Source organism: Bos taurus, chromosome 7 (assembly GCF_002263795.3).
Source record: "Bos taurus isolate L1 Dominette 01449 registration number 42190680 breed Hereford chromosome 7, ARS-UCD2.0, whole genome shotgun sequence".
NCBI classification, from domain to species: Eukaryota; Metazoa; Chordata; class Mammalia; order Artiodactyla; family Bovidae; genus Bos; species Bos taurus.
The window spans coordinates 91,712,331-91,784,419 of NC_037334.1; positions in this window are offsets into that span (position 1 = coordinate 91,712,331).

Here is a 72,089-nt window from a genome sequence, read left to right on the forward strand (position 1 = left end):
AGTTTCTTTGTATAAAATGGCCAGACCATCTCATAGCTAGCATGCATTGAGACTCTCTAAGAGAGGGAGGGATATGGTATTGGCAAGGCAGAGAGATGGAGAGAAGCAGAGACAGAAAAACTGAGAATCCAAACTAATTTGAACATACTGTTTGACAGTAGTATTGCAGTAGTATATTCTGCTATTTCTTCTGAAATCACAATCACTTTAAACTTTGGTAACTTTTTTTCTTTCAGATTTGTAAATCATAAAGCTCACTTCATGTCTATTTCTCTTTGGATTTAAGAACTTACACATTAATGAGTCGCCATGTTTCTCAGAGACCCAAATATCTTTAAAATATTATTTATTGATATTTCCTGCCTTAGAGTTCTATAGCTCTTCTTACAATTTTCCAAAAGTGCAGGTGGCCAAATCATTTCTTTTAGGAGTGTTCAGATTGCTGTTCCTCAAAGCCTGTTCACTCAATGAGGCTAAATACACATCCATGCAAGATGAGGATGGTATTGAGTCAGAAAAATCCTGAAGGACCTAAAGACCAAAATAAACATGTTTTCAACTTCTCTGACATCTGGTACTCAATGTGAAATAGCAATATTGAAAAATTGCTAAAAGATGCTTATTTCAAAAGTTTGACTCAAATAATTATATATTAGTCTCTGTCAGTATCATTGAGATAGTGATACAGAGAAGAATGTTCACTAGCATGTTCAATTTGACAAAGCTATTCCTAAAATAATACTTTATTATAGTACAATTTAGATGTGATGATTCATTTAAAAATATTTTTTGTTTGTAACAAGAGGACATTTTCCCCCCGCCCCAGTCTTGAAGTGGAGAATATAGGGAACACTTTCTGTGGCTCTAAGTTAAAGCATTTTACATTGCTCAGCTTAATAAGGCTCTTACGATAATTGTTGAGAATTTTAGTGCAGTAAATTTGCACTATAATAGAACACGTTTCCCCTTCAAGCAAAGCTTAGTCCTAGGAGAAATTTAAAAATTCCAAGTCAGAACACCTTTCATCAGCCTGAATGCTGAAAAATGCCTTGAATTAGAGCAAACCTGTTGGGAAATTTTCTTTGACATATTGGAGCTAATTGATGTTTAGTTACTTGGTTTGTTAATTATTCCTAGACATTGTACAAACATTTATTGTCCACTATATATCGGACAGGCTTCCCTGGTGGCTTAGATGGTAAAGAATCTGTCTGAAATGCCTGAGACCTGGGCTCCATCCCTGGGTTGGGAAAATCCCCTGGAGGAGGACATGGCAACCCACTCCAGTATTCTTGCCCAGAGAATCCCATGGACAGAGGAGCCTGGTGGGCTACAGTCCATGGGGTTGAGAAGAGTCAGACACAACTGAGCGACTAAGCACATATATCAAAACTAGTGTAAATGACAAAGAATAAGATAGCATATACAGGTTTTATATTTTAGTGGAAGAGACAGAATTTTTTTAAAAAGCACAAATAATATCAAATAATAGTAAATTCCATGCAGATATATCATGTGGCCATTGTACATTGGGTGATCAATGGAAGATAACACTTAAATTTGAGTGGCACAATAAGCCAGTTAAGCAGAAGTCAGTGAAAAGAACATATCATGCAGAATGAGAAGCTAGCACAAAGATTCATTCAAGCAAAAATTAGTTTGAAAGAATAGAAATTCCAATGCAGTTGCAAAGTGGATGATGGGAAAGAGATGGAAGTTGAGAAGAAAACAAAGTGGCAGCAAAAAGAACATTGTAAGTCAGATTAAGGAGGTTTTTAAGTCTTAAAGTATTTTTAGTAGTGAGTGATCATCTGGAAAAACTGCTAGAACAGCAGAGGTATAAGCAAAGAAGGAGACTATTGCAATAGGCAGAGATGGTGGTGGAATTCACTAGCCTTGTAGTATTGGAATTGAGAGAATTGGATGTTAAGGGAAAGTTCTGGGTGTCCACAGAGACTAACTAATGGGTTGAACATTGCATGGGGAAATAAAAAAAAGGTTAATATAGAGTATAGTATTCAGTTCAGTTCAGTCACTCAGTCCTGTCTGACTCTTTGCGACCCCGTGAATCGCAGCACGCCAGGCCTCCCTGTCCATCACCAACTCCTGGAGTTCACCCAAACACATGTCCATCGAGTCAGTGATGCCATCCAGCCATCTCATCCTCTGTTGTCCCCTTCTCCTCCTGGCCCCAATCCCTCCCAGCATCAGAGTCCTTTCCAATGAGTCAACTCTTCGCATGAGGTGGCCAAAGTATTGGAGTTTTAGCTTCAACATCAGTCCTTCCAATGAACACCCAGGACTGATCTCCTTTAGGATGGACTGGTTGGATCTCCTTGCAGTCCAAGGGACTCTCAAGAGTCTTCTCCAACACCACAGTTCAAAAGCATCAATTCTTTGGCACTCAGCATTCTTCACAGTCCAACTCTCACATCCATACATGACCACTGGAAAACCATAGCCTTGACTATCACTTAGTTATGATATGACAGTTATGACTATCACATAACCATCACTTCATGGCAGATAGACGGGGAAACAGTGGAAACAGTGTCAGACTTTATTTTTGGGGGCTCCAAAATCACTGCAGATGGTGATTTCAACCATGAAATTAAAAGACACTTACTCCTTGGAAGGAAAGTTATGACCAACCTACACAGCATATTCAAAAGCAGAGATATTACTTTGCCAACAAAGAGTATAGTATAGTCTGAACATATTCTACTCAGTTATTGCTGTCAGTTGTTTTTAACTTATTATGGTATGTCTTGAAAAATATGACCAAAATTTCTGTTTAGTTTTTCTTATACTTGATAAATGAAACAAAGATTTTTGAGAGGACTTCTAGCTTTAATAAGTGAAGATGATAATGAAACCAAAAATAAATCAATAGAAAAACACAGTAAGGCAATATGACTCTCTGGATTAAAATGCCTCCCTATGCTTGTTTCATGTTAATATTGGAAAACTCTAGTTATCAAATGGTATAAGGAAATCATACCATAATCTATCTTTACTGTCTAGATCAAAGTTCAAAATGACAATATATAATGCATTATCATCCAAAATATATTTTTTGAAAGAGGAGTTTCACGATTCGGTGGCAGTATGTTTGTAAAACATTGCGTATTTGCAAAACATTTTATATACACATACATGCATATGTATGCTAAGTCATCTCAGTTGTGTTGACTCTTTGTGACCCTGTGGACCATAGCCTGCCAGGCTCCTCTGTCCCTGGAATGCTCCTCTGTCCCTGGAATACTCCAGGTGAAAATACTGGAGTGGGTTGCCATGAACTCCTCCAGGGGATATTCCCAACCCAGGAATCAAACCCCATCTGTTATATCTTCTGAATTGGCAGGGGAGTTCTTTACCACTAGAAACACCTGGGAATCCTATACACCTACATATGTACATGTAAATATGAGTATATATATATATATACACATATATATATGAAATAAGTAATATTAACATTTAAATTTTATAAGTTCTTTGGGAAAAGCTAATATGAATGCCCAGATACACAATTTATCGATATGTTACAGAGCAGCAAAATCATATTATGCTTTTATGTCCCAGGAATAAGAGATCTTCAGGCAAATCATGTTACTGGTAAATAAATTAAATTTGCTAAAATATAGAAAAGCTATATTTTATAAAAGTTATCTTATATAGTTAGGTATTTAAACCACCAAGAAGTAGAAATTAAGGTCACTCTGAATTATTGCCCAAGAATTTTAGACTTCTGTGCGATGCTAAAACTGAGTAATAGTTTGTCATGAATATCAAAATTAAAAAAACAACTTAGGCAATAGAAGTATGTGGCAGTTACAATTTGCTATGCCTAATTTATCCCTCCCCTACATCTTTCCCCTTTGGTAACCATAAGTTTGTTCTCAAAATCTGTGAATCTGTTCTGTTCTCTAAATGTTTCATTTGTATAATTTTTTTTTTTAGATTCCACATATAAGTGATATCATATGATATTTGTCTTTTTCTCTTTGACTTCACTTAGTATGATAGACTCACTACTATATATAAAATGGGCTTCCCTGGTGGCTCAGATGGTAGAAAATCTGCCTACAATGTGGGAGACCTGGGCTTGATCCCTGGATCAGGAAGACCTCTGGAGAAGGGAATGGCTACCCACTCCAGCATTTTTGCCTGTAAAATTCCATGGACAGAGGAGCCTGGCAGGCTACAGTTCATGGAGTTACAGTGTTGGACATGACTGAGCGAATAACTTATGTAAAATAGATAACCAACAAAGACCTACTATAAACCACAGAGAACTCTATTCAATATTCTGTAATAACCTATATGGGAAACGAATGTGAAAAAAGAATGGATATATGTATAATTGAATCGGTTTGCTGTACACTTGAAACTAACACAGCTTTGCAAATCAACTATCTTCCAATATAAAATAAAAATTGAAAAAGAAAATGTTTAATTAATTCTAGAGAGTAAAATAAACTAAAAAACTTTTTGCTATGCCTAGAACTAAGATTGGAGAAGGCAATGGCATCCCACTCCAGTACTTTGCCTGGAAAATCCCATGGATGGTGGAAGCATGCTATGCTATACTAAGTCACTTCAGTCGTGTCCGACTCTGTGGGACCCCATAGACGGCAGCCACCAGGCTCCTCTGTTCCTGGGATTCTCCAGGCAAGAACACTGGAGTGGCTTGCCATCTCTTTCTCCAATGCATGAAAGTGAAAAGTGAAAGTGAAGTCACTCAGTCGTGTCTGACTCTCAGCGACCCTATGGATTGCAGCCTATCAGGCTCCTCCATCCATGGGATTTTCCAGGCAAAAGTACTGGGGGGTGCCATTGCCTTCTCTGTTACATCTAATCCTCATCTGTGTTGTTGCTGTTGTTCAGTCGCTCAGTCAGGTCCAACTCTTTGCGACCCCATGAATTGCAGCATGCCAGTCTTCCCTGTCCATCACCATCTCCTAGAGTTTGCTCAAACTCAAGCCCATTGAATCAGTGATGCCATCTGACCATCTCATCCTCTATCATCCCCTTCACCTCCTGCCTTCAATCCTTCCTAGCATCAGGGTCTTTTCCAGTGAGTCAGCTCTTCACATCAGGTGGCTAAAGTATTGGAGCTTCAGCATCAGTCCTTTCACTGAACTCTCACATGCATACATGACTATTGGAAAAATCATAGCATTGACTAGACAGACCTTTGTTGGCAAAGTGATGTCTCTACTTTTTAATACACTTTCTAGGTTTGTCTTAGCTTTTCTTCCAAGGAGCAAGTGTCTTAATTTCATGGCTACAGTCACCATCTGCAGTGTTTTTGGAGGCCAAAAAGATAAAAGTCTGTTACTGTTTCCATTTTTCCCCCCATCTATTTGCCATGAAGGAATGGGGCCAGATTCCATGATCTTAGTTTTTTGAATGTTAAGTTTTAAGCTACCTTTTTCACTCTCCTCTTTCATCTTCATCAAGAGGCTCTTTAGTTCCTCTTGGTTTCCTGCCATAAAGGTGGTGTCATCTGCATATCTGAGGTTATTGATATTTCTTCCTTGTGGCTCAGATGATAAATAATCCACCTGTTTCCTTCTCCAGGGCATCTTCCCGACCCAGGGATTGAACCCGCATCTCTTATGTCTCCTGCTTTGGTAGGCAGGTTCTTTACCGTTAGCGCTACCTGTGGAACCCAATGCAGGAGACCTGGGTTCAATCCCTGAGTCAGGAAGATCCCCTGAAGAAGGGAATGACAACCCACTCTAGAATTTTTGCCTGGAGGATTCCACTGACAGAAGAGCCTGGCAGACTATAGACCATAGAATCGCACAGTCAGACATGACTGAGTGACTAACACTTTTATAAAGTACCCTTTGTGAATATATATATTTCTATTTCTGTAATGAGGCAGATTTTACTCTCATATCCTTCTTGACATAGAGCAGGTCATATGGTATGGAAGCACATAAACTGCACAGACACACACATACACATACACTTTTAAAGGTATAAAAGCAAATTCTTTCTAACTGCACTACAACAGAATCTGAAAGGCCACTCTGTCTCATACTAATAACTACCTATTCAGGTCATTTTGCCCTCTGTTCCAACCAGTGTTAAGAATAATCAGAGTCTTCTAGATGAGGTAACTGTCTTGGAGGAAATAGTGTGGGTAGATTTTTCTTTTTCCCTTTTAGCAGGGGCATAGGTAGTCTGCCAAGTAAATTTAATCTATTTATAAGTCATGTCTACCACTTTCATAGGAAATTCTAGATTTTAACAGTTCTTTCCTCTCTTCTTCTCTTCCTCCTCCTTTTCTCATTGTTTTTTTTTTTTTTTTTTCCTAAAAATATCACTATACCTATTATCTTTGTACCAGGATTAAAACTATGAGTGGTAATAATTTACACAGTATATTTATTTGTACTTTTCTAATTTCTTGATAAATAATGTAGGAGCCTTAATGTGTTGAACAGAAAATGTATATAAAAATGAAATATTTAGAAAAATCAGTATATGAACAAGTCACAGGGTGAGCATTTATGGAACTGAATGGTTTTCCTGGAATTGTTTTTATCTCACTCCCTGATGAAATGAGCATTTTCAAGATGTTTTCTAAAAATCATAAGAAACTTTTTATTTCTCGAGGTTTTCTACACTTTGGAATATATACAGCTAAAATATGCATATATATTTAACTTAAAAATGGAAAGAGATAAGGGAAGCTTGTTTTTCTCATGTAATATATTACAGAATGCATGAATATTCTACAGCAAATGCTTATTTTCTGCCATCAAGAAAGTCTGTAATGTAATAAAGATGGAATAAAAAACATTAAATTGAGAACGCCATTCACTTTAAACCTTGATTCCAATGTTCTAAATAGGACTATCAAGTCTGGTGTAATATCTTAATATTTTTTTTAATATGTTGATAGCAATATACACAAAAAATACCCTAGGCTAGTTCTAGATAAAATCTTAGAACATTTGGCTTCAACTATAGAAATCCTAAAGACCAAAAAGTGATCATAAACTAGCTTAATACAAATATATCAACTTTCTCTTGTCTCCTAGCTTACTGTCATATTTCTTCATTTTCATTCTTTTTTATTTTTTTATTTTTTTTTACTTTTCAAGATTGTTCTGTACATTAACAATTTTTTAAAAAGTTAAAGTTCTGTGATTAGCTAGAAGCATTACTTTATGACTTGGAAACATGTAGGGTCCTGAACCTTAGATGTGCTGTATTGATTTAGTCATAAGGCACCTAAGCACTCAGTGCCCTTTGTACAATAAGAAGTTGAAAAGCTTTTCCCATGCAGCTAATATTGCAACTTTTAGCCCAATCAATATCTAGTCAGCAACTCAGAAATGGTGGTAGACCTCATTCTACACCAGTATTTTAGATAATAAAATGTTAAATCATTTCTTGAAATATAACAAGTTTTCTGTTGCAGATTTAATGTGACAAGATAGTATTTTATACTGTTTTTATTAGCAGTGTAACAAATGGTGAGTAATAAATTCAGATACAGTGCAGACAGACTCAGGCTGTCAGAAGTACTGAGTGGCTTTGTTTGATTATTAGAGCACAAAGCCAATAGGTAGAATACATGAAGAAAATCTTTTTGTTCTTGCCAACAAATAACAAATATTTTAGGGTACTAGTTTACAGTTCTTTTTTCTGAAATGCTATTATCATTCACATAAAACACACGTTCCAGGATGTCCAATTATGACATAATGTACATATAAATTATGCCTAATTTCTGCAGAAACTGGACATTTTCTAACATCCTTAGATACAATAACTACAGGTGACTAAAAGGGAGAAACATCATATTATACATCTTGCTATTCATAATAAGTGGAAAAATATCCAGTATTCTTATTTATTAACTAGCACATATTTGGTACTCAACGCTTGGTGAAAGAATGTGAGGCAGAGAACTTTTAAGAATGGTTGACCATGTCATTGTGCAGCAGAAACTAACAGAACATTGTAAGGCAATTATCCTCCAATTAAAAAAAAAAAAAAAGAGCGATGGGATCAGACCTGGACTAGGATTCTGGAATTGCCACTTACTGGTTATATATGTTTAAATTAATTAAAACGTCTAGATCCCAATTTTCTGGTGCATAAAATGGGGGCAAGTTTTGTTGAATGTATGCTTAAATATCTGGCAGTATATTCCTCTTAGATGTTGTTCAGTTGCTTAGTCATGTCTGAGTCTTTGCAACACCATAGATGGCATGCCAGGCTTCCTGGCCCCTCATCATTTCCCAGAGTTTTCCCAAGTTCATTTCAATTGAATCGGTGGTGCCATCCAACGGTCTCATCCTCTGTCACCCTCTTCTCCTTCTGCCTTCAATCTTTTCCAGCATCATGGTCTTTTCCAAAGAGTCCTCTTAGATGAGAATAGCCTGATTTGAATCTATTCTGTCCCAAGTTACCTAAAAATGTGAATAAATAAATAACCATAAAAAAGGAAAAAAAGAAATGTTACAAATCTTGAATTTAAGGTCATTATATAACTATACCCTTAGTTATTTAGAGGAAGGTGTACCTTCCTTTAATATGAGAAACTTATTCAGAAATATATCAAAAATAGAAAACCAAAACCACTGAGAAAATCATACATATTTTACACTCCTCTTGGCTGAATCTCAGAGATAGTCATTTACCTTCAGGACAAATATTTGAGCCTTCTGGTCTAGAAAATATTGACTAAAAATCTTAAAGGAGCTAAGATAGTGGTTGCAGATCATGGAAAAAACCTTCTCTCTTTCTTGCCATTGAATGCCACAGAATGACTCAATCTGTAACACTCTCCAGCCAAAGCCCACATCACTAATAGCCTTCTGTGACTCATTGTTAAATATTGCGTTTCTGCAATGGGCTGAATATTTATACCCACCCCCACCACCCAATTCAGATGTTGAAATCCTATCCCCCTAGTGTCATAGTATTGGGAGGTAGGGCCTTTGGGTGGTGACTAGGTCATGAATGGAATTAGTACCCTAAAAAAGGAACCCCAGCCAGCCCTCATTCTCTTTCAAAAATGTGAGGATAGAGTGGGAAGTTTGCAACCCAAAAAGTGGCCTTCACCAGATACAAAGCACACTGGCACCCTGATCTTGGACTTCCAAGCTCCAGAATTGTAAGAGGTAGAGTTGCGTTGTTTATAAGTCTATGGTACTTTGTTATAGCAGCTCAAACTGGCTAATAGTTTCATAGAAATGCTGCAAAAATTACCACAAACTGGGTGACTTAAAGCAGAGGAAATTTATATTCTCATATTTCTGGAGGCCAGAAATCAGAAATCAAAATATCAGTAGAAGTGTAGTCCCTCCAAGAGCTCTCGTAGAGAGTCTTTGACTCTTCCAACTTCTAGTTGGCTACATGTGTTCCTTGACTTAGGACTGTATAACTTAATTATGTACCTCCATCTTCACATGACCTACTCTTCCTCTTTGTATCTCAAATACCCCCTGAGTTTTGTCTTATAAGAGCACCAGTCATTGTATATAGGGCTCACTTGGATAATCCAGGACCTTGAAATCCTGAACTGAATTGCATCTGCAAAGACCCTTTTTCAAAATAAGGCTATCAGTTTAGTTCAATCACTCAGTTGTGTCCTACTTTTCACAACCCCAAGAACTACAGCATGCCAGGCTTTCCTCTCCATTACCAACTCCCAGAGCCTACTCAAACTCATGTCCATTGAGTCAGTGATGCTATCCAATCATCTCATCCTCTATTGTCCCCTTCTCCTCCCGCCTTCAATCTTTCCCAGAATCAGGGTCTTTTCCAATGAGTCACTTCTTCCATTAGGTGGCCAAAGTATTGGAGTTTCAGCTTCAGCATCAAGTCTTTCCAATGAATATTCAGGACCAGTTTCCTTTAGGATTGATTGGTTGAATCTCCTTGCAGTCCAAGGGACTTTCAACAGTATTCTCCAACATCACAGTTCAAAAACATCAATTCTTCCACACTCAGCTTTCTTTATTGTGCAACTCTCACATCCATACATGACTACTTGAAAAACCATAGCTTTGACTAGACAGACATTTCATGGCAAAGTAATGTCTCCACTTTTTAATATGCTGTCTAGGTTGGTCATAGATTTTCTTAAGGAGCAAGCATCTTTTAATTTCATGGCAGCAGTCACCATCTGCAGTGATTTTGGAGCCCCAAAAAACAAAGTCAGATACTGTTTCCACTGTTTCCCCATCTATTTCCCATGAAGTGATGGGACCAGATGCCATGATTTTCATTTTCTGAATGTTGAGCTTTAAGCCAACTTTTTCACTCTCCTCTTTCACTTTTATCAAAAGGCTCTTTAGTTCTTCTTAGCTTTCTGCCATAAGGGTGGGGTCATCTGCATATCTGAGGTTATTGATATTTCTCCCAGCAATCTCAATTCCAGTGTGTGCTTCATCCAGTGTGGTCTAGTATTCCCATCTCTTTAAGAATTTTCCACAGTTTTTTGTGACCCACACAGTCAAAGGCCTTGGTGTAGTCAGTAAAGCAGAAGTCGATATTTTTCTTGAACTCTCTTGTTTTTTTGATGATCCAATGGATGTTTGCAATTTGATCTCTGGTTTTTCTCCCTTTCTAAACCCAGCTTGTACATCTGGAAGTTCACTTATCACGTACTGTTGAAGCCTGGCTTGAAGAATTTTGAGGATTATTTTGCTTGTTGTGAGATGAGTGCAATTGTGCAGTAGATGGCAATTGTGCTTTGCTTGTAGTGATGTTTTCTAAGGCCCACTTTGCATTGACTTTGCATTCCAGAATGTTGGGCTCTGGGTGAGTGACTACACCATCTTGGTTATGTGGGTCATGAAGATCTTTTATGTATAGTTCTTCTGTGTATTCTTGCTACCTCTTCTTAATATCTTCTGCTTCTGTTAGGTCCATACCATTTCTGTCCTTTATTGTGCTCATCTTTGCATGAAATGTTCCCTTGGTATCTAATTATCTTGAAGAGATCTCTAGTCTTTCCCATTCTATTGTTTTTCTCTATTTCTTTGCATTGATCACAGAGGAAGGTTTTCTTATATCTCCTTGCTATTCTTTGGAACTTTGCATTCAAATGGGTATATCTTTCCTTTTCTCCTTTGCCTTTGCATCTTTTCTTTTCTCAGCTGTTTGTAAGGCCTCCTCAGACAGCCATTTTGCCTATTTTCATTTCTTTTCCTAGGGATGTTCTTGATCACTGCCTCCTGTACAACCTCTTGCATAGTTCTTCAGGTACTCTGTCTATCAGATCTAATCCCTTGAATCTACTTGTCACTTCTACTCTAAAGGATTTGATTTAGGTCATACCTGAATGGTCTAGTGGTTTTCCATGGTTTCTTCGATTTTTGTCTGAATTTGGCAATAAGGAGTTCATGATCTGAGACACAGTTGGCTCCTGGTCTTGTTTTTGCTGACTGTATACAGCTTCTCCATCTTTGGCTGCAAAAAATGTAATCAATCTGATTTTGGTATTGACCATCTGGTGATGTCCATGTGTAGAGTCTTCTATTGTGTTTATACTCATGGGTTATACCTGGATGTACATTTTTGGGAGGACACCTCCCAGTCCACTACAAATATGAAGGAATAACCAAAGAATATTAAGCATTTGAGGAAAATATTATTAATTAAGGGAAAAGACTAACATAAAATTATAGAAAAAGGGATTATGATTTCAGCAATATCATATTAGTTGGTTCAGATGATCAAAAACTAGAAACAAAATACACACACACACACATGCAATTATTTGGTGACATTGACTGAAAATAGGCAGAAGTAAGATAAGAATACAGTTCTTTAAAGAAAGGAAATATGTTGGATAAGATTTTGTCTTATGTAAGGTTGATTAAATTCAAGCAGAAAGCTTATTAAAAGTTATTGACTGGAAGAACTGGCAGATGGATTTGGTTTCACCAGAATAGCTGGAAAACGAGGGAGAAAATCAAGGAGACCAATGGCTAGGAGCAGATGGGGGGAATTCAAAATGTCTATTTAAGGTCTTCCCTAATCCTGGATAACACTGGAACTGCACATGTGTAGAGAAAGTCCAATAGTACTGATGGGAAAGAAACAAGCAAAAAGTCTCGAGGGCTGAAATGATTGGCAAAGACTTCAGCTGCTTCCTATAGCAGGCTTAATGAGATTTGACTTGACTCCAACCTACTAGTGAACTAGTAAAATAAACAAAAGCATTTTTCAAGCATACTAATATATGCCAGAGTCTCTACAGTATATTATTCAAAATGTTCAGTGAAGGACTCCAAGACCTATGAAGGAATAGAAATATGAGAAGTCTATTCAAGAGAAAAAAAAAAGAAAAGGTTACCAGTAAGTGACCCTCAAGACTACCCAGATGTTGAAATTAGTAAACAGATTGTAAAAGGAATAATTTTTTTTATTTTCAGATGATGTAATTGTCTACATAGAAATTTCTCAAGACTCTACAAATCGACTGTTATGACCTACAATAAACTAAACAAGGTATAAGGATCAATATACATACATAGATTACATGTTAGTAGAAAACAAATAGAAAATGAAATAGAAAAATATTTTTAAAGTCTTGGGAACAATTTTAAGAAAATAAAAAAGATTTCAGTAAATGTAAATATATATCATGCTCAAGAAATCAAAGACAAAATATTGTTAAGATCTTTATAGATCAGTTTCTTCCCAAACTGACCTATAAATTCAACATATTCTCAATCATAAACCCAACTAGCTTTTAAAGATGAAAACTGACAATTGTTCTAAAATTCATATTTAATACCTGAAGTGAATTTTTACAAGAGACATTGTGTAGCTGAAATAAAACTGAAGAATAAAACATGAGAAGGTAGGAGCACTTAGATTATGTGACTCTAAGACCACCTAAGTTACTATTATTAAGACATTGTGGCTCTAGTGCAAGAAAGTAAAATGGATCACTGAAGCACAACAGAAATTGCAGAAATAGGCAAACACATATATGGTTAATCCATTTCAAACATGAAGTCAAACATATTTCAATGGAAAAAGAAACAAAATATTTTCAACAAATAGTGCCAAAACATCTAGATATTTATTTTTATAAAGGACTCAGTCTCTGATTTATATACATGCAATATTTAGTCGGAAATGAATTGTAGGTGTAAATGTAAGTGCTAACACTATAAATACTCCAGAAGAAAATAAAAGTAAAAAAGATTTCCAAGACAGGTCACAGAAAACACTATGAAAGAACAATTATAACTTGGACTTGATTAAAATTAAAATCTTCTGATCATCAAAAAAACTCACATCCAGAATACATAAAGATATCCTAAACCCTACAGTAAAATACAAACAAACAACACGAAAAGTGTACATATAATTTGAAAACACTTTTCACAAAAGATATATATATGTGTGTGTACACATATATGTATGCATCTTCTATTTAAATTTTTTCTCTGAAGAAACGTCTAATGCACTATTGTTCCAATATCATGGATGCATCATGCAGGTGAAAGTGAACACAAAATAAGCAATCCCATTTATATGACATCTGTGTAGCTACTGAGAGTGAAAGTTATCTTTCCCAATTTGAAAGTGGAATGATGTCCCCGCCTCAACTCTATTTTTGAGAGGTGCTTCCAACTAAGAGGTTATTATTCTAATGAACAAATGTCTTTTTCAGCAGAAATCTAGTGTGATTCTATACATAGCAATTATTTTCTATATGCTTTGTATTCAGGGTTTGGAGCTTTATTAGGCCATTGGTACTTGGACAGTTTATACGTCGCTTGATATTTGAAAGATGCCGTTTTCTGGCTGGAGCCTGGTCTTGATCATATGACCAAGGTTCAGTTAACTGGATTGTTACTCTTGAAGCTCCATGCAGTAACTAAAACATAAAAGAACAGAATGAAACTCTTGTAGGTTGGTGGTGATCGTGGAGGGATGAGAAGAGGGCAGCCTATCAGAATTAATGGCAGCAGCTCTAGCAGTAACATCCTCCATTGATTTCTATGTTGGCCCTTGGCTTTCCACTTCATATCTTTATGTATTTCCTAATCCTGGTTCTCCAGTCTTTCCATAATTCAATGTGCTCTCCACTAGCTTTGTAACAAATACCCTTTCTACTTAACTAGAGACAGTTTCTGATATTTGCAACCAGGAATCCTGATTGCACATTATACAAATCTTGATTCAGTTGAACATGTAAATTTTAAGAAATACTCCTATTTGGACATGGATAATTCTCAATTTTCCCTCTGTCCACATCACTTTTTGAAGGTTTTGTTGGTTTGCTTAGAACTACAGTTGACTAGCTGCTGTAACAGGGCTTCTCCATGCATTGATATGTGCTGTCTTGCACAAGAATTTAGAGATTGAGGGAAGGAGGCTAGTGTTTGCTACACAGACTTTCTCCTGGCTTCCACAGAACTTTGCATGCATGCTTAGTCACTCAGTCATGTCTGACTCTTTGTTACCTCATGGACTGTAGCTCGCCTGGCTCCTCTGTCCATGTAATTCTCCAGGCAAGAATGCTGGAGTGTGGAGCCATTTCCTTCTCCAATGGATTTCCCCAGCCCAGGGATGGAACCTGGGTCGCCTATGTTGCAGGCGGATTCTTTACCATCTGAGCCACTGGGGAGCCCTCCACAGTGTTTACTGAGTCAGAATTTTTAACAAGTATTCAGGTGCATGCCAAAGATGGGATCCACTGCAATACAGGCGGATTTACTAATTGGATTTCAAAGTGAGTTGTTTTCTGATAATTTTATCAGATTCTTAGTGCAGGATGAATAGAAATCTTGTTTTTTAATCTGTTGAGAAAAATTGCTATTTGAGAGAGGCCCAAGTTATTTCAGTTGCTTTAGACTACTCTTTGTGGGGGGGAAAGGAATGTAAGTAATTAAAGGTTTTAAAACCAGGCTGTGTAAACGAATTAAGGATTAGGAGATGGTGAGAGAGGAGTCTGCAGGATTGCTGGAATCACTGTCCTAATGAGTGGGTTTCTGGGGCAATTTGACCCACTGGTTTCCATTTCCATTTATTCCAGACAGAATAAATACAAGTACTCTGTTTCAGAGTGAATGTTAAGAGCTGGTGATAAGGTAGATTGAGGGAAGAGGAAATGTCGTCCCCAAATGGCTGTAAATGTGGGAAAGAATACCAGGATGAATGACTGAGGAAAGTTTCTGACTAAAGAACAATGAAGTGGCTTAAATCATCTGCTCAGTTTCCTTTAAACCCTTGGCACCCAGAATTCAGGAGCTGAGAGGAACATCCAACTTCTTAGCAGCCAAAAAACTATATTAAGGAACACATTTACCACTAAATTGTTACTGAATTTAAAGGAAGCTGATGAATGGCTGGCAAAAGGAGGCTGTCTCATGATGTTCTGAAAGCAAAAACCCGTTAAGAGGGTCAGCAGATCTCTAATTATAATGAAGCAGTTAACACCACTATAATTAAAGCTGTATCAGCATTTCCCTTGCAAAATGCTTTTCGTGAGTTGAAACTCAGCTGTAAAGATTGAATCTGGGCTGAAAGTTGGCATGTAAGGCTCAGGAACTCAACAAGGGAGGGGCATAGAAGGGAGATTTTTAAAAATTTATTTACTGAACTTTCAAGCACAAAATATAGCCATTAAGCTGTTTTGAGGAAATAATAAATAATAGATTCTTTCAAAATTTGAGTGCATAGGAAACCCCAGGTGCCATAGCCATAGTGAAAGAGAACATTTAAGTTGTAGAGACTGGAAAACAAACAACAAAACAAGTTGAGCTGAAGGATAAGTTTCTGATTCTGTGAGTAGTGTCTATTTTGCAGAGAATATGTAGATGTTGCTAAAAGCATATTTAGTGTTCTTAAATATTTATTTGCCCAAGAAATTTAGATGACTCCAATGAAGCTGCAAAACATACACCAGCACAGTGGGTTAGATTAGAAAGGACGCTATATCACTTTATCCCCTCAGACTTCTTTGATAAATAACTTTAATCTAAATGCCCTCATTTCTATGAATGTTAACACAAAAAAACGGCTTTCTGTATGTTGGCTAATAATGATACACTGACTTCTTGTGATATAGGAATCTTTATTTTATATATATTCCATTTTTGCACCCTAAAATATGCAATTAATAACTCATTAAGAAAAACAGTAAGACATTAAGGACCTACTAGGCACCAGACAGATGTCTAGAGACTCGTTTTAAACTTTATAATGATGTATTATGCATTAATTTTATTTCAGAATGTTAAACTTGCATTAAAATGTAATTGACTTTGTCATGTTTTTGCTTTAATATATATTACTTTGCAATTATTATTACTTTTAGTTTGTAGTGTAGGCACTCAAAGTTCTCTGTTTTTAGAGTAGTTAAGATCCAGTTTGCTCATTCTCATCTAATCTATAATTTTGTTAGGGTCAAGGTGATTAAACTAAGTTAAAAAAAAAGCCTCAGATGAAAAACCAGTTCAGATAACTCTCATATCAAGAAAAAATAGTTGAATATTCAATACATATATATATATATACACACACATATATATTTCTATATAGACAGTTATCTAGAAGAATAATTATCAAGCTGATTAACATGATTAGTGATGGGAGACAAGGAAACGAGAACCCAGATTAAGAAGTATAAGAAAGTGACTTTAAACTTTATTGTTACTTTATGTTTTTATAAGAGAAATACATTTTTGTATTTCTTTGTTTAAAATAAATTTAAACAATAAATGTTGAAAGAAAACCTTGTTCTAGCGAACCTGGTAATTATAGAAAGACACACAGTTAAGTTATACACAGGGAATAAGATAATATCATCTGTCACCTTTTATTTGCACTTGCATCTATGGTTTAAATGACTTCTTAACACATGTTAACTCAAAATGAATCTGAAAACTTATTACACAGAACAGAAAGTCATCAGTATAATACAAAGTTTCCATAAACTAATCCAAAAAGATTTTGTATCTTCAACCATGCCAATAACCTTCCTGCCAAATGTGTGATTGATTACAATTAAGAGAGGAAAAACTGTAGTAGGTAAGAGATTGGACACATTTTGTGTTTCTAGCCTTTTCTAAGGAGAAGGCAATGGCACCCCACTCCAGTACTCTTGCCTGGAAAATCCCATGGGCGGAGGAGCCTGGTAGGCTGCAGTCCATGGGGTCACTAAGAGTCAGACACGACTGAGCGACTTCACTTTCACTTTTCACTTTCATGCATTGGAGAAGGAAATGGCAACCCACTCCAGTGTTCTTGCCTGGAGAATCCCAGGGATGGGGGAGCCTGGTGGGCTGCCGTCTATGGGGTCACACAGAGTCGGACACGACTGAAGTGACCTAGCAGCAGCAGTAGCAGCAGCCTTTTCTAATCCATTTCTCCTTGCATGTATTTCAACTGTGCTTGCGTCCACTGTCTTTGTCAGTTTCTCCATTATCAAACTCTTAGGAACACTAATCTTAGTAGCAGCTCTCACTGCCTGTAGGTCACCAGCAGCAAAGTGGCAGTTATTAAAAATCAACTAACAAAAAGTGGAAAGTAGGTTTTAGAGGCTGTGGACATATGCCGGGTATCTTTAAAATAGGTCCAGCCAATTTGACCTGAATTGAGAAGTTATTACTCTAGAATAGAATTCTAATAGGGATGTTGCCAATCATGTTTCGATTTAGACAGATAAATTGAGTTTAGCCAAAAAATATGCAGATAATCAAGAATAAAAACTGGGGACTTCCTGGCTGTCCTGGGGTTAAGACTCCATGCTTCCATTGCAGAGGCACAGATTCCATCTCTGGTCAGAGAACTAAGATGAGCCATGTCACATGGCCAAGACAAACAAACAAATAAAAACAAAAACAAACTTGAAAATTTCAAACAAGCCATGATAGAAAAAGGATAAAATGAGTACAGAAGCTTCAAAGTACAACCTAATCACTTCAGATTGACTTGAAGCTCCTCACTTCTCATTCATTGAGTCTGTTATCCAGTCGATAACTATATAGTGACCGTCTACTTTGTCATTTTTGACATCAGGTCTGACGATACAAAAAGAAATCAGCCATGATGTGACTTTCATATTTATGAGCCTTAAAATATGTTCTCACTTTCATCAAAACCTCTTGCTGAAAGTTAGTTTGATATAAAACCAAAGATAAAAGTTAGTTTAGGATTATCATTTTCTGCCCTTAGCTCTTTGTTCTGACCTCCAAGAACTGATTTTTCCTCTTTAAATGCTCAGTTTCTAACTCCACAAATGTTTCATATCAATATTTATACATAAACATATGTGTAAATATGCTCAGACTCAATCCATTAGAGGCTAAACAAGGTAATTTGCAGGGAGAGAATTAACATTAAAGACAACAAAAAAAGAATAGAATAAAATGGAATTGAGTATGCTAGATAATGAAATGAAGTAGATTTATGGTAGGGTAGGTTAGATACGTGTGTGTTAGTCTCTTAGTCGTGTCCGACTCTGCGAGACCATGGAGTGTGGCTCACCAGGGTCCTCTGCCCACAGAATTCTCCAGGCAAGAACACTGGAGTGAGTTGTCATTCCCTTCTCCAGGGAATCTTCCTGACCCAGGGATTGAACCCGGGTGTCCCGCATTACAAGTGGATTTTTACCATATGAGCCACCATATATATGTTTCTTGGCAAATAACACTTTCTTCTGTAGAGGTGCTTATATTTTATTTCCAACTGTCCCTGGTGGCTCAGAGGTTAAAGCATCTGCCTGGAATGCGGGAGACCTGGTTCAGGAAGATCCCCTGGAGAAGGAAATGGCAACCCACTCCAATACTTTTGCCTGGAGAATCCCATGGAGGGAGGAGCCTGGTAGGCTACAGTCCATGGGGTTGCACAGAGTCGGACAGGACTGAGTGACTTTACTTTCACTTTCCAGAATATCATTACCTTCTATTAAAAGAATTTATATTGTTAGTCGACTTCCCTGGTGATCCAGTGGTTAAGAATTTATATGGTTAGTAAAATATTGGAGGACAGGATGATTACTTTTGGTTTTTAACAAATACCAAGAAGGAACTGCCTATTTTTGCCTATGTATAAGGTCATGATCTCATGGCCTTTATTTAGGAATAGCTCAGTAATTTCTGTGAGATTTTATCCCAGGTAAATAAAAATATGCATCTATCCAAGTCTTTTTAGTGGGGAAATACCTTTAAAATGTTTAATAAGATTGCTTGGTTTTTCTGTATTCCCATATAGAATAACTCATGTATGGAATACTGCACCGAAAGTCAAAACCAGAATAGTTGTGCGGGTACAGAATGACTGTAAGTGTGTGGGTTGTTCACCCTGGTGAATGCCTGACTAATTAAGCTGTGGCTCCTCGTTGCTGTCCAGCCTCAGAGACAGTGCATACCTTGTATCCCTAGCCTAAGAAAAGATAAAAATTCAAAATTTTTACTATGGTTTTTACTGAGTGAGTGATCACTTTCACACTATTATAAAGAGGAAAAATCTTAAATCTAAAGGGGACCTCGTGTGATTACATAAGATGCAACCATTGGAGGAAACTAGTTTGCAACTTCCTATAAAATTATAATTTGTTCAAACTAAGTAAAAACTTGTTAAAAATGAAAAAAGAAAACAAAGTCTGAGGATATTTCCAGATAAAGATGTAATAATTGATGGGCAGAGAAAACAAGCATTTCTACTATAGGGCAAAGATAAATTATTTGGTGCTTGGTTTCTACCTATGTTCATTTTTGCAGAAAATGTTGCGGCTTGATACAATAAAAATTTAGAAATATATGATTACCTTTGTTTTTATTTTCCTCATTGTAGAAAGCCAACCAGTCATCTTAGCTACTGATATTAATACTATTGTTCTTATTTTAGGTTATAAGCTTCCCTCTGCAAAGGGAATGGCAGGCATCTTAGAAGTCTCTAATTGTATTCTGCTGGTGGTGTTGGTACAGTTTGCCCTTTCCAAAGTACAATTCAACATGCCTGATATTTCTGTTCTACTCTTTTTCCTCCAAGTGAAGTGTAGTGATAGCCATCACTAAATATTAATAGTTGCTTTATTTAGTCTTTGTGAAATATTTCATAATCCAGTTTGCAATATGTTTTGAAAATAAAATGCTATTTATGTGCTGAGAGTAAAAGGAGAGAAGGTTTAATTATTTCACCAAATGAGCAAATTTGGGTGAATTAGAAGTTTCAAATAGCAAATTTTATAATCAGAATTCTTAAGATTTTGGAAAAGTGTAAATATAAAACTACATTCAGAACTTATGAATAAATAAGTTGAATTTTTAAAACTAAAAAAACAATTTATAACATATACTTGTTTGTAAGAGTTTAAGTGTAAAATTTTCCTTGAATAAGCAATCTTACTAAACTGATGCTCTGAGTATTCATAATGTAATGAATTCCTTACCATCTAATTAATTAAATAATAAAAATGTAAGAAACTTAAAGTATTCAAGAGGATTTTGTAAAATTTCAGACAGTTTAGAAAAATATGCTCAGTTATCACACTAATCATGCTTTATCTTTCACAGATGTCACTACAGAATACCAGACCCTAATCTTTTCAGGGTTTGTGATTAAGTGGGCTGATTTTCTACCTGATTGTGGCTCTGGGAGTAAGGTACTAGAAATGGGTATCTATTAAGTTTTATTGACTATTCATAAAGGCGTATAATAACCAGCTGGATCCTGTAAACTTCACGGTGGGTGTTCAACTATATTTACCATCAACTCTGCAAACAATATGTATACTTTCATTTCAGGTTAACTAGCAAAAATCATTACCCCAAATTTGTACAATCTTGTTGTTCCAAGCCAAGTTAAAATGCACAGGAGACCAGGGAAACAGCACATCCTTACTTTCAAATGGGTAGATTTGTTTTGGAAGCCCAAACACTTGAAAAATATTCCCCATTTGCATTTTTTTTTTCTGACATAAATGAGGCCATCCTGTAGAAGCCATCTTAGTATGAGGATGGAAGAACATTTCTTTTTAACTTTAGGCATTTGTAGAAAATCTACTAGAATGTGAGTGCCAAAAGACAAGTATCTTGGTAAAATAAAATGTTCAAAATGGTAAAATCAAGACTCTCATCAAATATTAATTGAACATGGGTCAAAAATTGAACTTGGGAGGTTTTGACTAATCAAAGATATTTGATTAACTGAGGGAACTGTAACATATTATCTGCTGGAATGAAAATTTGACTTAGATTTACTGTTACTGTTGATGTTCATTTGCATTGTCATGAAGAGAAATGAGTTGTGTTATCAGTTTTCTATAATGTAAATTTTATACAGTATTTCAAAGACAATTAAAAATATACATTTCAGTAGAGTCAGATAGTCCCCAGAGAGTCTACTAGTCAGTGAGAGCATTTCATTGAAAGGATAACCAGTAATATCTTTTGTCCTTTTCTAAGCCTAACAATGATTGCTGACCAATTTGTCTACTTTGCTCACTGCTTATATTTCCACTGTGAAGAACTGCGCTTTCCTTCTCGTATGTGATTAAGGTTTATTAAATGAATAGATGAAAGAATTCAAAGAAAACCTTTCCAAAACAAAAATGAAACCCAAAGAAATAAGCAAGGAAGACTTATACTTTTAGAATTCAGTTCAGTTCAGTCGCTCAGTCAAGTCAAACTCTTTGCAACCCAATGGACTGCAGGATGCCAGGCTTCCCTGTCCATCACCAGCTCCCGGAGCTTGTGCAAACTCATGTCTATCGAGTTGGTGATGCCATTCAACCATCTCATCCTCTGTTGTCCCCTTCTTCTGCCTTCAGTCTTTCCCAGCATCAGGGGTTTTTCCAATGAGTCAGTTCTTCGCATCAGGTGGCTAAAGTATTGGAGCTTCAGCATCAGTCCTTCCAATGAATATTAAGGACTGATTTCCTTTAGGATGGACTGCTTGGATCTCCTTGCAGTCCAAGGGACTCTCAAGAGTCTTCTCCAACACCACAGTTCAAAAGCATCAATATTTCAGTGCTCAGCTTTCTTTACTCTCATATCCATACATGACTACTGGAAAAACCATAGCTTTGAGTAGATGGACTTTTGTCAGCAAAATAATGTCTCTGCTTTTTAATATGCTGTCTAGATTGGTCATAGCTTTTCTTCCAAGGAGCAAGCATCTTTTAATTTCATGGGAGCAGTCACCATCTTCAGTGATTTTAGAGCCTAAGAAAATAAAGTCTCTCACTGTTTCCATTGGTTCCCCATCTATTTGCCATGAAGTGATGGGACCTAATGCCATGATCTTAGTTTTTTGAATGTTGGGTTTTAAGCCAGCTTTCTCACTCTTCTCTTTCACTTTCATCAAAAGTCTCTTTAGTTCTTCAATTTCTGCCATAAGGGTGGTATCATCCACATGTCATATCTTCCCTTGTGGCTCAAATGGTAAAGCGTCTGCCTACAATGCGGGAGACCTGGGTTTGATCCCTGGCTTGAGAAGATCCTCTGGAGAAGGAAATGGCAACCCACTCCAGTACTCTTGCCTGGAAAATCCCATGGATGGAGGAGCGTGGTAGGCTACAATCCATGGGGTCATAAAGATCGGACACGACTGAGCAACTTTGCTTTGCTTTCATCTACATATCTGAGGTTATTGATATTTCTCCCGGCAATCTTGATTCTAGCTTGTGCTTCACCAGCCCTGCATTTCACATGACATACTTTGCATATAACGTTGACATTATGCAACCTTGATATACTCCTTTTCCAATTTGGAACTAGTCTGTTGTTCCATGTCTGGTTCTAACTGTTGCTTCTTGACCTGCCTACAGATTTCTCAGGAGGCCAGTAAGGTGATCTGGTATTCCCATCTCTTTAAGAATTGTCCACAGTTTGTTGTGATCCACAAAGTCAAAGCTTTTAGCATAGTCAACGAAGCAGAAGTAGATGTTTTTCTGGAATTCTCTTGCTTTTTCAATGGTCCAGTGGATGTTGGCAATTTAGTTGCTGGTTCCTCTACACTTCTAAATCCAGCTTGAACATCTGGAAGTTCTCAGTTCATGTACTATTTAAGCATAGCTTGGAGAATTTTGACCATTACTTTCCTAGCATGTGAGATGAGTGCAATTGTGCGGTAGTTTGAACATTGTTTGGCATTGCCTTTCTTTGAGATTGGAACGAAAATTGACCTTTTCCAGTCCTTTGGCCACTCCTGAATTTTCCAAATTTGCTGGCATATTGAGTGTAGCACTTTCACAGCATCACCTTTTAGGATTTGAAATAGCTCAGCTGGAATTCCATCACTCCCACAAGCTTTGTTCATTGTGATGCTTCCTAAGGACCACTTGATTTCACACTCTAGGATATCTGGCTCTAGGTGAGTGTTCACACCATTGTGGTTATCTGGGTCATGAAGATCTTTTTTGTATAGTTCTTCTGTGTATTCTTGCCATATTTTCTTCATATCTTCTGCTTCTCTTAGGTCCATACTATTTCTGTCCTTAATTTTGCTCATCTTTGCATGAAATATTCCATTTGTATCTCTAATTTTCTTGAAGAGATCTCTAGTCTTTCCCTTCTATTGAAATGAAGTCAAAGTGAAGTGAAGTTGCTCAGTTGTGTCTGACTCTTTGCGACCCCATGGACTGTTGCCCACCAGGCTCCTCCATTCATGGAATTTTCTAGGTAAGAGTACTGGAGTGGGTTGCCATTTCCTTCTCCAGGGGATCTTCCCGACCCAGGGATCCAACCCGGGTCTCCCACATTGTGGGCAGACGCTTTACCGTCTGAGTCACCAGGGAATCTATTAGTTTCCTCTATTTCTTTGTATCAATCACTCAGGAAAGCTTTCTTATCTTTCTTTGCTCTTTTTTGGAACTCTGAATTCAGATGGATGTATCTTTCCTTTTCTCTTTTTGCCTTTAGCTTCTCTTCTTAGACAAAATCTATTTGTCACTACCACTGCATAATTGTTGAGGATTTTATTTAGGTCATACCTGAATGGTCTAGTGATTTTCCCTACTTTCTTCAAAATCAGTCTGAATTTTGCAGTAAGGAGTTCATGATCTGAGCCACAGTCAGCTCCTGGTCTAATTTTTTCTGACTGTATAGAACTTCTCCATTTTTGACTGCAAAGAATATAATCAATCTGATTTTGGTACTGACCATCCGGTGCTAGCCACATGTAGAATCATCTCTTGTGTGTTGGAAGAGGGTGTTTGCTATAACCAGTGTGTTCTCTTGGCAAAACTCTGTTAGCCTTTGTCCTGCTTCATTTTTTACTCTGAAGCCAAACTTGCCTATTACTCCAGGTATCTTTTGACTTCCTACTTTTGCATTTCAGTATGACAAAAACAACATCTTTTTTTGGTGTCAGTTCTAGAAAGTATTTAAGTCTTCATAGAACCGTTCAATGCAGCTTCTTCAGCATTAGTGGTTGGGGCATATACTTGGATTATTGTAACATTGAATGGTTTGCCTTGGAAATGAACAGAGGTCATTCTGTCATTTTTGAGATTGCACCCAAATACTGTATTTTGGACTCTCTTGTTGACTATGATGGATACTCCATTTCTTCTAAGAAATTCTTCCCAGAGTAGTAGATATAATGATCATCTGAATTAAATTTGCCCATTCTGGTCCATTTTAGTTCACTGATTCCTAAAACGTTGATGTTCACTCTTGCCATCTTCTGTTTGACCACTTCCAATTTGCCTTGATTCATGGACCTAACAAATTCAGATTCCTATGCAATATTGTTCTTTACAGCATCAAACTTGACTTCCATCACCAGTCACATCCACAACTGGGCGTTATTTTTGCTGGGCGTTATTTTTGCTTTGGCTCAGCCTCTTCATTCTTTTTGGAGTTATTTCTCCACTCTTCTCCAGTCAGCATATTGAGTAGCTACTGACCTGGGGAGTTCATCTTTCAGTATCGTATCATTTTGCCTCTTCATACTGTTCATGGGGTTCTCAAGGCAAGAATAGAACAGGGAGAGAACAGAAAGAGAAAAAGAGTAGGGAAGAAATGCAGGTGTATTAATTAAAGTTTAATCAGAAAAGCTCTTTGTACTTTTCCTTGAACTCTCTTTTAGGGATAACTCAATGTTTTGGAGAGTAAATTACATTTTTCTCAATATGGTTTCAGTTGAAGTTCTTTTAGTATTCCTTTGGCAAAGTCAGTTTGGGGTAGATTTTTTAGACTGCAAATTGACCAAATAAATGAATGCTGAAACAACACACATCTGACATCAAGCGGCTACCTAAGGAAATGTCCAGGTGTGTGTGATTCAAGTGTATATATGAATGTTGGGTTTTGGAGTTGTATTTGAAAATCCATATTTTTTAATAAGTTTTTTAATTAAGCAAATATAATTCTTTGTGATCGGAACTTTTCATGTGCTGGATATTCTCATAGGACTTGCTTTTAGTTACTGATCCAAAAATATTGTCTAAATCTATATATGGTAGAGAGTATTATTGTATTTTTAAACAGAATATCCTACCAAGGAGTTTATATGTTTAAACTAGGTTTTCTCAAAGAAATATTATATACTGTCTTCTTTAAAAGTGCTTTATAGTAATTGTTATTCACCGAGTGTCTCATATAGTACATTGGGGAGTGGGAGGCTTAAATGTGCCTAATAACTATTAATTAAGATTCATTAAATGATTGTTTGAATGAAAATGGTATGTATAATTTTTCATAAATAAATCCTAATGCAAGTAAATAAACTCCTGAACACTATATTTACATGCAAAAGATAAATATAGTGACATGACATCATTTATATCTATACAGATATAGATCTGAATCTCTGTCTATATAGATGTCACCCTATATCTCATGACCTCAAGATAATATCATGCTCATATCATTTGTAAAATATTAGGGCCAACTTTTACATTTTGATTATTAGGAGCTCTTAGTATTCACCTTAAAACATCAAACAACCTTGTGGATACACAAAGAAAAGACCATAAAAAGAGTCTTTTACACATTGATTTTTATAAAAGCATTTTCCTGTAGAATCGATAGATGCATAAAGAAATAGAAGACAATTGATTTTAGAGTATGAGAATGGAGTTTATGAAGACGGCAACCTCCAACTGCAGTATATCAATACCCCTGTGGGCATTTTTGCAGGTATTTAGGTGTTAAGATTCCTTTCGAATTTTGAGTTAATTATTGTATTGTGTGAGTGTGTTGCATTCTACTGCTTATTTTAGTCATAACTATAACTTGAAATCTGAGTTGTTAGACACAGAAATTTGGATTTTGGGAAATAAGTTTTATTCAGACTCTTCAGGACATTTGCTATATCACACATTTAAAAATAATTTTTGAAATACTAGTACAGGTTAAGGAATAATAAATCTCTATTCTATCTACAATGGCTAGAATAAATTATTTGAATTTTATAATTTAAAATATTGATAGAAGTACTACCACATTTTTACATTTTTAAATATGAAAATTATGTTAGTCTCCTGTTTTTTTTTTTTTTTTAAGTGTATTATCTCTGATGAATTTGTAATAATTCAGAAACATTTTCCTGGACCTTTGAGCATTTGTGTCTGATATACGGGTATATAGATGGACAGGTGAATTGGTGTATGAACAGATAGATAAATATATAATTGAGAGATAGATGGAAAAAAGGAGTTTTGGTTAAAAGAGAAGGAACAAATGTTTGTCATCTGTATATTGCTTACAACAAATATGCTTAACAAACAAAAAAAGCTTAGACTTTATTGAACAGCAGTTGTATTTTACAGTGCTAAAATTGAGATAAAGATCCTTAAATCCTGAACTCCAAAAGTTGTAAGCCGCATTTATATGGGTCCCAGTTTCTTTCCATATATCTGACTTGTGGGGAAGTACTATATGTATGTAGCAGATTAGGCCACTATACAAACTCTAGACTTGTGATGAGGAAGATAACAGGTCCATAGGTGTTTCGTTATATTAACATTGCTGAATAAGCAAATTAGTCATCTTTCCCCTAACATCTGTTCTATCTACTGAATTCCCCATTTGTGTGTTTCTATGTTCTTCCTGGGCAAGTCAACAGTAGTTTGGGGTGTAATCTACCTTCTGATGTTCTGTCTCTAATCTTATCCTGGCCAGGCCATTTCTCTTATTTCTTATGCTTCACAGTTCCATCTATTTCAATTCTACACTATTCTCTACTAATATTGTCTGGTTATGACTTTTATTGTGTATCACCTGAATTTTAACAGTATTAATAAAATCCATCTCCAATATCAGCACATCCTTAAATCCTGCTAACAGATTTATATGTGAGCATGTTATTTCTCTGTCTCCAAACTTAAAAGGTATGCCTATCTATTATTCACAGGACAAAATACCTCACTTTTAAAATACAGTAAAATAAATAAAATACCTGCACTAAAAAGGCTTTCTAGGGCCTGATCCTTTTCTCCATTTCTAGCCTTTTCCCCACATATCCTCATTCACTTATGTCCTTCTTAGACAACTGAATCCTCTTGGAATGGAATATATTTCCCATACCACAGCCTCAAAGAAAAAGCCCTTTCATTTAATTTTGCGTGCTCGACATCAATCTAGTAATTGCAGAACTTGATAAAATAATAAATGGATGAATAAATGATACTGTTTTAAAAGAAAAATCTAGGAAACTAACATCTATTTATAAAAATAATATATATTGAGGCATGCTAGATAAAACTATAAATATCATTAGTTCTCTTCCAAATATTGTGAACCTAGAGATGATTAACAAATTACAGATAGCCTATCAAAATAATTGAAAGCCTTGAGCTTCAGGGCAAGATGAAACTGAATAAGCATATGAAAAATGTGGCTTTAGTAAGGTTCACTGTGATAGTAGAAGTATTTGCCATACTAGATTAAATTGGCTAGTTGTTTCATGGGCTGCCATGACAAAGTATCACAAGCTAAGTAACTTAAAAACAAATATCTTTTCTCACAGTTCTGGGGCTAGCTCTGAGAGGAAGGTAATGTCAGTAGGGTTTGTTTTTTACAGAGGCCTTGCTCTTTGGCTGTTTCCATTCCAGTTGGCTATTTTTTTTTTTTTTTTCCATGCCTGAATTTGTCTTCACTCTGTTCATGACTGGGGCTTCCCAGGTGACACAGTGGTAATGAATCTGCCTGCCAGTGCAGGATTGGGTTGATCCCCTGGAGTAGGAAATGACTGCCCACTCCAGGATGCATGTCTGGGATGCTGCCTGGACAAAGAAGCCTGGCAGGCTACAGTTCATGGGGTCATAAAGAGTCAGACATGACTGCTTGACTGAGCACACCCACACAGTTCATGTCTGTGTCCTGATCTTCCTGTCTTTTATTTTTATTTTAAATATATATATATATATATATACACACACACACACATACATACATACATACATACATATATATATTAAAATTTATGATGTGTTGGTTTCTGCCGTACACAATGCAAATCAGCCATAATTACACATACCCTGTCTCCCTCCTCTCTCCCCCTCCCATCACTCCAGGTCATCAAATCACCTGACTGAACTCCCTGTGAAACTCCCTGTGCTGTACAGCAGCTCCTTAAGAGTAATGTTCCATTGTGTATATGTACCAAGTCATCTTTTAAACGTGTGATTCTCATAGGATTAGGGCTTACCCTCATCACTTCATTGTAGCATAGTTTCCTCTTTAAAAAATTATCTCCAAATAGGTCATATTCTGGTGTACTGGGGTTAGGACATCAACACATGAATTGGGTAGGAGGGAACATACACAATTCAGCCCATAACACATTGAGTTCCAAGATAATAAAAATAATACTATAAATAGTTGTAACTTTAGTCAGTTGAAAAGCAAAATATTAGTAGATGATATTTTACCAAAATTATTTGAATTTTCCATTTTTGAGTTTTATGTACAATTAAGAATGTTTGTTAGACATCTTGAAAGTGAGGATGTAATTGATTTATATTCAACAAGTTCTATTTGTTGCTGTTGTTCAATTGCTCAGTTGTGTCTGACTCTTTGCAACCCATGGACTTAGCACACAGACTTCCCTGTTTTCACTGTCTCCCAGAGCTTGCTCAAAATCATGTCCATTGAGTCGGTGATGCCATCCAACCATCTCATCCTCTGTCGTCCCCTTCTCCTCCCACGTTCAATCTTTCCCAGCATCAGGATCTTTTCCAATGAGTTAGTTCTTTGCATCAGGTGGCCAACATATTGGAGTTTCAACTTCAGCATCAGTCCTTAAATGAACATTCAGAGTTGATTTCCTTTAAGATTGACTGGTTGGATCTCCTTGCAGTCCAAGGGACTGTCAAGAATCTTTTCCAGCACCGCAGCTGGAAAGCATCAGTTCTTCAGCACTCAGCCTTCGCTATGGTCCAACTCTCACATCCATACATGACTATTGGAAGAACCATAGCTTGGACTCTACAGACTTTTGTTGGTAAAGTAATGTTTCTGCTCTTTGTTGTTGTTAATTAATTAACTTATTCAATTGGAGGATGCTGCTGCTGAGGCTAAGTCGCTTCAGTCATGTCCAACTCTGTGTGACCCCATAGACAGCAGCCCACTAGGCTCCCCTGTCCCTGGGATTCTCCAGGCAAGAACACTGGAGTGGGTTGCCATTTCCTTCTCCAATGCATGAAAGTGAAAAGTGAAAGTGAAGTTGTTCAGTCGTGCCCGACTCTTAGCGACCCCATGGACTGCAGCCTACCAGGCTCCTCTGTCCATGGGATTTTCCAGGCAAGAGTACTGGAGTGGGGTGCCATTGCTTTCTCCCAATTGGAGGATAATTACTTTATAATATTGTGATGGCTTTTGCAATACATCAACATGAATCAGACACAGGCACATGTGTGTCCCCCCATCCACAAACCCCACCTTCCTCTCTCCCCATCCCATACCTCTGCATTGTCCCGGAGCACTGGCTTTAAGTGCCCTGCTTCATGCATCAAACTTGCACTGGTCATCTATTTTACTTACGGTAATATTCATGTTTCTTTGCTATTCTTTCATATCATCCTACCCTTGCCTGCTCCCACAGAGTCCAAAAGTCTGTTCTTTACATCTGTGTCTCTTTTCCTGCCTTACATATAGGATTGTTGTTACTGTCTTTCTAAATTCCATATATGTGCATTAATATACAATATTGGTATTTCTCTTTCTGACTTACTTCACTCTGTATGGGCTCCAGTTTCATCCACCTCATTAGAACTGACTCAAATGTGTTCCTTTTTGTAGTTGAGTAATATTCCATTGTGTATATGTACCACAACTTCCTTATCCATTCATCTGCTGATGGACATCTGGGTTACTTCCATGTCCTAGCATTGTAAACAGTGCTGCAGTGAACACGAGGTACATGTGTCTCTTTCAGTTCTGGTTTCTTGTTGTGTATGCCCAGCAGTGGGATTACTGGGTCTTTTGGCATTTTTATTTCCAGTTTTATTTCCACATTGTTCTCCATAGTGCCTGTACCAGTTTGCATTCCCAGCAACAGTGTAGGGGCTTCCCTTTTCTCCGCATCCTCTCCAGCATTTACTGCTTGTAGACCCCTCTGACCAAAGTGAGATAATACCTCTTCATTGTCTTGATTTGCATTTCCCTAATAATGAGTGATGTTGAGCATCTTTTCATGTGTTTATGAGCCATTGTATGTCTTCTTTGGAGAAATGTCTGTTTAATTATTTTGCCCACTTTTTGATTGCATCATTCGTTTTTCTGGTAATGAGCTGTATGAGCTGCTTGTATAGTTTAGAGATTAATTCTTTGTAAGCTGTTTCATTTGCTATTATTTTCTACCATTCTGAAGGCTGCCTTTTCATCTTGCTTATAGTTTCCTTCATTGTGCAAAAGTTTTAAAGTTTAAGTAGGTCCCATTTGTTTATCTTGTTTTCATTTCCTTTACTCTGGGAAGTGAGTCAGAGAGGATCTTGCTGTGATTTATTTCATAGTGTTGTACCTATGTTTTCCTCTAAGAGTTTTATAGTTTCTGGTATTACATTTAGATCTTTAATCCATTTTGAGTTTATATTTGTGTATAGTGTTTGCTTTGTAATATGCTATTGTCATAGCTTTTCTTCCAAGGAGCGAGCCTCTCTAACATTCATGGCTGCAGTCACCATCCACAGTGACTTTGGAGCCCAAGAAAATAAAGTCTGTCACTGTTTCATTATTTCCCCATTTATTTGCTGTAAAGTGTTGGGACTGGGTGCCATGATCTTTGTTCTGAATGCTGAGTTTTAAGACACCTTTTTCACTCTCCTCTTTCACCTTCATCAAAGAGGCTCTTTAGTTCCTCTCTGCATTCTGTCATAAGGGTGGTGTCATCTACATGTTTGAGGTCATTGATATTTCTCCCAGCAGTCTTGATTCTAACTTGTGCTTCATCCAGCCCAGCATTTCACATGATGTACTCTGCATATAAGTTAAATAAGCAGGGTGACAATATACAGCCTTGACATACTCCTTTCCCAATTTTGAACCAGTTTGTTGTTCCATGTCTGGTTTTAACTGTTGTTTCTTGACCTGCCTGCATACAGTTTTCTCAGGAGGCTGGTAAGGTGGTCTGGTATTCCCAGCTCTTGAGGAATTTTCCACAGTTTGTTGTGATCCACACAGTCAAAGCTTTTAGCATAGTCAGTGAAGCAAAAGTAGATGGTATTCTGGAATTCTCTTGCTTTATTTATGATCCAGAGGGTGTTGGCAATTTGACCTGTGGTTCTTCAAATCTGCCTTACTTCAAATATTGTCTTACTAACTAAAGTCCATAGTTTACATAAGGCTTCACTCTTTGTGTTATACAGTTCTAACTTGTGCATACTCTCACGTGTCCACCACTATGGTATCATATAGAATAGTTTCATTTTCCTAAAAACCTCCTGTGCTCCACCTGTTCCTCTTTTCCTCAAACCCCTGGGAATCCCAATCACCCTAACACCAAACCCTCAGCAATCACTTATATCTCTATAGTTTTGCCTATTCCAGAATGTTAAATGATTGAAATAATACAGACTGGGTTCTTTCATTTATAAATATGAATTTAAAAAAATTCCTTTATGCCTTTTCTTACTTTGATAACTCTTTTATAGCTTACAGATATTCTATTTCATGGATATAAAATAGTATAGTTATCAACTGACATTTGAAAGGACTTTGGTTGATTCCAGTTCCTGGCAATTATAAATAAAGCTGTTGTAAACATTTATGTGTAAGTTTGGTGTGGACATAAGTTTTCAAGACAATTGAGTAAACTCCTAATAGCCTAATTGCTGACTTGTATAGTAAGTCTATGTTTAGCTTTGTAAGAATCTGTAAAAACTGCCTTTCAAAGTGGCTAAACCATTTTGCATTTTCTACAGTAGAAAATGAGAGTTTCTGTTGCTCCACATAAGAGCAGCAAGTGCTATTCTTAGTGTTTTGGTGTGTAGTACTGTTTCTTTGTTGTTTTAAATTTGAGTTTCCTAATGACATGATTTTGAGCATGTTTTATATTTTTATTTGCCATCATATCTTTTTTGATGAGGTATCTGTTCAGATATTTTGCCAATTTTTAAACTGTGTTATTTTCTTCTTGTTGTTTTTAAAAAATTCTTTATATAGTTTGGATACAAGTCTCATATCAGATATGTGTTTGCAACTGTTTTTTCCAGTCTGTGGCTTCTCTTAACCTTGCTTTGCACAGAGTATTTTTTTCCATGATGAAATCCAGCTTAACTGAATTTTTTTCCCCATAGGTCATATTCTCGGTGACATATACAAAAAGTAATCAAACCAATGGTCACCTACCTTTTCTTCTGGATTATCTTTCAGAATTTTTATTGTTTTGCATTTTACATTTAGGTATACATTCCATTCTGAGTTAATTTTTGTATAGAGTGTTAATCTAGATTTTATATTTAGATTAATTTTTTCTTTTTCTTTTTTTTTTTGTTTCTGGATATTCAGTTGCTCCAGCACTGAGGGTTGAGAAGAATGTTATTTCTCATTGGAATTGCTTTTGTCCTTTGTCAAAGATCAGTGCCTATATTTGTATGAGTCAATTTCTAGGGTTTTTTTTTTTTTTTTTTTTTCCCTATTCTATTGATCAGTTATCCTTTATTTCCTTATACCACATTTTCTTATTAGAGCTTTATGTTAAGTCTTGAAGTTGGGTAATATAAGTCCTTCAAACTTGGTCTTCTATATTACTGTGTTAGCTTTACTGGGACTTTTGATTTTCCATATAAACTTTATATAAATTTTAGAATTTTTAAAGAATAATTTACACTTTTTAAAGAATTATTTTGTCAATATCCCCTGAGTAATTGGATTATATTGAATCTGTACACAAAGTTGAGAAGAATTGCCAACATAAAATATTAAGTCTTCCTATCTTTGAAAATGGAACATCCTTACATTTATTTGTTTTATTTCATTTTTTTCATCAGTTTTTGCAGTTTTCCACATAAAGATCTTGAACATATCTTTTTAGATATATAACTATTTCATTTTCATGGTACAAAAGTAAATGATACTCGTTTGAGATTTTTTTCTTCCACATGGATTGAAATATAATCAACATAGAGCACTGTGTAAGTTTAAGGTGTTCAGCATAGTCATTTGACAAAATACACATCATGAAATGATTTTCACAATGAGTTTAGTGAACATCCATCATCTATACAAAATTAAATAAACAGGAAGAAATGTTTTTTCCCTTTAGTGAGCAGTCAGGATTTACTCCCTTAACAACTTTCATGTATAACATATAGCAGTGCTTATCTTTATCAGCTGTACATTATACCCCTAGTACTTATCCTATGATAGGAAGTTTGTACCTTTTGATTGCCTTCATCCAATTCCCCTTCCTCCCATCACCAGCTCTACAAGGCTGATCTCATTTTCTGTGAGTTTCTTTGTTTTTGAAATAAAATTGACCTACCAAACTATGGTAATTCCTATTATACAACATAGTGATTCAATATTTCTATACATTTCAAAATGATCGCCACAGTAAAATCCGGGTATGTCACTATGGAAAGATATTACATAGTATCGACTACATTTCTCACACCGTACATTTCATACCTATGACTCATTTACTTTGAAATTGGAAGTTTGTACCTCTTTCTTTGCTCCTTTGTTTGTTCTCTGTATCAATAATTCTGGTTCTGTTTCGTTTATTGATATGTTTTCTTTTTTAGATTCTACATGTAAGTGAAATCATACAGTATTTTTCCTTTTCTGACTTACTTTACTTAGCCTAAAACTCTTTACATCCCTCTGGGTTGTGGCTAATGGCAAGATTTCATTCTTTTTATGGCTGAGTAATATTCCAGTGGGTGTGGGTATATCACACCTTCTTTATTCATTTACAAATCCATGGAAATGAAGATGCTTTTGTATTTTGGCTAGAGTAATAATGCTGTAATGAAAATAGAAGTATATATCTTTTCTAGTTAGTGGTTTTTTATTCTTTGGTTAAAAACCAAGCAATTAAATTGCTAGGTTACAAGAAAGTTTTGTTTTTAATGTTTTTTGAGTCATTTTCATACAACTTTCCATAGTAGCTGCGCCAATTTTCATTCCCATCAACAGTTTCTGAGGATTCCCTTTTCCCCATATTCTTACCAGCACTTGTTATTTGTTGTCTTTTTTATAATAGTGATTCTGATAGGTTGTGAGGGGATATTTCATAGTGACTTTGATTTGCATTTGCCTGAAGATTAGTGATATTGAGCATCTTTTCATGTGCCTGTTGGCCATCTGTATGTCTACTTTGGAGAAATGTTTATTTCTTAATCAGGGTTTTTTTTTTTTCTTTTTTTGATTTTGAGTTGTATGATGTCTTTGTATATTTGACCTTTTAAACCCCATCAGATATAGATTCATATAGTCCCTTTTTTTTGGTTTGTTTTGCTTTTGTTTCCTTTGCCTGAAGAAATAGATCAAAAATACTAAAGCTGATGGCAAAGAGCTTACTGCCTATTTTATGATATCAGGTCTTACATTTAAATCTTTAATTCATTTTGAATTTTTTTCCATGCATGGTATGAAAAAATAGTCCAGTTCAATTCTTTTGCATATAACTGTTAGTTTTCCCAATAATGTTTATTGAAGAGGCTGTGTTTTCCTCCATTGTGTGTTCTTGTCTTCTTTGTCATAGATTAACTGCCCGTTTAAGTGTGAGTTCCTTTCTGGGCTCTCTATTTGATTCCACTGATCTGTGTGTCTGTTTTCATGACATTACTATACTGTTTCAATTACTGTGGATTTATAGTGTGCTTTGAAACCTGAGAACATAATACCTCCATGTTTGTTCTTCATTTGCAAGATCACTTTAGCTATTCAGGGTCTTCTGCGTTTCCACACACATTTTAAAATTATTTGTTTTAGTTTTTTGAAAAGTGCCATTGGTGTTTTGACAGGGATTGCACTGAATTTGTACATTTCCTTAAGTAGTATGGTCATTTTAACAATATTGATTCTTCCAATCTATAAGCACAGTATGTCTTTCCATCTGTTTTTGTTGTCCTCAATTTCTTTCATCACCAGTGTTTCATAGTTTTCTGAGTATAAGTCTTTTAACTCAGTAGATGTATTCCTAGGTATTCAATTCTTTTTGATTAAACTCTAAATGAGATTTAAAAAAATTCTCTAATAGTTTGCTATTAGTGCATAGAGATGCAAAAGATTTTTATATATTAGTATTATATCCTGCAACTTTACCAAATTCACTGATGAGATCTAATAGCTTTTTGTGACATCTTCAGGATTTCCTATGTGCAGTATCATGTCATCTGCAAACAGTGATACTCAATTTTTCCTTTCCTATTTTGTTTCCTTTTATTTATTTTCTTGGTCTGATTTCTGTAACTAGGACTTCCAATATTATGTTAAATAGAAGTTTTAAGAATGAACATCCTGTCTCATTCGTGATTATAAATGAAAGGCTTTCATCTTTTTACCATTGAGTATAATGTTGGCTGTTGGCTTGTCATATATGGCCTTTATTATGTTTAAATATGTTGCCTCTGTAACCACTTTGGAGAGTTTTTATTTTAAATGGTTGTTGAATTTTGTCAAAAACTTTTATTCACACATTGATATGATCATATGATTTTTAGTCTTCAATCTGTTAATGTGGAATATCACACTGATTGATTTGTGGATGTTCAAGTGTACTTGCATCAGTGGGATAAATCCCACTTGATCATCATGTTTTATTCTTTTAAAGTATTGTTAACTCAGTTTGCTAATGTATAGTTGAATTATTGCATCTTTTCCCAGCGATATTGTCCTGTAATTTACTTTTTTGTGTGACATCTGTTAAGATTTGGTACCAAGGTGATTCTGGCCTTGTAGAATGAATTTGGAAGTGATTCTTCCTCTGCAATTCTTTTTTTGTTGTTGTTGTTTTTGTGATAGTTTGAGAAGGATAAATGGTAACTTTTTTCTGAATGTTGGTAGAATTTACCTGTGAAGCCATCTTGTCCTGAACTTCAGTTTGTTGGTTTTTTTTTTTTTTTTTTAAAACTGATTCAGTTTCATTACTGGTAAATTTCATTACCAATTTTCATTATTGGTAATAGTTCCTATTTATTCCTGGTTCAATTTTAAAAAATTGTACATTTCTCAGAGTATGTTAATTTCTTTTAGGTTGTCCATTTTATTGGCTTATAATTTTCGTAGTAATCTTATGAAGGCTTCCCAGATGGTGCAGTGGTAAACAATCTGCCTGCCATTGCAGGAGATGCCAGAGATATGGATTCAATCCCTGGGTCAGGAAGATCTGCTGGAGGAGGAAATGGCAAACTGCTCCATTATTCTTGCTTTGAAAATTCCAAGAACAGAGGAGCCTGGTGGGCCACAGTCCCTGGGGACACAGAGAGGCAGACACAGTTGAGTCACTGAACACACACAGACACACACATGCAATCTCTTATGATCCTTTGTGTTTTGCCTAATTTGCTGTTTTTATTTTTGTTTTTTTTGGTAAGATGGTTGCATTTCCTATCCTTGGAGAAGTTGCCTTTTATAGGAGACCGCCTATGTGTCCCAGCAGCAACTCCTCTCTGGTCACCAGAGCTAGATGCTCTAGGGGCACCTCCTGTATTGGCTTCCTGAGTACTTCTGTTGTGGTGAGCTGAGTACTGTGGGCAGTTAGGTGTGGCTGGCCCCCAGTCTGGTTGGTTGCCAAGCTTTGTCTTACAAGGATTCTGACAGCTCCTAGTGAGTGGGGCTGAGTCATGAGGCAGCTGATTGCAGCATCCCAGTGGGCCCAGGGTTAGTGCTGGCCTACTCGTGGGTGGGGTCAGGATCGAGGGTGAGAGGTTAAAGGGCTGAGGTCCTAGATCTAGCATGGGCCTGCTGGTGGTGGTGCTAGATTCTGACACAGCTGGACTGGAGGTTCAGAGTGTCTTGTAGCTGGTGTCAGCTTGCTTGTGGGTGGAGCCAAGCTCCAAAGGGTCCCAGGGCTAATGCCAGCCAACAATTTAATGGAGCCAGGTCCCAGGATCTCTGGCTTCAGGGCCCTGGGGGTCCCAGAGCTGGTGTTGTCTGGTCACTGAGCCCAGCCAGTCCTTGTGATGGCTGCTGTGTGTCTGGGTCTTAGCCCAATGGTGAGGGGGTGGGGCATATTTCAGGGCATCTAGTTGAGGAGCCCACTGTGTCCCAATTAGTATTGGCCTGATGGTTCTGGGGTTGGTGCAGGCCTGCTGGTGGATGGGCTGAGTCTCACATTGCAGGCTGTGGGGCTATAGTGGTCTTGGTGCTGGTGTCTCCCTACTGGTGGTTGATGCTGCAGCCCAAGCTGGTACCCCAGAGCCAAGATCTGAGGTCTCTGGTTTCAGGGCCCTAGAGATCCAAGAGCTGGTGTCTGCCTGACGGTGCAGAGACACCAGGGACCATGGGTTCCTGGGATGGTTACCTGCCCATTGATGTGCAAGGCTGGTGCCAGGGCTAGTGATGGCCCACTGGTGGGTGGGGCTCCAGGTCCCCAGGAGTATTCAGGAGGCATTGCCAGTGCCCTGGTGGGTGGCATTGAGTACTGGGCCCTCTGGGAGATAGAGCTGATTTCTAGGGTGGCTGTGAGCTCAGGAGGCCTTAAGACACAGTTCTTCTAGTGAGTAGGCTTGTGTCTCTGCCCAACTAGCTGCTTGGCCTGAGGGATCCCCAATACTGGTCCAGATCAGCTGGTGGGTGGGACTAAGTGCTGGCACTAATAAGTAGGGTTTCAAAATGATGCTTGCCAGTACCAGTGTCCTTGTGGTTGCACAAATTCTCAAGGGTAAGTTGCAGTTGACTCCCACTTCTCTGGAAGTATCTCCAAGTCTAACATGTGATTCTAACTCGGGCTCCTTTCAGATTACTGCTTCATGATACCAGATCATGTGAGATTTTATATATGACACAGCCCTCAGGTTATCCCAAGAGTAAGCCCTGCTGACATTCAATGCCAAATGTTTTGGGGGCTCATCTTCCCAGTGCAGGATGTCTGATATGAAAAACCCAATGTGGGGCTCGGACCCCTCACTCCTCTAAGAGAACCTCTGCAATTGTAATTATCCTCTTGTTTGTAGATCAAGCTGAAACTCCAGTACTTTGGCCACCTCATGCAAAGAGTTGACTCACTGGAAAAGACTCTGATGCTGGGAGGGATTGGGGGTAGGAGGAGAAGGGGACGACAGAGGATGAGATGGCTGGATGGCATCACTGACTCGATGGACATGAGTCTGAGTGAACTCCAGGAGTTGTGATGGACAGCGAGGCCTGGCATGCTGCAGTTCATGGGGTCTCAAAGAGTCGGACACGACTGAGCGACTGAACTGAACTGAGTGATGTGGGCCTTGACTCCGTGTCCCTCCTACTTGCCTGTTGTGGGTCCATCTTTATATCTTTAGTTGCAGAAGACCTTTTCTGCTAGACTTCATATATTTCTCATCAAGTTACTTTGTAAATAGTTGTAATTTTGGTATGCCCAGTGGAGGAGGTGAGCTCTTGCTGTGCTCAGTTGCTCAGCTGTGTCTGACTCTTTATGACCCCATGGACTGTAGGCCACCGGACTCCTCTGTTCATGGGATTTCCCAGGCAAGAATACTGGAGTGGGTTGCCATACCCTCCTTCAGGGGACCTTCCTGACCCAGGGACTGAACCCACATCTCCTATATTGGCAGGTGGAGTCTTTACTACTGAGTCACCTGGGAAGCCCGGTTTAGGATCTTCCTACTCCACAAATCTTGCCCCCTGTTGTAAATGATAGAAGAAAAGGACTGACTTTTGTATATTTACCTTATATCTTGCAAACTTGCTACAGTCACTTATTAATTCCAGGAGCTTCTTTCTTTCCTTCTTTCTTTTGTCAGTTGTTTGGGATTTTCAACTTAAACCATCATATTACTTGTGAACAAAGATGGATTTATTTCTCCCTTCCAAATCTCTGTTTTTATTAGTAGTCTTTTATTATTGCATTACTAGGACTTGCAGTATAATGTTCAGTAAAAATGGTGAGAAGAAATAGTTCTATTCTGTCCCCAGTCTTAGGGGAAAATCATTACATATCTCACCATTAAGTATGATGTTATCTGTAAGTTTTCATAATTGTTCTTTATGAAGCTGTGGGAATTCATTTTTATTCCTAGTTTGCTGGGAGGTTTTGTCAAATGCTGTTTCTGCACCTTATTGACTGATCATAAGACTTTTCTTTTTTAGCCTGTTGATGTGATAGGTTGCATTAATTCATATTCTAATGTCGAGCCAGCCTTGTTTACCTGAAGTAAATCCCACTTGTGCATGGAGTGTACCGTTTTATATACATTGTTAGATTCAGTTTGCTCACCTTTTGTTGAGAATGTTTATGTCTGTGTTAAGGACAGATAGTCATTTGTAATTTGTCCTCTCTTTGTTTGGTTTTGGTGTTAGGGTAAGTTTCTCCTCACGGACTGAGTTTGGAAGTTTCCTTTCTACTTCTATGTTATTTAAGAGTTTGCAGAAAATTCACGTATTCTTTTCTCTTTCTTTTTTCTTTTTTAAATTATGCAAGTATGATAACACATTTACAGGAGACTTGGAAAATAAAAAAAAACATATAGTTACACTATATGTTACAATTTTAAGTAGCTAAATTAAGACTTTTTAGTTGGGATTTTAATATCAAACTCTCAAATTAATAGAATGAATATACAGAAAGTAGATGGATATAGTAGACCTGAAAAGCACCATGAACCAATTCAACATAATTACAATGTATACAGTTTTCACACAACAATGGGATACAAATTCTATTCAAGTTCCCATAAATTAGGAGATACTGAAACATATCTAGGGACATACAAGGTGGAAAATTTCATGGTCTAAAGGTACTGCAATCATAGAATGTGTCCTCTTATCACTGGGATTATATTAAAAGTCAATATCAAAAGCTATTTGAAAATAACCTACATACTTTCAAGTGCAATGTCTTGTCACTTCTCTAAATGCTTGTGGCATTCAGCAGAAAAACAAAATCAGTCTGTTACTTTCTATTTCAGGTGGGTATTAATTTTTCATACAATTTATTTAATAGAGAAGACCCATTCAGGTTATCAGTTATTGTGAATGGTGGATTGTATCTTTAAAAAAGTTAGTCTACTTTATCTAAGTTATCAAATTTGTTGGTATAGATTTTTCTCAGCTTTGCTGCTGCTGCCAAGTCGCTTCAGTTGTGTCCGACTCCGTGCGACGCCATAGACGGCAGCCCACGAGGCTCCCCCATCCCTGGGATTCTCCAGGCAAGAAAGAGTGGGTTGCCATTTCCTTCTCCAACGCAGGAAAGTGAAAAGTGAAAGTGAAGTCGCTGAGTCTTGTCCGACTCTTAGCGACCCCATGAACTGCGGCCCACCAGGCTCCTCCATCCATGGGATTTTCCTGAAGTATAATTGACAAAACCATAATATGTTTAAAGTGAAAAAGGTGATTATTTGATATACACTTTTAAATGATTACCACAATCAAGTTAATTAACAAATCCATCACCTTTTACAGTTTTGTGTATGAAAGAATGGTCAAGATTTATGCTTTTTGCAAATTTCAAGTACAAGTCAGATCAGATCAGTTGCTCAGTCGTGTCCGACTCTTTGCGACCCCATGAATCGCAGCACGCCAGGCCTCCCTGTCCATCACCAACTCCCGGAGTTCACCCAGACTCACGTCCATCGAGTCAGTGATGCCATCCAGCCATGTTATTAAATATGGTCACCGTGTCCACTAGATTTTCAGAACTTACTCATCTTATAACTGAAAGTTTGTACCCTTTGAACAACACTTACCCATTTTTCTCCAACTCTCACCCCTGGCAACCACCATTCTATTCTTCGTTTCTATGGGTTTGACTTGTTTTTATTTTGTTATTGTTGTTAAGATTGACAAATTAGTGATACTGTACATTATTTGACTTTCTCTGTCTGATTTATTTCATTTAGGATAATGTCCCCTACTTTAATATATATGTCACAAATGGCGAGATTTCCTTCTTTTTCTAAGACCGAATAATATTCCACTGTGAGTGTGCATACACATGGCACATTGTCTCTCTCCATTCATCTATCAACAGACATTTATTTCCATATTTTGACTATTGTGAATAGTGCTACCCTGAACATAGGAGTCTAGTAACTCTTCCAGATAGTGATTTCATTTTCTTTGGATATATAAAGAGAAGTAGGAGTGCTTTATCATAGGGTGCACACGCAGTCACCCAGTCATGTCGGACTCTTCACGACTCGCCAGGCTCCTCTGTCCATGGGATTTTCGAGGCAAGAATACTGGAGTGGGTTGACATTTTCTCCTTCAGGGGATCTTCTTGAACCAGGAATTGAACCCATGTCTCCTGCGTCTCTTGTATCTGCCGGCAGATTCTTTCCCACATCGTATGGTAGATCTCTTTTAAATTTTTCGAGGAAGTGTACAGATATTTTACTTCCTTAGTTCAATGTAATTTTAATTATTTTATTCTTTTTGATGCTATTATAAATAGCATTGTTTCATTAATTTCTTCTTTTGGTGGCTTGCTGATATTGTATAGAAATGCCATTGATTTATCTTATATGATGACTTTGTATCCTGCAGTTTACTGAGTTCATTTATCAATTCTAATAGATTTTTGGGTGGAGTCTTCAGAGTTTTCTATATGTAAGATGATGTCATCTGCAGACAATTTTACTTCTTCCTTTTTTATTTGGATGACTTTTACTTCTTTTTCCTATTAATTGCTTTAGCTAGGACTTCTAGCACTATGTTGAATAAAAGTAATGAACAAGGTCATCCTTATCTTGGTCCTGATCTTAAAGGGAAAACTTCACCATTGAGTATGATATTAACTATGGGCTTATCATTATAATTTGTTGATGTGCTTTTTTTAATATCTAATTTGAGAATTTTGATCATAATTGGATGTTGAATTTTATCAAATGCCTTTTCTGCATTTATCCTTCATCTGTTAAAGTGGTGTATCACATTGCTTTATTTGTGGACATGTAGCCATCCTGACGAGGTCCCAGGTGGAGCAGTGGTGAAGAATTTGCCTCTCAGGGCAGGACATGCAAAAGATCCAGGTGCAATCCCTGGGTCAGGAAGATGCCCTGCCGGAGGAAATGGTAATCCCCTCCAGTATTCTTGCCTGAAAAATCCCATGGACAGGGGAGCCTAACAGGTTACAGTCCATTCGGTCACAAAACGTTAGACATGACTTAATGACTTAGCGCGCGCGCGCGCGCACACACACACACACACACACACACACACACACACACACACACACACAGCCATCCTTACATCCCCCAAGATTAAATCATACTTGAGCACAGTCTATGATCCTTTTAATGATGTTCAGCTTAATTGCTTTGCTCATGTTTTGTTGAGAATCTTAGCAACTATGTTTCTCAACGTTATTTGCCTATAATTTTCTTTTCTTTTGGTGGTTCTCATCAGGTTTTGGTATCTGCTTTGGTTGGTTCTAGGTTTGGGTTTTGGTTCTCATATGGTTTTGGCCTTGTAAAATGAATTTGGAAGTGTTCCCTCTTTCATTTTTTGGAAGAGTTTGAGGAGGATTGGCATTATTTCTTCTTTAAATGTTTTACAGACTTTACCAGTGAAGCCATATAGTCTTAGTCTGAATCAGTAATCAAAAATTTCCCAAAAGAACAGTCACCTTACTAGTAGTTGGTATGTTCAGATTGTCTATTTATTCATGATTCAGTCTTGGTAAGTATGTTTCTAGTAATTTATCCATTTCTTCTAGGTTATCCAATTTGTTGGTATATAATTATTTTAGTAGTCTCTTATAATCCCTTGTACTACTGTGGTTATCAGTTGCAATTATTCCTCTGTGACATCTTATTGAGTCTTCTCTTTTTTTAAGTATTCTAGCTAAATGTTTGTCAATACTGTTCATATTTTAAAAAAAAACACATAGGTTTGTTTTTTTACTATCTTTCTAGTCTCTATTTCATTCCTATCTGCTTTGATCCTATTTTCTTTCTTCTGTGGACTTAGTTTGTTCTTTTTTTTTTTTTTCTTTTTTAGTGTCTTGATGTAGAGTTAGATTGAGATTTTTCCTTTTTTCTTTAAGTAAGCACTTATTGCTATCAGCTTCCCTCTTACACTGATTTTGGTGCTCTCCATAAGTTTTGATATGTTGTATTTCCATTTTCATTAGTCTCAAGACAACTTCTGACATCTTCTTTGACCCATTAGTTGCTCAGGAGCATACTGTTTAATATTCACATGTTTGTGAATTTTCCAATTACCTCCTGTTACTGCTTTCTCAATTCATACCATACTGATTGGGAAAAAAATCTTTGATATGACTTCAGTCTTCTTAAATTTGTTAGGACTTGATCTATGGCTTAACATATGATCTATCCTAGGAAATATTCTGTATGAACTTGGTAAGGATGTGAGTTCTGCTATCGTTGGCTATTATATGTATGTCTGTTAGGTCTATTTGGTCTAACGTATAGTTCAGAATGTTTCTTCCCATATTGATTAGTTCAGTGACCTTTCTGTTTCTGAAAGTGGGTTTTGAAGTCCCCTACTATTATTATAATTCTATCTCTCCCTTCCAATCTATTAGCATTTGCTTTTTGTATTTAGGTGCTCCCATATTGATGCATATTTGCAACTGTTCTATCCTCTTGATGAATTAGTCCTTTATCATTATATCATGTACACCTTTGTCTCTTGTTACAGTTTCTGACTTAAAATCTGTTTTGTCTGATGACGTATAGCTAACCTCTTCTCATTTGATTTCCACTTGCATGAAATATCTTTCATTGCTTCACCTTAAACCTATATGAAAACTTAAAGTTGAAATGAGTTTCTTGTAGGCAGCATATGGTTGGGTCTTTACTCCTTTATCCACTCTGTCTTTTGATTAGAAAATTTAATCTACTTAAATTCAAAGTGATTATTGCTAGGTAAGTCCTTGCTACTGCCATTTTGTTCATTGCTTTCTCGATATTTCATAGATCTTTTGTTTCTGTGTTGCTTTTGATTATTAACTGCTTTGATTTCTTTCTCTTTATCTACTGTATATCTACTATAGGTTTTTGTTTTGTAGTTACCATGAAGCTTATAAAAAAAATCTTATAGTCAGTCTATTATAAGGTGGTAACAACCTAACTTCAACTGTCTACCAAAGCTCCACATTTTTTGGATTAATTAGTTATTCTTGTTAATTATTTATTTAAAGTATATTGAGCTATTCAGAGTTACAAGTAGTAGATATCCAGAAGAACATTTCACTCAGGGGCATTTCTCACACACCTTCTCCAGTCATTCTTGCCTCATCAGCTACGTAGTCTTTCTCTGTTTCATTCTCTTTTTCCGTCTTTCTATAATTCTATCTAAATATTTTCTCTTACAAATATACCTTACCCTATCTCCTGTGTCTTATACCTTCCTGTATGATGACTGAGCGACTTCACTTTCAATTTTCACCTTCATGCATTGGAGAAGGAAATGGCAACCCACTCCAGTGTTCTTCCCTGGAGAATCCTGGGGACGGGGGAGCCTGGTGGGCTGCCGTCTGTGGGGTCGCACAGAGTTGGACATGACTGAAGCGACTTAGCAGCAGCAACAGCATACAGAAGATAACTGATTCCAGATTTTCTGCATGTATTCCCTCTAAACACATTAAATTCCATCTTCACATTTATGAAAACCTATTACACTAAAGTTGTTAACTTCATGCTAGGGCAGAGTAGATATTATTATATAGATATTTACATAATATAGCAATATAACTATATGGCTATATAGTTTTATATAAGTTTATATACATTTTATATATTTTATATGTTATATATATACTTTTGTATATATATAAGTATTTATATAATATAAATACTTAAACATAGATACCACTAAATAACATTACTAAATATTTAACTATGAATGAAATTTATCTGACAGGTATATTCAAAAATCATTTTTAAAACTTTTCCTGTCATATATAACTAATTTTAATATATAATTTCCAAAATGTATTCAGAAGTAAAGATGATTTAATCAAATCTGTTTTTATTGATGAGGAAATTGGGGCTCTAAGCTACATACTTTTACTAACAGCATTAGTATATGCACTAACTTGTAGTGTTCTCCCCATTTTACAAATGCGAAAACTGAAACATGCCTTATTTATCCAGTGTCATACAGTTGACCAGTGAGGAATCAGAGAGTTGAACCCCTGAAATCTCTTAATTCTGGGCTCTAAAAACCATGAAATATTGCATATCTTCAAATCTTTTATTTCGAATACTCTATCTCTTATACCGAGTTTAATCTTAAATCTCATCTAGTCAGAAAAATGGAAAACTAAAAGTAAAAGCAATCTTTTTTTCAGTGGGATGTTGATTACATGTTTTTTCCCCTTCTATCCGGGAAACATAATCATTAATTATAAATGATTGCACGTGAGTTGCAGTCAGCCCAGGAGCAGACAAATGACAGTTTCTGAGAGGAATCTCTAAGGTCTTCATGTAGCTGACAGTTCATGGGAAGGACAAACCCAACTTTCTAGGGGGGAAAAAAAAAGCAGTAATCATTTTATTATTTGTCTTAAAAGTAAATCAGAAAATTATAAAAATTAGACTCTAAAGCTAAAGATGAGTAAAGTTCCTTCTTAGAAATTCTAGGACAAACTATTCTTTATTTCTTCCATGTATTACAGATCTTACAAGTGTTTCACATTGAAAGTATTACAAAGAGTCACCCTTTTCCAGGGTCTCATAAAACCTAATTAAATATTTATGTGAGCTCAGTTAATCAAGAAGAAAATGACATCTGAATCTTCACCAGGTAACTTTGACATGTAAGCTGTTTTTCTTTTTTTCTTTTTAATTTTATTTTATTTTTAAACTTTACATAATTGTATTAGTTTTGCCAAATATCAAAATGAATCTGCCACAGGTATACAGTTTTTCAAAATTACTTTCAAGTTAGGATTGGATTGGCTCACCAAATTTGGCCTCTGGTTCTCTTAGTTACACTGCATTCCCTAATGCTGTTGCAATAGAGATAATTATAATTCATTCTTATTGATCAAAAGAGTGACTTTCTTTTTTGGGTCTTAGCTGACAAAGACTTAAAGCAATTGCTCCTGGCATTTTCACATTATTATGAAAGCTGTCTTTCCTCTTCTTTACAGTAAGCAATAATGCATGGATTCCTGTCCAGTGCTCTCATATCTAATAGTGCATGAGCTTAAATCAATTGCAAATTTATATTATATACACTCAGTGTAAAATATTCAAGAGGATGAAAACATATCCATGCAGAAAGCAAGATAACAATGGAAAATATATATTTCATCTTTTATGAGTGAATAAATTTTAATACTTATATATAGAAATACCAATTATATTAGTATTTAGTTCCTTAAATCATAAATTTATTGATAATTAATTTTTTACAAGGGATTCTGTAATCTTAAAAGTCCTTTCCTTATTTAATAGCTTAAGTCAAAGAAAGAAAATTATGAATTGCTGACGCTCAAACACTTTTATTGTAAATTAACCCTTTTATTTCTTTCCTTTCACTGGTCCTATGTTCAAAAATATTTTTTGCTTTTCATTCTTCATTGATAAGCTAATATGTTTCTATTTTTAAAATTAAATGTTATATAACTATTAGTAAAATGTTTTGAGCATTATAAAAATGGTGTCATGATAGTTAAGTTGACACAATTTTAGTCAAAATCAAGGAAATTAACATTTTATTTCACTGTCCATTATATAGTTTTAATATCTTGATAAGAACTTGGAGACCAATTTTACTGGTTTCACCATTTGCAAACACTTGGACTTCTTTATTGAAGTCATTGTTATAAAAGGAGTTTTGTTTATTTTTCTGTTCTCAGGATACCCTTCCTACTTTAAGAATCGTAAAATATTTCCACTCACTTTTTTAATCAAAAAAGAAGTTGTATAAGTATTTGCTCAATTTCAGTTAACATGAAACATCTAATTTTTTGAATCCTTTCCTTTGGTGTTTTTAATGTCTCAGAATTCACATTAGTAAAATTGAACTACATGGTTCTAAGTAGATAACAAAGAATATGACTAAAATGAAAATATGAATGATTTTACATCCTTAGGCCAGTGGCTTATCTACTGGAGCATGTTGAATCCCTGGTGTGGCACAAAAAACACTTGATTTCACTCTTGCTCCAAAAAGAAATACCTCTGTATAAATGGTCCATGTAGCAATTTGATCATTGACAATTGAAGGGCCACTTTAAACCAGAGTAACACACCCAAGAGAGTCATGGTTTCCACCAAAAAAACAATCACAATAGACTGATGCTGTAGTTTCAGGCACCAGAGGGAACAACTTCTTCACAGAAAAAAAACCTTAAAATGAAGTAGCCTGTTCCACAGAACAAAGTGTCTCCTTAGAATGAACAAGTAAGGTGGTTTGGCTGAAAGTACAGATGGTTTCCTCCGAAACTATTGTGATTGGCTGATATTTCCATTTCTCTTTGCCCTAAATCTTCTTCACCTTGACATGCAATGACATTAGTAGAAGGGTTTCAGTAATTCTAAAATAGAAAAAATTATTCATGGAGATACACTATTGATATATTTTAAAAGAAAGACATAGCTCTACTATGAAGGATAATATAAGCCAGACCAGGAACACAGGCGCATGAATGCCACAGTGTGTGTGTGTGTGTGTGTGTGTGTGTGTGTGTGTGTGTGTGTGACAAAGTCAAACCAAAGGAGATAGCAAAGCATCTTGAACCATAATCCATAGAAGTATACAGCCAAAGATGAAGAAGGAGTGTGAATATTCCTAGAGTTCATGTTATGATTGGGTGTCAGTAGCAAGTTTTTCTCTATGAAGTGTTCAGTTCATAAAGAAATAATATATCAGATAAAATTAAATATAAGTATTATATTTTGCCCTAGATAGAACTAGAACTGATTCTAATTCTGTGTACAGTATCCCTTCCTTTGCTGAATAATTTGTGGAGCCAAATTGCCTACAAAGCAAATTTTGCAGCACTGTTCTGAAGTCATCAGATCAGATCAGATCAGATCAGTTGCTCAGTCGTGTCCGACTCTTTGTGACTCCATGAATCGCAGCACGCCAGGCCTCCCTGTCCATCACCAACTCCCGGAGTTCACCCAGACTCACGTCCATTGAGTCAGTGATGCCATCCAGCCATCTCATCCTCTGTCATCCCCTTCTCTTCCTGCCCTCAATCCATCCCAGCATCATAGTCTTTGCCAATGAGTCAACTCTTCTCATGAGGTGGCCAAAGTACTGGAGTTTCAGCTTTAGCATCATTCCTTCCAAAGAAATCCCAGGGCTGATCTCTTTCAGAATGGACTGGTTGGATCTCTTTGCAGTCCAAGGGACTCTCAAGAGTCTTTTCCAACACCACAGTTCAAAAGCATCAATTCTTCGGCGCTCAGCCTTCTTCACAGTCCAACTCTCACATCCATACATGACCACAGGAAAAACCATAGCCTTGACTAGACGAACCTCTGTTGGCAAAGTAATGTCTCTGCTTTTGAATATGCTATCTAGGTTGGTCATATTTTCCTTCCAAGGAATAAGCGTCTTTTGATTTCATGGCTGCAGTCACCATCTGCAGTGATTTTGGAGCCCAGAAAAATAAAGTCTGACACTGTTTCCACTGTTTCCCCATCTATTTCCCATGAAGTGGTGGGACTGGATGCCATGATCTTCGTTTTCTGAATGTTGAGCTTTAAGCCAACTGTTTTACTCTCCACTTTCACTTTCATCAAGAGGCTTTTGAGTTCCTCTTCACTTTCTGCCATTAGGGTGGTGTCATCTGCATATCTGAGGTTATTGATATTTCTCCCAGCAATCTTGATTCCAGCTTGTGTTTCTTCCAGCCCAGCATTTCTCGTGATGTACTCTGCATATAAGTTAAATAAACAGGGTGACAATATACAGCCTTGACGTACTCCTTTTCCTATTTGGAACCAGTCTGTTGTACCATGTCCAGTTCTAACTGTTGCTTCCTGACCTGCATACAAATTTCTCAAGAGGCAGATCAGGTGGTCTGGTATTCCCATCTCTTTCAGAATTTTCCACAGTTGATTGTGATCCACACAGTCAAAGGCTTTGGCATAGTCAATAAATCAGAAATAGATGTTTTTCTGGAACTCTCTTGCTTTTTCCATGATCCAGCGGATGTTGGCAATTTGATCTCTGGTTCCTCTGCCTTTTCTAAAACCAGCTTGAACATCAGCAAGTTCACGGTTCACATTTGCTGAAGCCTGTCTTGGAGAATTTTGAGCATTACTTTACTAGCCTGTGAGATGAGTGCAATTGTGTGGTAGTTTGAGCATTCTTTGGCATTGCCTTTCTTTGGGATTGGAATGAAAGCTGACCTTTTCCAGTCCTGTGGCCACTGCTGAGTTTTCCAAATTTGCTGGCAAATCGAGTGCAGCACTTTCACAGCAGCATCTTTCAGGATTTGGAATAGCTCAACTAGAATTCCATCACCTCCACTAGCTTTGTTCGTAGTGATGCTTTCTAAGGCCCACTTGACTTCACATTCCAGGATGTCTGGCTCTAGGTGAGTGATCACACCATCGTGATTATCTGGGTCATGAAGATCTTTTTTGTACAGTTCTTCTGTGTATTCTTGCCATCTCTTCTTAATATCTTCTGCTTCTGTTAGGTCCCTACCACTTCTGTCCTTTATGGAGCTCATCTTTGCATGAAATGTTCCTTTGGTATCTCTGATTTTCTTGAAGAGATCCCTAGTCTTTCCCATTCTGTTGTTTTCCTCTAAGACAAATCGGTTGCAATCTGTATAGTTAGATATTAATCCCAACAATTGCACTCCTGATGGCTGTTTGAATAAGTTATTCTCTAACCTAAACTCAGTTTCCTTACCTATGTACAATTAAAAGTTTTTCTGGTTCCTGGAATTATCCAGTAAAAAAATAGGCATGAAGTACATATATATGGCTCCTAATGCTTGGAAACTTGGTTAATGCGATTTTTTTTTCTCCCTGTATTTCTTTGTTTTCTCTTCTTCCCATATACTTTCTAGCTTATTGTTGAAAGCCGGAGAGAGAGAGAGAGAGAGAGCACAATGCATTTATGGGAAATTCCTTCAGTAAGTTAACTTTCAAAAGATAGGACTAGGTTAGTGCACAATATCCTTGGTTTATCATAAAGCATGACTTATATCTCTTTACTTATTAGAGGATTTCATATTTCCAGGCCTCTTCAGAAATAATTCTCAACATTCAATTATTCGCATGCTGAATTATCTCTCCCTATTGGTATGCCTGTAGGGACTATTGTATTGCAAAATAATCTGAGGCTGTATTCAGATAAAGCAGAGAAGAATGTCATGGTTCATTACAATATTTCATATATGCTAGGTTCAATACATTTCCTTCTCTGGATTTGAGGTATGTCTAACAATCAATGACATATCACAGTCTTAATTGGGAGTATTATTTTTGCTTTTAAAATCAACCTGGAATAGTGATGTGTCCAATATTAGTGGGATCTTAAAGTCAAGGAAACATGGTGACAATGTCTGCCATAGGCACAAAAGAGACCATATAAACCAGCCTTCAATTTTCATGCAATATATGAAAGAAACCTTCCAAGGTCTATGAAATATTTGTAGAAGTCAAAGGTTTACTGTAGAGAAATGCCTTTTTTTTTTTCTTACCTGCAGGCATTTTGTTCATTTATATATTATTTTATAACAGAGTGTGTGTTAGCGGTGCCCAACTCTTTGCAACCCCATGTAGACTACCAAGCCCCTCTGTCCATGGGATTCTCCAGGCAAGAATACTGGAGAGGATAGTCATCCCTTCTCCAGGGGATCTTCCCAACCCAGGGATTGAACCTTGGTATCCTGCATTGCATGCAGATTCTTTACTGTCTGAGCCACCAGGGAAATAGTCATATACTACAGGAAAAAATACAAAGATGTAAAGTGTGATCCTTTTAAGTTCAAATAAGTTAAATCAGTTATTTTTTAAAAGAAATCATTAAAACCATGGCTAGAGTCTTACAGTCTACATCTACATCTGTATCTGTTTACTGCTATAAATTATTATAGTTATATAAATATTAATATTTCTTTATATACTATATATTTCTGACTATGCATTGATTCAAGGCCACTGATTCTAAATTTTAACTTCTTTTAAAGAACTTATAATCAAAGACACTTTATGATTATAATTGGTGATTTTCTTCCTCACTGATACCAAAAATCATTGTACATTCTACAGTGAATGGGATCTTACATATACTATAATACTATTGAAAGATACTTATAAAAGTAAGTAAAAGACTGACTTATTTATTGATTTTATATATATATATATTGTGTGTATATATATATATATATATCTGTTACTATATGTTTTTTCCCCTTAAAATAATTTGCCCTTCTAGAATATATATTTTAGGAAAGCATATTACAAACTTATAATTGCCTTTAAGAGCAGCTAAATTTCTATCTAAATATGCAAAGAACTCAGCATTTTGAAAGCATCCTTTTTTTTTAATTTTATTTTATTTTTAAACTTTACATAATTGTATTAGTTTTGCCAAATATCAAAATGAATCCATCACAGGTATACATGTGTTCTCCATCCTGAACCCTCCTCCCTCCTCCCTCCCCATACCATCCCTCTGGGTCGTCCCAGTGCACTAGCCCCAAGCATCCAGGATCGTGCATTGAACCTGGACTGGCAAAAGCATCCTTTTAATTCCAAAAGTAGTATTCCAAAAGTATTCCAAAACTTTATTGATGAATAATACTACATCATTTGCACAGAACCTGAGTTTAAGCACAATGATTACAGTTTTCCTGGTGTTAAGAAACTTATTTTGAGACAATATCATTAAATTATGTTCTTTTAACAATATTATAAATTTTATACATTTTATACTTGATTTACTGGAAAAAAAATCCAAGAGTAGATTTACAAGTTCATTAAACTATACATTTTAAAATGAGTAAAAACACATAGATTGAAAAATTGTGACCTTTTATCTGGCATAATTCATAAATTTGAGGATACATTGTATTGTTAAATGAAAATGAGGGAGTGAAGATATAACTGTGGATATTTATTATTTTGTCTTAATATTGAAAAGCTGCAAAGTTATTTCATTGGTGGTTTGAGTAAATACATAATGGTTTATTCATACAATAGAGTATGCTGATGTTTAAAACATTAAGAAAACAAACAGGCCCATCTATGAACATAAAAATTAGTGTCCTTTAAATAAGGTTATTAAAACTATTACAGAGTTACCCATGTTTTGAGAAGCGCAAATGCTTATGTTTCTAATATTTGAAAAGATGTGTACACTTCTGATTTTCCTATAGTGAATACACTTTGCTTTGTATCAATAGAAAGGGACAACAATTTTAACATAAATACACCTTATTCAACAGAACTTAACAAAAAGAACAGCTGGGAAATATGAACAAAAATTAAAAGACAAACAGTTTTGTCCTCTCACACATTTTCTTTCCTAACTTGTGTAAAGAAATCATATGTGTATTATTTCACTGATGATTGAGTGTTTCACTTTGGGCAGGCAAAGTGTTTTGGAACCAGCACATGTACAGAAATAGCTCTCTTCACATGCAGACATTCCCTGCACAAACTGGAGAACTTACATGATAAGGATTTCTCTCTCTCACACACCCTTCAATAATGACTCGATTGAACTTTGGAGCCTTCTTGTGCTTACATTGAAAGTCTTCCCAAAAGAAGTTGTTTCAGATTGTATCATTACTATTTGAAGTGGCAGCAGTGACCTGATCTGAGCACAGGGCCTTCTTCCCGACCTTTGATGTGCTGTCGGAAGATAAGTTAAATCCCAGGCTTTTGGCATCAGGTTTTAATTTGATATTGTGGAAATGAATTGTGTACTCAGTATTAGGACAGATAGTGACTGCCTATTACCTATCTAGTGAAGTCGTTGGAGGCACTGCTCAGGTGGAACAATCAGGAAAAAATTAGAATTTGTCAGCTGCATTATGTGTCTGGTAATTTGCCTCATTCATAATAAGTGTTTAGAACATTTCTGATTAGCTGTCAGGAATTTATTGCTTCTGACAATAGACTGTTGCCACGTGGACTCTGGGAGAGCACTGGTTAACAGCATATGGGAACTGTTTCTCCTGCTGCTTGAAGAAATATTTAGCAGTCCTTCAGTTTTAGAAACTATGAGAAAACAAAGTGCTGAGATCAAAACAAAGAGGATATGAGCTTCTTACAATACAGAATTCATAAACGTCTTCCACTCTGTGTCTGACAATGATATATATGTGTATTATATGTATGTACTTAAGTGTGTGTGTGTGCACATAATTTTAAAAGAATGTTATGTATTTTTTAAAGTAACAAGAAACCTTGGAAATTGAAATTCAAAGTGGATTTATCCTGAACAGCAGGGCAAAGCTCTGTTTTAGGAAAAATTAAAAGCATATGTTTCAGAATTCAGCTCTAATTTGCAATGAATTGCTTCAGTAAAACCACTTATATCAGTATTGTTAATCTTAATGGTTACAAGTGACCCACGTTTTAATAATCCAGACCATCGGTCGAGTACAAATCTTTTTTTTTTTCCTAATTAAAAATGTTTGACCACAAGAGGGAGTTCCTTGCCAACTGTTTACTTGTCCTCAACAGATATTACAGGCCTGGATTTCCAAAGAAAAATACCTTCAGATATATTTAGTTTGTTCTGTGCTTTTGGACTAAGAAAATGATGACAATCTATTTAAATTTAGGCCTTCATGAATTTCCAGATTAAAATATAATTTGCAGCATGAAATTTTTAAGGTAACATGCTAATCACTTTTCAAGAATAAAATGATGTACCATGCTTTTGAAAGAGCTTCCAAATTTGTACCTGCAAAATTGCGATGCACTTGTTTGCGAACAGAACCCATACAGACGCACTGAGGAGCTTTTGAGGGTGGCAGGTTACCTTTATGTACACCAGTTTGCTTACTTTCCATGAGTAAAGATAGCTTCACTTACATAAGTTAATGCATATATTTTTGCTCAACTCAGTACCATCAGTGAATAGTGTGTAGGATATGCAATGTGATGTTCAAACTACAAAATTTACATATTTCAAGAGGAAAATGTGTTCCAACTAGCGACCTCCTTAGAATGTAAGTAATGGCCATTTCCCTAATGATTAGGTGCATAATATACACAGTAATTTATCCAAAGACTATAAAGCTAAAAATATTTCCTAGTTCATAACAATTTGACTTAAAAGTATATGTAACTCAGAGCATCCCAGTGAAATGTGCACTGAGAAAACTTTGAAAAAGAATCAGCATAATTAGGAAATGTGGTTAGTTATTGAATACTGTTCCAGGCTACTTTGCATTTAAGGTAAAAGGGTAGACTTCCTTTAAAATTTGTGAACAATCCCCCCAAGAGCATGATTTCTCTTGTGACTACTCCCAGAAGGCTACACCATAGCATTCAGAAGTCACGCTCCGCAGCATCTTTCCTTATCTTTTGATTCGAGCAAGAATCGCCTCCAAGTCGAAGCACATGAGCATTTAGTGATAGACCCTCCAGAAATACATATCGAGATAATTAAAAAGGATAACCATAGTACGTGCAGTAATTTTGGCAAAACTTACTTGGAGAAAATGACTGCATCTCACACGTGTTCCTGGTGTGCCTTTATGGCACTGGCTCTAAATATGGGATATAAGAGAGGAAAATACCAGTAATTCTTTTTGCCGTTCCCTCCCACCCCCTATGGTTCTTAGGATTGTATTATTTTAAACCATTTTTGACACATTTGACCACATGAAGTCATGCATTTTTAAGAGCTGTTCTTTTTACAGTAACTCGAACTGACATGTCAGGAAAGCAGACTTCTTTAGTGACCCAAGTAGTCCTGCAGCTCACTTGAAAGGGTTCTCTCCACCTGTTTCCAACACACACACATGAGGAATAAAAGGATAGTGCAGGTTTGCATATATCTGAGAGCAAGAACTTAAGTTAAATAAAATACAGGGTAAGTCGTGAGACGTGAACACACACGCACGTGCACACACACATTCAATTACAGACAGTAACACATTTGAAATGAGTATTCTTTGTTCATGTAGAGAGGAAGTCATGAAAAATCCTTGAAAATTGAGACTGAACTCAAGAAGACATTAAGCTAGAGAAATGGAGAATCTCACTCATTTTTTCAGTGACATGGTTGTAGGATATTTTGTGTTATACACTGTGGAATAGGAGCCTGGAAATTCTCTCTCTCTCACACACACACACACCACATTGTGATTTAGTTATATTGATTTTCAATGGGTGTATTGAAAATATGCCTAGCACTAAAACTCAGGGAAAACATCTGGACATTTTGGTCTCCGTAATGCAAGAGATCCAGTTATTTGAAAATACGCTTAGTGACCGATGTGTGTATGTGTGTACGTGTGTAATTTTTTCTTCCCTGCTTGGTTCCATGAAGACAAAACCTTTATCATCATACATTGTCATTATGAAACATGGTAATTTCCCAAATTTACCTCGTGAACATCCAACACATTTACCTCTCGAACACTACTTGGTAGGTCCCTCATACTATCAACATAAGCACATTTGAAGGTGAATTAAGGAATGATGTCAACTGGAGGAGTGTCAGAATCCACAAGCCAAACTCTTAAATATAACAGAAATAGCAATGGGAAGCCAGAGGCACAGAGTGACTTGTTCATGGGCCACTTTCCAGAACTTTCAAAGTAAAAAATTTGTAATTTAGCATCCTTACATGATAAGATAAAGACTGACAGAGGATGTCAGCCTTAATAGCTGCACTAAGAATTTACCTCTATGTGAACTTTTAAGAAGGCATCATGTGTTATTTCTAGTAATGTCTTTTTTTTTTACTTGATTCATAAATTTTGAATATTAGTATTATTGATGCCTTTATCATCATGATTATGAATCAATTTTGATTTCACAAAACCAATTTACAAACAAGTGCAATAGACAAATTTCCTTAGTAAGAATTCTGAAATAAGAACAGAACTTTCTGGCCCTGTGTACCAAGTCAGATAAGGTGAGTAAGTTTTTAAAATCAAAATATCTTACATAAATTACAATAAGCCATTCAAAAAAAGCCCAGTTTAAAATATGCCAAAATATCCACACGCCGCCACTGGACTGAGGGCTTCAGTTAACACTGCAAAAAGCTATCTTTAATAGCTATTGGACGCTCAGCAGGATGAGCAAGGCTGGGATTAGAGATAATGATACTTGTTGGAACGGCAGGGAGGCAAAGGAAAAAGCGATCGGCCTCCCTTGGCTTTGTAAAAGCATATTGGGAAGAAACTTACATTCAGGAGGACATGATACCAGACAGTGATACATTTAATAATCTCAATATTTCTTTTTTCTTTTAAGTTGATCTGAGATGGCTCTTTCGAATTTAAATATAGCATTGAAATACATTGTTAAATCTCTTCATGTTGATGCCTTCTTTTTTTTCTATTTCTTTGCCTACATTCTATCTCAATCCTTGTCCTCGTAAGTGAATATTAGTGTGTTGATGTTATAAGTAGATTGTCCAACACCCTAACCTCTAGTCCAAGCGAATTGGGGAAGCCAGATTGATGTGTCTCATGAGTTGCTGTGGCTGCGTTACTTCCTTCTTCTGAAACTTAGAGACCTTACCATTATGTTCAACAAAATACAAATATCATAGACTGGAGTTTAAGTTCCTCTCCTAAAAGATATTAGTCTTCCCTTTTAACTAACACTGCCTCCATGTGAAACACTCTTTGAAACATTCCTTTCTGGCTCTTGTACCATGAAGATAATTTTCCTCAGGCAGGAAAATCCATATTTTGCTGATAGAAATTTATCCACCATTTAAAACCTACATCAATAGGCATGTGTTCTATATGTCATTCTCCACATCTCTTATGAATGAAGCACCTACTGCCCATCTCTTGATAGCAATCATTTTGTACCACTGAAATAGCATGTATGCCAGAATTATAGATATTTATGTAAGGGGCTATCTTCCCATCATATTTTGGGCTTCCCTCATAGCTCAGTTGGTAAAGAATCCACCTGCAATGCAGGAGACCCCGCTTCTATTCGGGGGTTGGGAAGATCCCCTGGAGAAGGGATAGGCTACCCACTCCAGTATGCTTGGGCTTTCCTTGTGGCTCAGCTGGTAAAGAATCCGCCTGCAATGCGGGAGATGTGGGTTCGATCCCTGGGTTGGGAAGATCCCCTGGAGAAAGGAAAGGCTACCCAGACTCCACATAAGTTATCTGTGAATTGACGAGTTAGTCAAAGTTTGACTAAAGTAATATATTGCACTGATATGTTTATTAACCAAGAAAACCTAACTTGTTAAGATTTTGCATCTATTTAAATTCATTACATTTATCATTACTTATTGTTCTAGATTGTTCCTCCAGTGGCCTAGGAAGAACTTCTGTTTGTTCCCTCATTGCCAAGGATGTACATTATAAGATTAGGTCCAGTGAGTAAATTGAGGCCCAAGTGTTTAATTTTCTGGCTCATTCTCTGACAGGTTACCTTGGGATGGCTGTTTCTTTTGATCAAATGTCAGAGCTCCCATCAGGAGGTCCTCTTCCCATCTCTCTTCAGGTTCCACTAACTGTCCTCTCTCCTCTTAACCCTTCAGACTTAGGTCTGATACTAAATCTCTTTTGTTATTAATCCTGAGAGACCGCACTATTTTTTGTGGCCATTCCCCATTCCACACATGCCACAGATAGTACCTTTAAAACTCTCTTCATGTGTTTCCTGTTTAATTGTGTCATCTGCTTTCCAAAAGGATCCCAGATTATAATACTTCTAAAAACATGAATAGTTTTTGGGGCACATATACATTGTCATTGTATAACTACAATTGACAATACTCAACAGCCATGGGGACTTACATAAATTAACAAATAAATATGCTTTCCCAAGAGGACTGTAGAAACAATCTGAAATAATTCAGTCACCAATAATATGATTGCCTGTGGCGTGAGCATTAGCTTAGGTACTATTTTTAGCCATTACTATATAACCAAGACCCTGGCTTCCCTGGTGGTTTAGAAGGTAAAGAATTAGCCTGTGATGCAGGAGACCCAGGTTCAATCCATGAGTCAGGGAAGATCCCCTGGAGAAGCGAAAGTCTACCCACTCCAGTATTCTTGCATGGAGAATTCCATGGACACAAGTATATATAAATATACCTATCTTTCCTTTTCAGTATTTAAAGTAGCTGAAAGTGATTATAACCCTTGCACAGCCAACATCTCTTGTCAACCAATGCCTATATAAACTCAATACACTCATTACTCAAATTGTATATATATACTCAAATTATAAATATTTATGTAAATTATATATATATACCAGGGAAGCTCTTGGCTCAGAGGTTAAAGCGTCTGTCTGGAATGCAGGCGACCTGGGTTCGATCCCTGGGTCAGGAAGATTCCCCTGGAGAAGGAAATGGCAAGTACTCTTGCAATATACTCAAATTATAAATATATATATGTAAATTATATATATATATAATTAGTCAAATTATATATATATATAAAATTTATATATATAAAGACAAACACCTTTTATTTAAAAAAATTCTATATAACTTGAGCTACTTGCCACTGAAAAGTTGCTCATGTAATTTGTTATTTATCCATAAGTAGGCAACACTGATTGTAAAATTGTTCTTTAACATGTGTAAGATGTCTTGTTTCTTGTTACGGGCTGAAGAGACCCTATTGCAGTATGCAATTTATCAGGAGTGGATACAATAAAACTGTATATTTTAAATAATTAATAAAGCATGTACTTGAAATAACCTCTTTTGGAAGTTTGAGAATTAAAGTGGACAATTTGTGTATATAATATCAATCTTCTGGTGGGACACTACACAAAAATCAACAAACATAAAATGCTACGGTAAAAATAGTTTTCTGCCTTAAAGTGAAAAAAAAGTTCAAGTCAAAAGACTTGTATTTTAAAAGAAAACATATTTTTTTGGTTAGTGTGCTTAAATGCTTTTCTCTAGCTACAATATGGCTGAACCAATTTGAATCCAATTTTATAATTAAAAATTGCTCTCCCTCTGTGAACTTGTAGTAATGTTTCATCCCAAAGCAGATTATTACAACCAAATTATAAACCCCTAAAAAGAAGGGGGGCAGTATAAATGGAAACACCCACACAACCTTAAATGCAATATAGCAGTGCAAACAGCATTGCTCTAATGACAGTAATCCTGCTTGCCTTAGCTGTATTCATGCAAATGGCAATTTAGTACAGATGTGGCACACATTTGCATGGTTAATGGCATCATTTTTTTCTCCTTTTCTACTCCTCTGTAGTATGTTCAGCTGCTGTGCCTAACATTACAAATTCTGTGTGCTGTTCCTAACATTAGTGAAAGCATAAGGCTGGTGGTTTCCTTGTCAGTGATTTAACTAAAACATGCATATGCACAAAAAATCGGGAGGTGGAAGAGGTGGCAGTGAGGGTTGAAAGAGGTGATTGGTGCCCACTGAGGCTTTCTCCTTGTAAGAGACTCCCTTTCAAGAATGACTCTGGCATAGAAGCAGTTTTTATTATCCAAATGACCTCAACAGTTTCCTTCTGTTTCAACTACAAATTCAGAAAATTTCACGTCTAAGTTCAACTCACATAATAGTTTCTTAACTAGATTTATGTACACATCTCTCCCCTTCCATTTGAAAATAAGCATCTCAATTCATGGAAAGGGCACTTCCAGTTTTTGTGAGATTTGATGAAAATAAATATGCAAAATAAGGACAGTTTGGTCTAAGTGGAAAACTAATACACATGTAACTTATTAATCTTGTTATTAAACATTGCCTGATGCTTAAAATGGGAGCATCCCTGATAGCTCAGTTGGTAAAGAATCCTCCTGCAATGCAAGAAACCCTAGTTTGATTCCTGGGTTGGGAAGATTTGCTGGAGAAGGGATAGGCTACCCACTCCAGTATTCTTGGGCTTCCCTTGTGGCTCAACTGGCGGTAAAGAATCCACCTGCAATGCGGGAGATGTGGGTTCGATCCCTGGGTTGGGAAGATCCCCTGGAGAAGGGAAAGGGTACCCAATCTAGTATTCTGGCCTGGAAAATTCCAAGGACTGTAGAGTCCATAGGGTCACAAAAAGTCAGACATGACTGACTGACTTTTACTTACTCATTCAATGCTTAAAATGCTGGTATGAAAAAGAACACTATATTAAGTTAAGGAGCTGATGCATTTATAGCCAAGAAAAGTGGTATGTTATCTCCTTTTCTGTTGTTGTGCCCAATGCATAGATACACATACACAGAAAGAGAGTCAGGCCCAGAGAAAAGAGCTAAACTTATTCTACAGTGAATACATGTAGACTTCTAACATAACACTACAATAACATTTATGGATCATTTCACTTTAAGAAAAGACCCTGATGCTGGGCAAGCTTGAAGGCAGGAGGAGAAGGGGATGATAGAGGATGAGATGGTTGGATGGTATCACCAACTCAATGGACATGAGTTTGAACAAACTCCAAGAGTTGGTGGGGATGGACAGGGAGGCCTGTCATGCTGGAGTCCATGGGGCTGCAGAGAGTCAGACATGACTGAGTGACTGAGCTGAACTGAACTGATTTTAAGAAATTATGGAAGATTTTATATTTAATTTTTTAATATGGAAGAACATTTCAAATGTTCTGTGTTTCTCATCACTTTACTAAATTACAAAATTGTATCAGTTATTCAATCTAACTCTTAGCTAAGTTCAGTTCAGTTCAGTCGCTCAGTTGTGTCCGACTCTTCGCAACTCCATGAATTGCAGCACGCCAGGCCTCCCTGTCCATCACCAACTCCCGGAGTTCATTCAGACTCACGTCCATCGAGTCAGTGATGCCATCCAGCCATCTCATCCTCTGTCATCCACTTCTCCTCCTGCCCCCAATCCCTCCCAGCATCAGAGTCTTTTCCAATGAGTCAACTCTTCGCATGAGGTGGCCAAAGTACTGGAGTTTCAGCTTCAGCATCATTCCCTCCAAAGAAATCCCAGGGCTGATCTCCTTCAGAATGGACTGGTTGGATCTCCTTGCAGTCCAAGGGACCCTCAAGAGTCTTCTCCAACACCACAGTTCAAAAGCATCAATTCTTCGGCGCTCAGCCTCCTTCACAGTCCAACTCTCACACCCATACATCACCACAGGAAAAACCATAGCCTTGACTAGATGGACTTTTGTTGGCAAAGTGATGTCTCTGCTTTTGAATATACTATCTAAAAGGAGCCCTAATTCTCACTTCAATATTTTATGCATTTTTCTTTACTTGACTTTATGCTTCCTGCAAACCTCTCGCCAATCGCAAGACACATGCTATCATTTCCTACTGTCCAAAGATATTCTTTCCTTCAAATTACATGTCTGACATCTATGATAATTCTTGACCTTTCTACAGTCCTGTTTAGACAGTTTTGGTATCATTTTTCAAGGACATAGATGATAGATTTATGTAGAGTTTTATATAGAGAAAGTTCCTATAAAATAGTTAAGTATGTAAAAACGTAACTATATAAAACTATAAATTGCCACATCTAAGCCATTAGATTCCTTTTCCACTTCCTTCATTGTACCTAAATGTTTAAATAAAAAATAAGGCCAGTTTGACCAGTATACAGTAGTATAATGTTTGATATATGAATGTGACTTCTATGTGCTAGGCTTCATTGCTATGCACAGATTTTACTATATCTTACAAAGATTTATAAATATTGGAGTGGCATGGTGGAATTATTGATTGAGGAAAATATTCATAGCAATGTAGAATGGAATGGGAAAATACAAAAAGAGGGAAATTTTTATTTTTGATGTTAAATTTTAATTAGAGTCCCTTGACCAGATTCACAACAATTTTTCTTTCCCAGGCTCAATATTTGTCAATGATTCTTTTTAGAATTAATTTCATTTTATATTGGAGTAAATAGTTTATTTATAATGTTGTGTTAGTTTTAGGTATATAGCTAAGTGATTTGGTTATACTTATATCCATTCTTTTTCAGATTCTTTTCCATATAGGTTATCATAGAATACTGAGTAGAGTTCTCTGTGCTATATAGTAGGTCTCTGTCGGTTACCTATTTTAAAAATAATAGTGTGTCTGTGTTGATGACAAACTGCTAATTTATCCCTCCCCCATACATTTTTCCTTTGGTAACTTTAAGTTTGTTTTTGAACTCTGTAACTGTTTTGTAAGTAAGTTCATCTGTACCATTTTTTTTTTTAGATTCCACATATAAGTGTTATCATATGACATGTGTCTTTTTTTTCCTCTCTGTCCCTCTTACCTTATTTTTTAAGCTTTGATTGGAGTATGTATATTTGATTTACAATGTGTTAGTTTCAGGTGTACAGCAAAATGAATGAATTATACATAAACATATACCAATTTTTTAAAAAATATTCTTTTCCCAAGTAGGCCATTACAGAGTATTGAGTAGAGTTCCCTGTGCTATAAAGCTGGTTTTTATTCATTCTCTATTTTATGTATAGTAGTCTGTGGGGTCACAAGAGCTGGACATGACTTAGTGATTAAACCACCACCACCATTATGTACATCTCAATCCCAATCTCCCAATTTGTTCCTACCGTCCTTCTCTTTGTGGCTCAGCTGGTAAAGAATCTGCGACAATGAGGGAGACCTGGGTTCGATCCCTGGTTTGGGAAGATGCCCTGGAGAAGGGAAAGGCTGCCTACTCCAGTATTCTGGCCTAGGGAATTCCATGGAGTGTATAGTCCATGGGGTCTCAAAGAGGTGGACACGACTGAGCAACTTTCACTTCCTTATCCCCTAGTAACCATAAGTTTTTTCCCTACATCTTGGACTCTATTTCTGTTCTGTAAAAAAGTTCATTTGTATCATTTTTTAAGTTTCCACATATAAGTAATACCATATAATATTAGTCTTTCTCTGTCTGACTTACTTCACTCAGTATGACAATCTCTAGGCCCATCCATGTTGCTGCAAATGGCATTATTTCATTCTTTTTTGTGACTGAATAATATTCCATTGTATCTATGTACCCCATCTTTTTTATCCATTCACCATTCCATGGACATTTAGGTTGCTTCCAAGTCTTGGCTATTGTAAAAAGTGTTGCAATGAACACTAGGGTTCATGTATCTTTTAGAACTATGGTTTTCTCCAGATACATGTCCAGGAGTGGGATTGCTGAATCATATGGTAGCTCTATTTTTAGTTTAAGGAATCTCCATACTATTCTCCATAGTGGATGTACCAATTTATGTTCCCACCAATGATATAGGAGGATTTTCCTTTTCTCCACACCCTCTCCAGCATTTATTGCTTATAGATTTTTTGATGATGCCATTCTAACCAAGGAGAGATGATACTTCATTATAGTTCTGATTTGCATTTATCTGATAATTAGTAATGTTGAGCATCTTTTCATGTACCTTTTGGCCACCTGTATGTCTTCTTTGGAGAAATATCTGTTTAGATCATCTGTTCCCTTTTTGTTTGGGTTTTTCTTTTTTTGATATAGAGTTGCATGAGCTGTTTGTATATTTGAGATTAATGCCTGGTTGGTTGCTTCATTTGCAAATATTTTTTTGCCATTCTATGGGTTCTCTTTTCATTTCATTTATGGTTTCTGTTGCTGTGCAAAGCTTTTATATTTAATTAGGGCCTGCTTGCTTATTTTTGTTTCTATTGTCATTAGTCTAGGAGGTGAATCCAAAGATTATTGCTGAGGTTTATGTCAAAGAACGTTCTGCCAATGGTTTCCTTTAAGAGTTTTATAAAATCTGGCCTTACACTTAAGTCTTTAATCCCTTTTTGAGTTTATTTTTGTGAATAGTATTAGAGAATTTTCTAATTTCATTCTTACATGTAGTCCTCTAGTTTTACCAGTACCACTTATTAAACAGACTGTCTTTTCACCACTGTATATTCTTGCCTCCTTTGTTATAGATTAATTGACCACAGGTGCATGGGTTTATTCCTGGGCATTCTATCCTGTCCCATTGATCTATATTTCTACTTTTATGTCAGTACCATACTGTTTTGATACTGTAGGTTTGTAGTAAGTTCTGAAGTCAAGAAGCCTGATTTCTCCAGCTCCATTTTTCTTTCTCAGGATTGCTTTGGCTATTCAGGGTCTTTTGTGTTTTCATGAAATTTAAAACAAAATTTATTTTAGGTCTCTTAACTTTAAATAAACTATGATAATAATGCAAGTGACCCATGTAGATGGATCTAGATATAGACATTTTTGTGCAAATGAGAAGAGAAAAATGGGTTCTTAAAGTACATAATTAAAAGGAATTGGTGACTTCTGTCTTTGGGTTCTACATGTAATGGTCTTAAAAGTCTTTGCTCCTCCCTAACGAGTAAAAAACTAAGTAAACTGAAAGTCAACAACTTGTCTCTGTTCTATAGGAGGACAAGGGGCAAACCACTGCCCTCAAAATTAGAGACAGAGACACAAATACAGGGAGTCTTGGCTTACCAGAGCAGAAACTCACAAACAAAACCTATGCTGAGATAGGAAAACCTGAACCCTGATTGACAAATTGCTGGAGGTATAGTGTGGATAAGTCTGAGAGTTAAAAACTCCAGGGGACCTTCACAAGGTGGCACCCTAGTATAGAGGAGTTTAATTCCAAGAAATCAACCAGGTTGCTACGGTAAAAAAAAAATCAGAGAAAAATATTCTCTTTTTTCCTTCCCTGGAGAAGGAAATGGCAACCCACTCCAGTATTTTTGCCTGGAAAATTCCATGGACAGAGGATCCTGGGGGGCTACAGCCCATGGGGTCGCAAAGTGTAAGACACAACTGAACAGCTAAGAATATCACTTGCACTTTCTGGTAGAATAGGAATATAAACCATTTTGAACAATGCCAGAGTGCTCTGTTTCTCCTAATACAGGCTGCCCTCAGGAGAAACCAGTTAACCAGAGCCTAACCTGCTGGACTAGTTTCAAAATCTAACTGACATTAGGGAAGAGAAATGCCAAACTCCAATGAACTTTAGCCATCTGTTGCCTCTAAAGGGAGAAAAATTCTGAAAAGTTTCTAAGAAATCCATAATGCAGAGGGACAGACTCACTATGAGGCTATGACCTAATCAAAATTTATGGGCTTGAGTGAAAGCATGCTTAAAGAAGACTTTATAGCATTGATCTAGATACCGTTGACCATGAAAATGCAGAGATTAGGGTTGCCAGCATCGTGTGCAGATGAAGAATCTGCATATAACTTTACAGATGGCCTTCTATATTGCTGATTTCACATCCATGGCTCTGCATCAGAGAACCTTGTGAGTGGTATTGGGTATAGTGATATCTTTTCAGATAACAACATTAAATGTGGAATCCATGAAAGAAGTAATTAACAAACTAGACTTTATTAACTTTGAAAACATCTGCTCTGAAAATGACAATCTCCACAGAATAAGAAGACCAGCCACAGGCTGGGAAAGCATATTTGTACAAGAATATGTTTTCCTCTTCTTGATAAAGGACTATTATACAGGGTTACAAAGTCTACTTCAAACTCAACAATAAGAACAGAAACAGCCCAGATTAAGAAAATGGGGCAAAAACCTTAACAAATAGCTCACCAAAAAGAGAAACAGGAAAAATAAGCACATGGAGAGATGTATCTATCATCAGGAATGAAAATTAAAACAGCAGTGAGATACCACTGCACAGTTATCAGAATAGCCAAATCTCAAACAATGAGAACATGAATCACTGTCAAGGATCCACAGCAATAGAAATTATCACTCATTGTTGGTTGTGGCTATTGTTTTTGTTGTTGTTGTTCAGTTGCTCAGTCGTGTCCAACTCTGCAACCCCAAGGATTTCAGCATGCCAGTCTTCCCTGTCATTCACTATCTCATGGAGTTTTCTCAAACTCATGTCCATTGAATCAGTGATGCCATCCAACCATCTCAACTCTGTTGTCCACTTTTTCTCCTGCCTTAATCTTTCCCAGCATCAGGGTCTTTTCCAATGAGTCAGTTCTTAACATCAGGTGGCCAAAGTATTAGAGTTTCAGCTTCAGCATAAGACCTTCTAAAGAATATTCAGGACTGATTTCCTTTAGGATGGACTGGTTGGATCTCCTTGCAGTCCAAGGGACTCTCAAGAGTCTTCTCCAACACCACAGATCGAAAGCATCAAATCTTTGGTGCTCAACCTTCTTTATGGTCCAACTCTCACATCCATACATGACTACTGGAAAAACCATAAGTTTGACTAGACAGATCTTTGTTGACAAAGTAATGTCTCTGCTTCTTAATATGCTGTCTAGGTTGGTCATAACTTTTCTTCCAAGGAGCAAGTGTCTTTTAATTTCATGGCTGCATTCACTGTTCGCAGTGATTTTGGAGCCCAAGAAACTAAATTCTCTCACTGTTTCCATTGTTTCCACAACTATTTGGCATGAAGTGATGGGACCAGATGCCATGATCTAAGTTTTTTGATTGTTGAGTTTTAGGCCAGTTTTTTTCACTCTCCTCTTTCACCTTCATCAAGAGGCTCTTTAGTTCCTCTTCATTTTCTGCCTTAAAAATGTGATTGTCTGCATACTTGAGGTTATTGATATTTCTCCCAGCAATCTTAATTCCAATTTGTGCTTCATCCAGCCCGGCATTTCGCATGATGTACTCTGCATATAAGTTAAATAAGCAGGGTGACAATATACAGCCTTGACGTACTCCTTTTCCTATTTGGAAGCAGTCCGTTGTTTCTTGTCCAGCTCTAATTTTTGCTTCTCTACCTCTCAGGAAGCAGGTAATGTCACCTGGTATTCCCAAATCTTTATGAATTTTCCAGTTTGTTGTGATCCACACAGTCAAAATCTTTAGCATAGTCAATGAAGCAGAAGTAGATGTTTTTTCTGGAATTCCCTTGCTTTTTCTATGATTCAACAAATGTTGGCAATTTGATCTTTAGTTCCTCTGCCATTTCTAAATCCAGTTTGAACATCTGGGAGTTCTCAGTTCACATACTGCTGAAGCCTCGCTTGGAGAAATTTGAGCATTACTGTGCTAGCATGTGAGATGAGTGCAATTGGGTGGTACTTTGAGCATTCTTTGGCATTGTCCTTCTTTGGGATTGGAATGAAAACTGACCTTTTCCAGACCTATGGCCACTGCTGAGTTTCCCAATTTTGCTGGCTTTTTGAGTGCAACACTTTAACAACATCATCTCTTAGGATTCGAAATAAGTCAGCTGGAATTCCATCACCTCCTCTGGCTTTGCTCATAGTGACACTTCCTAAGGCCCACTTGACTTCACATTCCAGGAGATCTGGGTCTAGGTCAGTGATCACATCATCGTAGTTATCCAGGTCATTAAGATCTTTTTTGCATATTTCTTCTGTGTATTCTTGCCACCTCTTCTTAATATCTTCTGCTTCTGATAGGTGGATACTATTTCTGTCCTTTATTGTGCCCATCTTTGCATGAAATATTCCCTTGGTATCTCTAATTTTCTCAAAGTGATCTTTAGTTTTTCCCATGCTATTATTTTCCTCTATTTCTTTGCATTGTTTACTTAGGAAGTGTTCCAAAAGTCACCTCATTAACATAAACTCAGGTGTGGTTGAAAGGCAGTTGTTGAATAACAAAAGATATTTTATTGCTTATCTCTTAGGAAATTCCAAGGAGTTTAGGACCTTTACACAAGGAACAGGGGCAAAGACCAAATATACATTTCTTATAATTACAATATCACTTGTGCTCAGCAAATCAACACTCTTCCCCTCCTTCCAGTTTAATTAGATTTTCATTAAGAATCTTTTGACATACCCACACCCAGGATTTTATTATAGGGCAACCGTCTAAGGAATCTCTTTCCAGAATTCCAGATGCAAATTGAGACAAAGGCTCAGTGTTTGCATTTCAAGATTCTACCTGATGTTCCACTCTGGGACGAAACATGGAGACACTGAAACACAATCAAGTTTCAACATCTGAGTCTGTCGCTTTGATCTCCTTTCTTTTTCCAGCAGTCCTAGTGCTCTTGTGAATACTAGATTCTCCAGATGCTCAATACCCTATTCTGCTTCTTTGTATCAGGAAGTGGTGTGGTTTGCTTCTTTTTATTAAAGGGGAGAAAAGTTTTACTTGACCCTTTCAGGGTCACTAGCCAGGTCTGAACATTGAACTGACAAAGACAGATTAACAGGCAGAAAGCATATACATTTTATTGAATTTTTACATGTACATGGGGGCCTTCACAAGAGAATAAAGACACAATATGGTGACCAGAGCAAGAAGGTCTTATACTTTGTATACAAAGAAATAATAAATTTGTAAAAATATGGACAAGACGAAGGGATTTGGGGTTAGGGATAGTACGCGGTCAAGAAGTAACTAGGAAGATAGGGGTAAAGGTAGCAAGGTTTATTTGTATAGTTTTCTTGGCCCCAAATTCACTATCTCAGTTGATAAGAATGTATTATTTTCTCCTAATACAGGGAGGAAACTTTCATATGCAGACCTATCTTTTGCTTTCAGAGAAGAAGAATGAGTAGAGGGAGGTCAGAGTGTTCCTTTCCTGCCTTGCCAAATTCTCAAATTCTTTTAAGATTTTCTTTCCTTTTTTTTTTTCTTTTAAGATTTTCAATAGGCCAAGGTGCCGTATTTTGGGGTAGCATGTCCTAAACCCCACCATTACATTAGAGAGGCAATGAATTTGAATTATATTTTCTCTTTTATGAAAGACTGAATATCAAGCCTACTGTTTCACTATGAACTTGGAAAAATTCTACATTGTCAGTGGATGTGTTAACCCTTTCTTTCTCACATGTTGTATTTGGATGGGGTTAGTTACACAGACAACTTTCCCAAACCCACCAAAAAAAAAAAAAAAGATTCATTTCATTTCCAGATATTTATTGGCTAAAAAGATCATTGAAGGGAAAGGAACTGGCTTCAGGGCAAACTTCAGAACAATTCTTAATCTTCAGAGACATGGTGCAGGACTGAGCTCCAAAGGCTCAAACTCTGAAAGTTGGTTACTCCAAAATTATTCTCTTTTGCTTCAATAAGGAAACTGCTAGTATTACTAAGTAGTCTCCCAATCAAGTGGTCATTAAACACAGAGCCATATTGCCTCTCATAAAAAAATGAAGTCTTATATTCTGCATGTCATCTCACTTTGCAGTTTCAAATTCAAATAATGTATGAGAATATATGATGCTGCTGCTAAGTCACTTCAGTTGTATCCGACTCTGTGCGACCCCATAGACAGCAGCCCACCAGGCTCTCTGTCCCTGGGATTCTCCAGGCAAGAACACTGGAGTGGGTTGCCATTTCTTTCTCCAATGCATGAAAGTGAAAAGTGAAAGTGAGGTTGCTCAGTCGTGTCTGACTCTTTGCGACCCCATGGACTGCAGCCTACCAGGCTCCTCTGTCCATGGGATTTTCCAGGCAAGAGTACTGGAGTGGGGTGCCATTGCCTTCTCCGGAATATATGATGGGTCGATGCTAAATCAAACCTGGAATCCTAACTATAAAAGAATCTAAAATGTAATTTTAACTTTTCAGCCCACGGTAACTCATACTATAAGGAAGTTGAAATGGACATTGAATATGCCAATCTAGTGTATATTACATGCCAAGCAATGAAGACAGTACATGGTACAGAATAATTTAAAAAATATGTTTAAAGTGTTTTTTGGTTATTGTTATTATTTGTATTACAATTTAAAATTTTAACTTCATTCTTCTCACACTCAGATAAGTTCACTATTTCCCTGACCGTATTAAATCTAAAATATTCAGGGTTATTTAATGGACATTTGCCATTTGTTTAAACCCACCTGAAACAGAATTGTAAATGGTCCAAATGAATATCTCGGAATTTACTTTTTCCTAAAGCTAACATCTCCTCTCCACTCTAATTGCCTTTGATTTGTTCTATTCTCTTCTATTTCTCCTTTCTCACATTTTTTTACTCAGTTTTCTTACCTGATTTCCTTTCCTTTTCCTTTCCTTTCCTCTTCGTCTTGCCTTTTACCCTTCCTCTGCCATTTATTTTTTATCCTTTATGTATTTGCATTGCATGGACATTGAAGAAGCATCTTTTCACTTTCACAGTTTTTCCACATTAGCAGTTAAATTGACTTGAAATACTTAGCCATGTTTCTATACTTTAATAACATGTTATAAATTAATTCAACAACTTGCCCATTTCTAAAGATTGAATGCTTGCTTTCATTCTGTCTTTGTCAATAACAGAATTATATTCCTATCCAATAGAAATTAATAATTTATAGAGGAAGATGATGTGGTTCCTGGTTGCTTGTGTCACTTTTATGTATTTCTAAAAATGTAAGGTGTTTCACAATATGCAAACCCCCCAAAATAGCTAGGAAAGTTCTATCACAGTTGACACTTAATGCTTATCCATTAAAATCTGTCTCCTGGCTGGCTTATTTTTATCACTAGTATTTATGGCCCCATTCTCAAGGAGATTCAACATTTCCAAAGATATCAGAGCAATCAAAACCAGGCAGACAAATGAGAAAAAGAGAGCATTGTTTTTGAGAACCAAACCAAAAAAAGAGTTTCATGTAAATAGCTTACAGGTAGGATTGACTCAGCTTCAGGTGATGGAGAGAGTAGATGGAAATCATGGTAATGGGACAGAGAGCCAAGAAAGTTGTGTTAGCTGAGCTAATATGTAATGATTAGTCTAAACTCTGTGCAGAAAATAGAAAGAATTGCACGGCAGAGTGCTATTTCTACAAAACTTGTCTATAATCTATATACAGCACAAAATAGGTAGCAGTTTATCTGACGATAGGAAACTATAGTAACGCCTCATCTAGATAGCATTTATTTTAAACTATATATCTCATATAAACAATTTTTATAAATTCCCCCTCATAAACTATTTAAAAAAATTTGATCCACTTAAACTACATTTTTCCACAATATATTATTTTGTACAGTGTATTCTTCTAAATTACTGAGATTAAACACATTTTAGCCCTTTAGTGAAAACATGGTTCATCATTTTGAATATTTATCATTAAATATTTTAGTAACACAAATCCTTGTCATTTTTTGTGTACCCAGTCTTTCCTCTTTGGTACTAAGTGATCACTTTTACTTGGATCATCCATTTCCTTCTGGCTCCTGATCCTAAAGCAGGGTGGATTAGAAAGTCAGCTCACTAGCTATGACAATTTAGCCAAATTACTTAACCTATATGTACCTGTTTCCTCATCTATATGTGGAGGCAATGGTAACATACTCATGTAAGGCCGTTGTAAGAACTGACAAAATATTCCATGTGAAGTATTTAGAAGTTTGTCTGAAGTTCATTGTTCAATAGATTTTATCATTAAACTACAGAGGAAATTTGAAAAGAATCATTGAGAGGTTCTCTTTACTCATATTTCTTTTCCAGCAAATGACTATTCCTGGTTATATATGTTATAAATTTGTTTAAAATTCCTGTTGTGACATCTGAAGTATATGTGTGTATGTAAATGTTGACACATTTCAGAACACAATTTATAGAGAGCAAAAGAGAGTCAGATTCACTTTT